Genomic DNA, 51,823 nt, shown 5'->3' with positions numbered 1-51,823 from the left:
GGAATCATTTGTAAAACCTTCTTTTTAACACACTGATAAACATTTGCATTCAATTATTCTTTACAAATATTACACATTAGATTTATTCTTTTACCATTCAAATTTTCAAAACTATTACAAACTTCAGAAAGATTAAATTCAGTAAACTTTTATTCATTTAATTTATTTATCTACAAATGTTAAATATCATAATTGCCTACTGTTGCACGAGGCCCATTAAAATCTCTATACATTTCTAAAATTTCTTTGGCACATTTCCATTTTAAAAAGGTAATGTTTTATATTTTACTTCATCATTAGTTCCTAAGTATAATGTATTATACATATTGCACATTTTATGTATTCTGATTCTATTTCTTTCAGTACACCATTAATTTTTGTCTAAGTATTTAAATAATTAAAATTTATGTCAACTTACAATGAAATTTTCTTTGTCAAAAACTAACCTTTCAAACTTATTTAAAAAACCTCGATTATTAAAATTATTTCATGTTAATTAGACGAGGTTAGCGAGCGTTAGGTTATGTTGATAACTTCGTATGAAACATTCCATAAACGTGGAATACTGCGTTTATTTTGCTTGCTTTTCTTTCAGTTATACAATCATCTAATTTATATAGACTGTTTTTTTCAAAACTACATTTTTCAAAAAAGGTGTCTTTTACAATATGATCAGCGTAATGTCTATCGAGTATCTGATTATCTAATTATTTTTAATGTCTGATGTATTTACTTCAGGTTTCTCTTTATAACCATGATTATTCGTTGACCAGTTTGATGTACCTAGAATGTTTCTATCGACCGATTTCATCGGCCACGTTTTTGTTCGCCACGATCTCGTTTTAATTTCCTTGCAGACAATATTTTTTTTTCAGATGACCGACTTTACCACAATGAAAATATTTTCTTTTCGATTCAGTATAAAAGGCACTTTACTTTGGGGGAAAATCCTTCGGTTTGATTTTTTCTCAATTTAATTTTTTTTTTTTTTACTTTTCTGGTATTAAAACCATTCTATCTTCGGATTACACCAATTAAATCTCCAATAGATATGGCGGAAGTGCTTTCAACATATAACTTAGTTTTTTCTATTCGGTGACTTTCGCACCAGCCGCTTTAAGCTCGTTTATTGCTTTCTCGAATTCATAAAAAAGTCACTTCTGAAAAATGTTTAGTTTGATGTTTACAAGATTATATCTACACATTTTGTTTCATATCGTAGATTCTTTTAAACTGTAATAACATTTCATCAAAGTTTAATTTAAAATTTCAAAATGAAAAAAATAATAAAATAAAATCAACAAAAAGAGATTCTTGTTTAAATCAAGAAAAATTTTATACACTGAATCAAGTTCACCGATATATTACAGTTATTTATTGTAAATGGCAATATAAATGTAGTTTGTTGCTTTAATAACAACTGTTTTCGAAATATAAATTTTATCCGCATCAACTGTTTCTCTTGCAGCAACGTTTTTCAACTCAAAAAATTTGAAAAATGTTTTTCCAATTTAAATCAATCCTATTAGAAATTATTTCAATATCATTTATATTAACGTAGGCCATTTTGTCTTAGCTTTTAATAATCGAAAAATAGAATTTTTCTTCTTTTACAAATTTTCTTTTTTATACAAATTTATTAAATATTATATATCATAAATTTAATATTTCCAATAGCTCTTTATATTATATTTACATTATATATAATATTAGTTAAATTAGACTTTATTAATTGTTAAACTTAATAAATTTTTTCATTTCAATAATGGGTCTTTTTTTTTAAATAACTATATCCACAGAAGCGTAAAAGGTTTCCTTATAAAGTTAATATAATAAATTTTCATTCTTTTTCTGATATCCGAGACATAAACATACATGTTCGTGTAGTATAGTAGTAGCTATACTGTTCGAACATATGTTGGTATACAATTAACACCATCATATACATAAATAAATATCATTAACCTTTTTTTACTCTACATTTGTTATTATTTTGAAATGTCATGAAACTCTGGGCAAATAAATTTGTAATTTCAGTATCTTGATATCGGTGAGGACATGAATGTACCCTATGATTCTATATAAAAAGAAATGATACGTCATCTACAACTAAATGGTTGCAGGCGGCGTCGCAACGAAATTCTCTCTAATGGTGCTGTACACGTACTGGAACAGCTTGAACAGCACCATTAGATAGAATTAAAATCTACTTACAAGTAAAATAAAATAGACTTAATTGTTTTAATTAACTTTTTCTTATATACACCTGTTAAAAATATTTCATGATTGTATTATATTATTTCATGACTGTACTGAGTGGCCGGGAAGTCACAGTACCCCCTAAGGTTAGAATTAAAAATTTATAATCAGCTATAAATGAGAAATTCTATATAATAATGAATTATTTTATTTACTCACTTGATACATAGTATAATTTTTAATTGTCCAGTGGGTCTGTGCGTTCGCCCTCCTGTTTTTTTTTTAATCTCCGGGACCATCGTTAGGTAATGCTTCAGAGGATGAGATGAATCATTTGTAGCGTATGTGAAAATGCCCTCATGTTGCACGCACAATTCTATACGTCGCCACGTCCTCTGTGACATGCGATGGAATATTTCTGATGTTACCTTACGGAAAGCGTCACTCACAGGATCACGCAATTCTTAATTTGTGGTGTAGTGACCTGCAGATACGTGTGCCTTGATAATTCCCCATAATAAATTGTCTGGTATGGTGAGATTAGGACTTCGTGGTGGCCATGATAACGGAGTTGGTGATACTGGAGTACCGCGGCCAATTCAACGTCCCGGAAATGTTTCATGGACCGATAGAACAAAATGTGCAGGTGTTCCATCCTGGTGCAACCATACTCGTTCCATGAGATCCTTCTCTTGAAAATCGTGCGTCCAACATCTTTAAATAAGTTTGCGCATTCACTGGCCTGTCAAAAAAATAAGAACCAAACAAATGAAGAGCTCTCATTCCAGCTCAAATCATGACATGCGATGAATTTCTTTCCGACTCTGTCGTGTAATAAGGATTTTATTTTGCCCAAAATAACACATTTCTGACACGCTAACTGCGGTAGATTGCACATTCGTCGTCAGTAAAAAGCACCTTTCACGGTGCATTGCAGCGGAGAATATTTCTATTATTCCAGCAGGAATAATAAGGAATGTAATAATATAATACAATAAGAAATAATAAGTCGGGCAGGATGCAGCGCGACGTTCCGTGTTTGTATCTGACAGTCCGTTGATGAACATCGGACGAAATGGCCTACTTTTTAAGTCTTTTTTCATAAGGTCTTGCATTGTCGTCCGCGGTATACGAAGTTTAGCTGACCGTTTACAAGTTGATTTCATCAGGGAATGTTCAATGGAAACTGCAACAGCAGCACATGTTTCTCTGCGTTAACTTTCGTCCACTTAGCGGCCTATTTTTAACACTGTCTAAATGCGTGTTTTTCTCAAGCCATCATTATTGCTTTTCGTGATAGCGGCTTATTAAAGCGTTGCCGAAACATTTCACTAATTAGCTTCATTAATTTGTATGTTATCGTTCATGAACCCATACACTTGTCACTAACCGCTCCTCGACGCTGTAACTACTCGTGTCGGCTATTTTAGCAAAACTGTCTTTTACTCAGTGTGACGTTGTAAAAAACTGTTACCACCGACCCCGACGAAAATACCGTATGTTTTAAACACATATCCTAACTCATATTTTCGTTAACTTTAGGGGTACGATGACATCCCGGCCATTCCATATTGTATAAATCTGAGTGAGAATAATACGCCTAGACGTGAAATCTAAGACAGAAACAAGTGTAAAATTGTTTTAATAAATATATTTTACTAACTACAACCATCCCAACCCCGTAGGGGAACCCGCCTTGTGGCTTCCGGTCGCCCTCCCCCCGCCGTTCATAGCCCTGATGGGCTTTAACAAGAGAAACTAACTACAACCGTAAAAACTGATTGATGTGGAATGAATTTGTTATATATACATATATATATATATATATATATATATATATATATATATATATATATATATATTTACGAACCGGTCAGGACTCGCTTCGCTCGGCTTTCCCGTCTAGCCATGGGGCTCTGCCCCTGGATCCAACCGTGTTCTTTAAATTCTAGCTTGTGAGAATATTAATGATGAATGAAAATTAAAGCCTGTTCAATTTATAAAAGCTATCAGTATATTGTAATTGCTTCAGAGCAACAGTTTGGTCAGTGCAGGACTCGAAACTACGAGTGATCTGAAGAATGTGGAGTTAAAAATAGTCGGTCAATATCTGAAAAAATAGTATTTATTGTCGGTTACAAAAATTACTTTGTCCGGTACTTAGCGTTACCCCCGACAAACACCACTAGTAGGTGACCGTACTTTGTTTCTCATTTTTTGTTTATTTTATATTTTTTAGTCAAGTAACGGAGGCAGATACAGTCAGTCGCGTTGCACGTATTGTAACAGTGGCAGTGGCTGTGTTGGTTGAGCATCTGTGCCGTACTTCGCCGCATCTATTAAAAAAATTTTAATTCAAATTCAAAAAGCCCCTAAATGATTTTTACATATCCGAAGAGTATTTGTAATCGAATGAATATTTCGTTTAATGTAGTCGTAAATGGGGAAAATTTGTAATCCTTCAAAATTTATTTACTTTTCTTCATTCGTTTCAAGGTGGAATTTTGAAAAATCTAGAAATTGTTTTACACATACAAAAAATCAATTTTTGTTGACTTCTAACCGAAAAATTAAAAAAACGAAAAAAAAAAATAGTAAAATTTAATGTTATCCCATTTTAATCCTTTAATCTCGGAATTTCAAAAAATCCTTTTTTGTATGCACTCGCACCGTAAGAAGAACGACTATACAAACTTCATCAATTTATCTTCAGTAGTTTTTACTGGGCGTTGACTGTGTCAAACAGGACATCTTGTTTTATAGCTACAGAAGATACGATAAAGAAAATAAATATCTGTAGATATATATATTTTTCTTTTAATTTTTTTTTAATATAAATAATTACTGTATGAGACGTGAATAGTATGTTTGAAGAGTAAGTAAAATTTTAAACTCAATTTCAAATCCAAATGAAAGTTAGTCATTTTAAGAATGTTAATTTACAGAATGTAAATTAATTTAAGAATGAATGTTATTTTCACAGCGTGTTATTCTTGGGATAATGATTAAGACAGAGATGTAAAAATGTAATTTTCATCATTGAAGGTAAGCATAATGGCAGAATTTTGTTAAATACATTGTGTACCACGAGGAAACCGACATACTTTACAGGTGTACTCCTCTCATCAAAATAATGAAAAAAGTTCACATAAACATAGGTTTGGAAACGCTTCGTTAGCGAATTACGGCTAGCAAAATATTTCATCCGGAATTCAGCTTCCCCCGGTGAAATAAGTTCGTACTGAAATTTTTACCACATTACTTGAGGGACGAAATTAATGGTTTCCCATGGTTTTTGACCTGATAAATTGAATAAATTTGATATCCGAAGTAAAACTGAAAAATTTGTAATCTGAAACCCATTTTTTTAGGTTTACTTTACAATAATTTTGTTAAATGCGTAAAATTTATTAATGAAACTTGTAGAAAATTTAATTCTAAAACTAGTGATGTAAATAAGTCCAATTAAAATTAAATAAACGTTTTAAAAAATCAGATTTTACTGAAGAAGTTAATAAACATTTTTTTTTCTTCTACTTATAGCCGTACATCTACCCCCTCCACAAGCGCCTTGCTATAAGTGCTCGGCTGTATTTATTCTATCCGAACACTGTATCTGACGTAGCAGTTGTTAGATTTTTTGCACTTTTTTCGTACCTAGGCAAGTATAAAATTTGTATAAACAATTGATTTATATTGATATAGGCCGTGTAATTAAGGTTAAATCTGTATATGATTGGTTTCAAGAACATGTTATTTGCTTTTGGTAGAACAATAGTATTAAAGAATGCCTTTTGAGTCAAAATTTTTACTCATTTAAATGTGTCCCTATATTATGAAAATATTCCATTGTGGAGTTTGTTCGGTAAAAGCTAAATTCTACGTAAATACCAGTATGTACTACAGTTGTCAAAAGTACGAACATTTTAGTATTAGACAGCACTTTAAAAGATTAAAAATAAGGAATACATGCTTATTTTGACAATAAATATTTCCGAGTATTATGGCTGAGTATTAGAGCGATTTATTTTATTAACATTATAGCAAATAAATTTTAATGTTTCTATTTTTTCACGATAAAAAATTAATGTTAAATATCAATTTCCATGATTATCGAATTTAATAATCTGTTTATTTTCTATAATAATATAATAGTTCATATTTAGAGGATGGTAAAAGGCATAGCCGCCAGTTGAAAAACATAACACAAAATTCACGATAATTATTTTTTATTACTGCGTATCGGTTTGTGAACCGTTTTGATGTCTTAAATATCAAAAGTCTCCTTGAAGACATTTTTCTCTTTGACAATCTTAAAAATTGAATGACTTGAAAGGATTGAGAATATGCGTGTAAAGTTCCTTTTTTGTTTTATCAGGAGAATAAATGTATAATAAATGTTTCCTTGTTCCAGAATACCTCTGCTCATCCATAGTTACAGTCTACGTTTTTTCGATCTCATCATCTTACTTTTACCGACATGTACATTTCTTGCTTTCACACGTTTTTTCATACACTCAGCAGTTTTTGTAAGCCTATGCAAATTTAAAACAATAAAAATAAAACAAGTTGAATTCTTAAAAACTGCTCCAAGAACTAAAAAATAGTATATTTTGAATTCTTCTTTAAACTTCATCATTTTTGCACTTTGCGCCAAGTGTTTGTAAGTAGTTACTTGATAGTTAGTTACTTAGTTTTAATTTCGCCCTGACTTAAGAAAGTTGAAATTTAAAGAATGTAAATAGCGTTCTTATCTTTTAGTTAAATTTTATCAAAATCTGTATTTCTTTTAATGTCATTAATTCAAATTTTAACCTCCTAAAGTTGTAACAAAACTACCAATCGTATACTGATTTATAGTGTAAGTATAGGTTAGAAAGCATTATTATTCCTGCCAAATCAGTAAAATGAATGGTTGAATTGATTTCGACAAGTTAATTTTTTTCATAAAACATTTTAACAATTTAAATCATTGGTATTCAGAGAATTTTGGTTTATAAAATTATACGATACAAATTAACCAAAATATAATCATTACTCAACGCTTATATTATCAAATAGGCACTAAAGATGGGAAAATTAAGTTTCTGTTTTTGCTCGGTAAAGTGTTTATAAATTGAACTTGGAATTTTTCTTTTATAAATTTGTTTCTTATGTGATATTGTGAAAAAGTTTTAAAATGTTTTTGTCGTACTATTTTAGTAAAAAGCTGATTAATAAACGTGAGTTGTCAGCTGTAGTCAAATCTCTTACTTTGAGGTTAGTACTCCTCATAATTAATTGCGTAAAAGGTTATTAATGTTGCCCTATACTGTCATAGGACGTTACAGAATTACAGGAAAAAGGAAAAGACTATTAATAAAGTTACTTTATTTATTGTAGATAATAAAGTAAGCCATCTTGTGTAAACTGGTTTTTGAGTAATTAGATACGTTAAGTAAATGCAGTTTGCGTTATAGATTGTAAATTGTTGATGCTGGTAAATTAACGCTTCCCCAGTACTTGAACACTAATGGTTGGTACGTCGAGTTATTACCAGAAATACATTTCAAAATTTATAAACCCATTCGTTCATATGGAAAATGAGAACTTCAAAAACTGTAAATCAGATTTCTGTCTTGTTTTGATTTAAACTTTCTTATTATCGAGATGATAGTTCAGTATTTTATTATAACAGTTTTCTCAGTTTTTATTACTATGAGTTCTGATTGGTTAATGAGCGCTGTGGTCACTTGGTACTATTATTTATCCTCTAGGTTTCTTAGAAAAATTCATTCGTTGTACCTCTTTTACATATGTTTTTCTAGAATTGGCTCAAACTATCTTGAAATTGTAATTACATTTGGGATCGTGTCCAAAATAAAAAAATATATGATTGTAAATTTTTATGTAGGAGAAGTTAACAAATAATTATTTTCTAGAAGCAGAAAAATCCAATAAACCCTAGTTATATTTTTACCAAGTTGGACAGTACTTTAAGAGAAGTTGTGGGAGGGGGTCTTGGTGAATATAAACATATATTGTGGGCATTCTTGTAAGCAACACTTTTCAGTAATACATGTATATTATACTAATTTTAATTTTTATTTGTCAGATTTATGACAGTAGTTGTGCTGGTTACATATTGTGTTACCAGGATGATTACTAGTCTGTTAGGCAGCAGTAAGGTGAAGAGGGATGTAAATCATGCATGTCACTTCAGAAAAAATATGTATATATATATATATATATATAATATTGTTTTTACGATGACTTTATGTGCAGTTAAGGAAATATGTAATTACTTAATTAGGGAAACATTTATCTGATTAAGTAAACATAAATTATGGCTCTTTCCTAATTAAGGAAACAAAATTATTTTGGAGGTCTGTTTATTGTTTTATTCTATTATATGTAAGAGAATAATTGTAGTCATAAATAAAACTTAAATTCATCTCTTTCAGAAAAAAAAGAATTATAAACAATCCAAAAGCAAGTAGAGTAAATTCTGTTACCAATATATTTTTAGATAACAACTCATCATTTTCTTAGTGGTTGCTTTCTATTTAATAACTTTATTTTGATATAACTGTATATTATTTGTTTATTATGAAAGATTATGAAGAAAAGTCCCAAGCTACTTAAATTGTGAGGTTTATTTTTTATACCCAAAAATCTCGCATAGCCTGTCAAGTTTTGTAACTCTAATGAGTGGAAAATCTTTCTGGCCAGTTAAAAATATTCACAATAACATTTATGAAGGTTCCAAATTTGTGTAATCACTTCTACTCTAGAAACTGACATTCAAAAATGATTCATTTTAAATCTCTTTATGGCTTTTAATCTCAGTATGTAAGAAAATTTTCCATATATAGTAATGAAATATAGGACCTTAATCAAGCAACCTTTAATGGAACTAGATCAGGAAGACTGAGAAAGAACTATTTTAGATTTGTAAATTATTATCTACATTGATTTTGTTTGGAATATGTATAAGTTTGCCAGATAAAACTATTACAATGAATTTGGTGGTAATTTAATTTAGGAAATGCAGGGGTATGTAACAAAAGACACCTAAAATCAGTTACTTGCAGCTCACAGGACACGCAATATTGCTACTTAAGGCAGTATAGATCAATGTCTATTGATGATAGCCTAATGATTTACCTTCTGCTGTACTTATCTTTTGCCCTCTCTATCATTGAAGATGCCGTGAGAATTGTCACTTGTGTTGACACAATGTTAAAAATCACTGGACAGGTTCTTTTTAATGAGACATTCTGATATAGTGACTGCCTTTGAGACTATCCATTGATTCTATTACTTGCTCAGAAGTTAACGTATGAACCCTAACTAGTGGCTTCTTATATTATAGTCAATGAAAAAAAAGTTTATTATATCAATAATTAGTGTTATGAAATGCTTATTATATACAGCCTTCTTCTTCCAAATCGTAATCTAAGAATGATGTAGTATAATGTCAATTATTTTCTGTAATGTATTTGTTTTGTTTTTATTAGAAATATCATATTAATTGCAGGTTTAATTTTGCAGAGGTATGCACTGGGGGAAAAAGCAAAATGAGCCCAGAGAGCAGTATTTTTTGTCAAGGTATATGGCATTTATTGAACGTTATTCTGTTATTCTTGATAAACGTTTTCCTAAAGCAACACAGCTATATAGAGTGTTTATGTTGGGAACAAAGGTAAATGTAATTTAGCATGCTTCAAATTGTAAGATATAATATTAGTTAAATTGAAAAAAAATACATTAGGTGTACATTGAAACGTAGATATCGGTTTGTCAGTATTTTATAAATTTGAATTTTTAAATGGTGACAAAAATTGTTGATGGTTGCAAAAATTAGAATACAGATTTTAAAGATTACAAGAACTTTTCAAAAGGATTTGTAAATATGCTTAATTTTTTTATAATTTTCTGATAGATGATGAAAATGAATAATGTTGAAACAGAGAACTTGCCCGTTAACAGTCATGTGATTGGTACAGTATTAATTAGATGACCTACATTTTAATGATTAATAGACTTTAATACATAAAAAAAATTTACTCCTAAAAGTTAATGCTATACAGGATTTTATACAAATTGTATTTTTATCATAAATAATTTATCAACTGTTAAGTATATATACGAGCTGCTACCCAAAAGTTTGGGGAATTTTACAATAAAAATAAAATAGCTTACCATAACTTATAATTTCCACTGTCTCCTTCAAAGTTAATCCCCTTGGGCATTGATACAGTGATCCCAGCATTTTTCCCATGATTCCATGGATCCCTGGAAGTCTGCAGGTGTAAGTGTTCGAAGCATGTTCTGCATTTCTTCCTGAATCTCTCAATTGTGTTAAAACGATGGCCTTTCAATTGAAATTTTATTTTTGGAGAGAGAAAAAAGTTGCACGGGGCAAGATCAAACGAATAGGGTGGGTGGGGAATCACTGCCATCTTTTTGGAAGCCAAGAAATTCCGAACGGCTAGCGATGTGTGCGTGGGTGCATTGTCATGGTGCAGAACCCAGCTGTTGTTACCCCACAGATCTGAACGTTTACGCCTAATGCTTTCACGTAACCACTTCAAAACTTCACAATAGAACATTCCATTGACAGTTTGACCAAGAGAAACAAATTCCTCATGGATAATGCCTTTGATGTCGAAAAAAAAAAATCATCATGGACTTCACGTTGCTGTGAACTTGGCATGCTTTTTTTGGCAGCGATGAATTTGGCGACTTCCACTGTGACAACTGCTGCTTAGTTTCAGGGTCATACCCATACACCCATGTCTCATCACCGGTTATGATGTTGGAGATGAAGTTAGGGTCATCTCTTGCTGAATTTTTCAATTCACTACAGACAGCTATGCGATTTTGTTTCTGGTCACTGTTCAACAGTCTCTGTACGAATTTTGCAGCAATGCATCTCATGTTCATATTGTTTGCACGAACCCATATGATATTTGTACGATTGCACAAACATCATGGATTGTTTGTCTACGATCTGCAACAATAGCCTCTCGCACTTTCGCGATGTTTTCCGGTGTTGTGCTTGTGATGGTCTTCCTCAACGCTCATTGTCATCGACTGTCGTTTGTCCATCTTTGAATCGTTTGTACCACAAAAAAGTTTTACTTTTACTTGTAGCATTGTCACCAAATGCTTCCACAAGCATGCGATGGGTTTCTGCACCAGGTTTTTTAAGCATGAAGCAAAATTTGATGCAGGTTCTTTGGTCTTTAAAATCTGCCATTTAGAACTTCACCGAAGCTGTAAAACACGTTACACAACCGCACAAAAGTCAACAATGCAGCCTCTCACCATCACAGCTGTTGGAACACTGATCACAAAGAGTACTGTTAGCCACATCTAGCGGCAGCGGGTTGTACCAGCAATGGTTCGCACACGAAATTCAAATTCCTCGAACTTTTGGGTAGCACCTCGTATATTATTTATACACACACATAATACATTTTTTTTAATAATTGCTGCCTTGGCTTATTATCTTAGTTAGGTTTAATTATTCTAAATCTTTATTATACGCTGGTTAAATCAAATAAATAATAGTCTATTATTTTATATTACAAATTAATCATAATAACATATATACCAATATTATTTTGAACTTGTAATAACAGTATGTATATCAATATTGTATTAACACATGTTGATTCATTGACAGCTGACAGAAGACTGACTATTTTAGTCAGAACCATTGTAAAGTAAAACCTTGCTTTTAGCGTGGAGGGAGCCAAGTGCAGCCGTCTGAAGGATTTAAAAAATTTAAAAGTTCTTTAAATAAAATTTAAAGTTCCTCATTAATAATAAAATCAAAAGAACATGAAGTGAAATTTGAGTTTTAACATAACTGCCTGTCAAAAATCATACGATATATATATTTTTATTACTGGTTTTTTATATATTATAAATTAAATTATTACAAACAAATGAATCATGTGATTTTTGCAATTACAAATAAGCTAATACATAACACAATCCACAATGAAGCATTTTAACTGAACAACAAACGAAGTTTAGTTATGAATAAATGAACCAGAATATATTAAATTGTTAATCTTTATGATTAGTTGACATAGTAATTAAGTTCATTGTAATATAATATTAATATTATTCATATAAATGTATAATAAATTAATTAAAACCTCATAATAAATAACCTATATAGTATTTCAATTAATAATAATCAGCGTATTGCTAAATAAATAATAATACGATTGAATAATTTAATCTGTAACAGTTTGAAATTACATTCACATTAATCTTAAATAATAAATAACTCTAGGAATCCTAATCCTCAAAATCAAACAATTATTACTGGTGTCTTATTGCACTTTATATATATAAATCAATACATAATAATATACTGTATAACATAAATGTGAAATCATTATTAAATTAATACAAATATGTAAGTTAGATTATAAATATTAAAACAATATTTATGAGCATTTCACATTTATCTTATAAGAATATAATCAAATGAAATTACAAGAACAATAGTATGAAATAATTAAACCAATAAAAAATATTTCGTAAAAACATTATTTAAAAAAATTGTTTGAGATTGGTAATAGGCATAATTTATGCACAGATCTTCTGTTGTGTTAAAACTTTATATAATTCCTCAAAATTAAGGATCTTTTGTCCAATAACACAAAGTATATGGAATTTAACGCCTTTGATTGAGCTTTCCTATAAACCACCGAAGTGGGGTGAAGAGGGTGGAATAAATGATCAGATCAGAACAAATGAATCAGACCTTGTGCAGTAGTGAACGCTTGAATGTCTGATTTTAGTTTTTTGAATTTAAAAGTTGACACAAATTATAAAGTATATTTTTGGCGGAACGGAAATTTGAACCGTTATCAGAAAAGACTTGAGTGCGAATACCCCAACGTGATATAAATCTTTTAAATGCTGCAATAAGTCAGATCAGAGACTAATTCTAGATGGATAGCTTTAGTAGTGAGACATATGAAGGTGCCATATAAGATTTATTTGAACTTTTAGACCTCTGCCTAACATGAATCATACATAATAGGACCGCCATAGTCTACTGTGCAAGTAGAGAAATACTATGATTGTTGTGATATTATTATTTTGTAATTTATTGGAAGTTGTTTCAGACTGAGCATTGATATTTTTAGCACTTGCAACCTTTTGTGTACACTTACTAGCAATACTAATTGGTTTTTTTTTCGAAAGACACATGGAATTCATAATTTGTAACAAATCTTCTAATAGCCTGAGTTAGATTAGTTCTGTCATGATTTTCTTGATTACTATTTTGTTTTTGTTTTGTGTTTAATTTTCTATTTTTGTTTTCATTTGTTACATCTGACTTCAAAGATGTCATCGGTTCGTCTCTTTTAATATTACCATATTGTTCCATCATTTCTGATTCTTTCAGTCCTTGGACATAAGATTGACTTCTCATATCTTTTACAGTGAATTTCTTTGATCTGTCACGTTCTTTTATATGAGTTGCTGAATCATTGTTCAATTTAATGGTTTTGATTATCTTTATTTTCTTTGTTCATCTGCTTCTCCATCTGTGCTCTTTCCATAAACAATACGATTTGTTTTCAGTGATTCATAAATATTACAGTTACAAACAGAGCTAGTTATTACAGGTTTATCTGAATTAGATGATTCTTTTTCAATTAATTTTTTATTTTTCCTATTCTCCTCTAGTTTTTAAATTAGGTGTTCGGCTCTACCACTTGTATTAATATTATTAAGAATTGGCTGTGTATAACAATTGTACATATTCCTGGCTGATCCCCATTCATTAACTTTGATTCCGACTGCAATTTTCTTAGCATTTGCTTCAGATATTTCTACCAATTTATCATCTTGGTCTTCAGCTAGCATTCTAACACTTCTTGGCACACTGCGACATTGTTGACATAATTTATTTTTTTCAGTTGGAATGATTTTTTTATCGCATGTTAACACATTAACTCTCTTTTTATCATCAATTTCTATTTTAGATTTTTGTTCAATATCATTATCATTAATTTTAGATGATGATTGCTGTTTTGTAAATAAATGTTTAATGTTGTTATAACTAAATCTGTTAGCATCTTTATTTTCTAGATTACTCAATCTTTTTTCAATTTGTTTTACTCAATATATTTTTCTAGATTGTACAATCTTTGTTATCATTAAAACATTAATCATTAGTACTTTTTATATTGTCACTTATCATCTTAATCACAGGTATTAGATTCCTTACTACATTCATTTGACTTGTCTATTATGTCTTTTTTTAATATTTAGACATCTGTCATCTACTTTTGAACTTACAACAATATTTTTTGTCCTTTTCTTATCATTCAATAATAAATGGTGATTATATCTTAAAATTTTGATTATTGTTATGTCTTTTATTCTTCTTCATTTTCAATGAATTTCTTTTTGTATCATCTTCCGTCAATTCTTCAACAATAACCATATAATTTAACTTTGTAAATGGTTTTTGTTGTATAGGTAATTCAATTGATTTTGCAACTGTTATGTCATCGATAATAAATTTTAATGGTAGTGTACTAGCACTTCGTTTTCTTTTAACTGTTGGCCTTTTAACAGATATTTATAAACCATCTTGTTTACATCATTATTAGAATCATTTGCTTTATTGTTAGATGTAATATCTGTTTCATTTGGAGCTGTTGCATTCATTTCATTGATGATATCATCGATTGGTAATGTTTTTGATGATATTTTACCAGTATATTTCTTTTTTGTTTTCCTTTCAATATGATTATGTTTAACAGTACCACTATGACTAATATCTTCAACCCTTGTACTCGAAGTTAAATCAGCATTATTTTTACGACTTGAAGGCATCAAATGTAACTGTTTCTTCAATTTTCCAGAAATTCTCGAGTATAGTTGAGAGATTTAATGAGTGTTATGAACAAGAAAAGATGCAACAGTATTGTTGCCCTTAATGTTATTAGGAAGGCGACCACTAAGTATATATCCTAATTTAGTTTCCTGAATAACAGGATATCTGGAATTTCTAATGCATTTCTCTGGTATGATAAGACTTAAATAGAATTAAGCTCCAATTAATGTCAGTGTTATTTGCTTTGTTGAACTTGGGACCTGCTAAAAATAAATTATGAAGAAGATTAAAATTAGTAATGTCAAATGTGGTTGATGGAAGGCTGTCTGATATATCAGCTAAAACATCACATTACACTTTAAATGGTTTTTATATTGAGAGTGTAATGTTAGTATAAAACTGTATTTGGATTGAATGAGTTACTTATGCCTGAAATGGGGATATCATTTTTATTCCAAGTCCTAATTTTCAGGCAAATTTATGTGTGCAAAAATTTGCCTGGCTACCAGAATCTAACAAGATTCTACACGAATAATGATTACCATATATGTCATTGGTGTTATATATGATTGTTGATAAAAGTATATTTTCTTTTGACTGATTATTAAATGAACAATAGGCATTATTTTCAGGCTTATTGCTATCTAAATTAGAATCATTAATTTTGTTCAAATGAATAAGAGTATTATGTTTTTTTATTACAAATCTGACATTGATATTTTGAATGACATTCATTAATAGAATGACCTTTACATAAACAATTAGAATAACAATTATTATATCCCGCAAAAAGGCCTTACAATCCTCAATGGACAAATTTAAAAATTCTTTTCAATATGGTAAATGATGATTTGAATTACACAACAAACATTGCTTAGACTTAAATTTTGAATAAAAACTGACATTTCCTTTAAATTTCTTGTTATAATTCAAGGTAAAGCGCTTGTTAAAAGCTTTGGTTGAATTGTTATGACACTGTCCTTTTGTTTCATTTTCTATTTTGACTTCCGTGTTTGAAGTGAATGCATTAATATTTTCTAGAAGTTGTTTTCTGGAGTTACGAAATTCAATAAAATTGAAGGTGGGAAACCTTTCATTTGATAACTTTTCCTTCCATAATCTTGAAATACTGTAAACCAATTTTGATGTGGAAATTTCAGTAATAAATTTTGATAAAGTATCTACCGATTGATTTTATTTTTATAGAATCTGACCTTAAAATGCGTTCAGCGTTATGAAATGCAATTATGTATTTGTTATCAAATCATGTATTTAATAATTCTAGAGCAATAATATAATTTTCTTTAGTTATTGGTCAATTTTTAATGATCGCTAAGGCTTCATCCTTCAGATGAATGTAAATAATGTAATTTTTGGTTATTAGATAAGTCATCTCTATTTTGTACTAAATCAATAAATATATTAAAATGATGCTACCACTCTTAACAAATTATCTCCGAATAAAGCTATATTAATGGGTTGTAGTTGTGTTTGTTTAAATGTAGTATTTGAACTAAATTCTTTATAAGATGATTTTTGACTATTATTTATTAAATGTTCAATTTGGACTCTATAGTTCACAAGTCTTCTTTGACTTAAGTACAATCCAAAGCTAAAACATCATCAAAATATTCCAATTCATTTTCTGATTGAATGTTGTCATATTTGCTTTGCAATTCAAGAAGATTCCTTATTTTAATTTGTAAGGTGGGAATATCACTTTGTGAAGGATCATAATTGTGAGTAAATGTACCAATCCTAGTTATAGCGGCTTTTACTAACCCTGTTAGTCTAATTAATTGTTCCCTACCCATAATAATAGTAATTTAAATTAACAATGTGAATTATTAATAAAGTAAATTAAATGTGAAGTGAATCAAATAATTTTACATAAATGATAAAACAATATAAGTTAAATATAATAAATTAAATAGCTATTACGCAAATGATGTTGTAGATCTAAAATGTTGCAATCCCTTTTATTGTAGTAATTTGTTGATTATTAAGATTCTTGAAATTTCAAATTACATCTGCAATTCCAGAAAATCCAAATGATATTCTTCAAAATTTCAAATGATATCTAGGGTTCTGGAATACCAAAATGATGTTTCTTCAAAATTGCAGATTATATCTGGAGCTGGAGTACTAAAAATGATGTTCTGTCAAAATTTCAAATGATATCCGTGGCCGGAGGAGTAAAAGTGTTGAATAATTGCCACCTTGGTTAGGTTTAATTATTCTAAATCTTTATTATTTGCTGCTTCAATGAAATAAATAATAGTCTTTATTATTTTGTGTTGTAAATTAATATTATTATAATATTTGAACTTGTAATAATAATTTAAACATTATATTTATAAACATTATTTTATTATAATATTTTTACTCTTAAATATTTTATTATTAATTTTTACTCCTCAGGTAGAAACAGTTGCTACATTATTGCTAAATATTCATTCTTAGTAACTTAGTTTTAAAAATGAAAATTTATTTTAATACTTATAACCAGATTAATAAATTTAATATAAATATTCCATCTAAAATTTGTGATCCAGATATTTTATTTGTTGAGTGACTATTTTATTTTTAATATAATCTAAATTATTTTATTTGTTTTCTGGTTAAATTTTTACCTAACATTAGAAAAATAGAAATTGAAAAAGAGTAGGCAGTCCTTATCTTGATTATAGACAGACCATTGAAATTAATAAAAAAAAAAAATACATGAATATGTATGTTATATTATTGAGAAAGTATGAACGGATTGTTTAAGTTGACAAAGAGAAGTTTATTCAGATTAAGGCATCCTGGGCGTCCCAGAACATTAACATTTGATGACAATGTTGAAAAAGTGAAGAAAATGATATGGATAATTGTCGAATCACTATCCCACAGTCAATAAGGATTAATACTTGGAAGTTCTATGCTGTTTACATGAAGCAATCCAAAGAAAACGCCTGAATTTGTGGCAAAACAATTCATGGCAATAGCACCACGGTAATGCACCTGCTCACACTTCACTGCTTGTTCATGAATTTTTGGTCAAAAACAACATTGTAATGATGCCTCAGCCTCTGTAATCATTGGACATGGCCCCCCTGTGACTTCTTCCTTTTCCCAAAGCTGAAAAGCAACATGAAAGACAATGTTTTGACAACATTGAAGAGATGAAGACAGAATCACTGAAGGAGCTGAATGTCATACCAGAAATTGTGTTAAGAGGTGCTTCAAAAATTGGAAAAAAACTTGGCACAAATTTATTATGTAGTAATTTGAAGGTGACAAAATCAATATTAATGAATGAATAATGATTTTTTGAGAAAAATTAAAATTCTGTGTATTTTTTGATCAAATGTCATATAATAGTAAGTCATATAAAAAAAAGTTGTTACCTGTCTATTTATCACAAGAACATATGACACTAATGTTATCAGATTTATCTAAATAAGTTTGTAATTTAACTACCAGTTTGTTCCATGGCTTTGTCATCTAATACAGAACCAAGTTTTCTGTGGCATATTTTCAAAAACTGAATGAAATGCTGAGTGATAAGATTATTGGATGTGTAAAATGAGTATATTTGATTTCAGTTTCTTTGTGTGAAGATCTGTTTACTAGAATAAAAATAAATTTACTTTCATAAATATCTTCTAGTTTTTTAGTGGATTCAAAAGAAAAAAAAATTGAAGAGGATTCATATATCGCATTCAAATTGTGTTTTTTTTTTTCATAGATATCATTTTATTTTTTATTTTTGTATAATTTTCCTTATGTCTTATGTGCTTTATATTAACTAAATAATGTCACATTGTTTTTGTTATTTTTAATAAACATTTATTTATTTTTAGGATTTCTATGCAGATTTAAAAAATTACATTGTTGTTGTAAGAAAAAAGAATTTGAGTACAATGGGTTTGCATTCATTAAAAAGAAGTGAATTACAGTTATATTATAAAATGCCTAAGGATATTGTTAAAGTAACACCAGTTCTTATAGTATCGTTGTTACCAATGTTTACTTATGTTATATTTCCTTTGCTGTAAGTAGAGTTATTCCTTTTTTCTATAGTTGTTTATATTATTACATGTATGTATAAATTGCATCTGATCATATAGTCTTTACACTTAAGTCCTACAAAAACTCTTGCCTACAAAAACTTACAAAACCTACAAAAACTATCTTTGTTGATGATTTCATCAACAAAGAAAAAATATTGTTGTTGTTTGTATAATGAGGTTGGATTCCTTCATTTTTTTGGTATATTTCATGATATTTTGTCATATGTATATATATATATATAGAGAGAGAGAGAGGTATAGAGAGAGCTCTATAAAATATAAATAAAAACTATGTAAGGGATAGCCCAAGAGTTAGTTGTACTAACAGAAAAAAATATATATAAATAGAATATGTATGAAAATCCTTTTATTTACCTGGAAGTATCATTAAGATACTTTTCTACATAACTTGTTTATTTAAACATTTATTATAGCATGACAATTTTTTCCTTCATGATGCATACTAAATAAAAAGTGTTGCATTTTCAATGCATTTTTGAGCTTTTTTGATCGTTGATCTTCAGTCATCTTTCTCAGCCCCTTTAAGTTTTCATAACATGATTCCACATTAATCATAGAAATCATTCAGCATGTACACCTTATTAATTGAAGAAACAGGTCAGCATCTTCTTTCCGGCAGATGAAAACTTTCAACAATTTTTTAGAGATATGGAATGTTTCCACTTAAGTAAACTCTATCTCATTTAAATAAAACTATATTGACCATCTGTGATTACAATTTTATCCAAAAAGTCATTTCCTTCCTTCACATAACAAAAAAAAATCCAAAAATATAGTAGCTTTTGCAAATGTTTCTCCTAGTGTTCTGCTGTTAATAAACAAGACAAATTGTTTGACATTTCAGGTGATTGCTCTAAGATGATTTTCATGCTTACTTGTTTGCAAAATACCCAGTTCAGCTGCAATTTCATAGATTTTGATTTGCTTATTTATAAAAAAAAATTCATAATAAGAACATTCATAAACAACAATGAATGTTGTTACCATTTATCAGAAAATTTAAATTGTTATGATAAAAAAAAAAAAAAAATAGTAAATGTCATGATTTAATCAATAGTTAGATTGCTAGCTTATAAATATATATTTTATAAATAAATATTACATTTTATTTTAATATCTTCGGTCAGTGAATGTTCTTAGGTAATATTGTATTCATGTTGATTAAAGTTCCTTTGTTATTAATTGTAGCAGAAATTACTTATATTCACTACGCTACTCTAGGAAGTTTTGTTGCATTTTTAGGAATAATATTATTTCCTGTTCCTGCCAACTTGCACCACCAAATAAACTCTAGAATATATAAGAATAAAACCAATGTCATATATGTCATTTCTGCATGGGTAAAACAGGAATACACACATACAAACACACATACAGAGAGAGAGACGCACAGACAGACACAGAGACACACAACATAAACACACACAAACAGACGCACAGAGACAGACACACACATACACACACAGAGGCACACAGACAGACAGTAGACACACACACAGGCACACAGAGCCAGACACACATACACAGACATACACAGAGCCAGACACACATACACAGACATACACACACACACACAGACAGACAATAGACACACAGACACACACAGAGCCAGACACACATACACACACACACAGAGGCACACAGACAGACAACAGACATTCACAGACAGACAGATAGACACACACAGAGAGAGAGAGAGAGAGAGAGAGAGAGACATGCACAGACACGGGCGTGCGCACGCACACACGCGCGTCGAACCTCTCTTAATTCGTATTTCAAGGGACCAATTTTTTTTTTCAATTTAGGGAGTTTTCTATTCAGAGAGGTAAAATAATGAAACTAAATAATTTTACAGAAAAATGTAATAATTTAATAAAGATTTATGTTAATTTATAATAATGTACTACAGTACTAAATTACATTATGCATATTTTACATGTGCATAGTATTAAGTAAAAATTTAAAAAAAATGAAATTAGTACAATACCTTTAATTATTTTTTGAAAAAGTCTGTATTTTTTTTTCGAATTTTCTTCTGACAGATTTGAAAATCAAGGGCATTTTCAATCTTCATTAATGCACTAAATACACAATCTTCAATTTTGCTTGAACTTTCAAATTATGTTCTAAGATTATTTATTGCTGATTTCACATCTGTTGCTGTAATTGTAATTTCTCCTTGTTCCATTTCATCATCTTCATCGGAATCCTTATCAATGGTTAAATGTGACACAGACATTGTTGGGTAAATTACAAAAAATTAAACATAACTCGTTTGCCAAAAAGTATTGGACTTTAATCACACAAAATAAACTGAATATAGGATAACAATAATAAAATCTGCAATTTAACAAAGACTGAAAACAAAAGAACTTAAATCACCTTTTTTCACAATCATATACTTATAAACATAACATCAATAAATATAGTATAACTGGAAAACTGTTGCATTATTGACATATTCCATTTTCCATGTATTTTTGTGATAAATTATGCTTCAAAAATAGAAGTAACATCGGTAATTTTGAAAACCAAGAAACTTTGTAGATCTGATCCCAGCTGCATGTGTACTTAATACTTCAATACAAGAACTGAATGGAGCATCTGCATCGGCAATGGTCGTTTAATCATTAATCTTAAGTAAAAATTCAAAATATATTTACAAGTGATCAATGATGTAAAGTGAACGAAGTTGATAATTAGTCCTTGAGTATGTTTAACTGATATGAAAAGTTCACGTTTTAAACACACCGACACGTTTAACAAATTTAATGCGTTCACTTGAATCACGTCGGGGTTGCCAAAATTATGTTTAGTATAAATGCAGATGAATAAGATTCACGCAATAAAAACTAAATAGAAATTAAGTTTAATAAAATTAATGTTTATATAAGAACGTTTAGTATAACACATGATACAATAAGCTTGTACTGAACTGAATGGTTTAATAGTTAAAAATGGAATGATTTTCCTATTGCCTACCATTGCCAAAACAACTGCCCTTAGCAACGATAAACATATGTATATTTGTTGGAAGTATGAATTGCGTTAGAAATGCAACATACCGCTCACCTTGGATACATCAGTTTTTAACATGAACAAACATGAACAATTACAAACATTAAAACATAATAAAACAGAAAATTGAACAATGAAATTAATACAAAAATGTTTAGCACTTAATGGAATAGAGGTTAAATTTTGAATGTGTTGGGTAAATAGTAACTTCTTTCACCTTTTCTTTTTTCCTGTTTAATTTCCGGTAACTACAGTTTAGATAATACTTCAGAGGATGAATGAGGATGATATGTATGAGTATGAATGAAGTGTAGTCTTGTACATTCTCAGTTCGACCATATCTGAGGTGTGTGGTTAATTGAAACCAAACCACCAAAGAACACCGGTATCCACGATCAAGTATTCAAGTCCGTGTAAAAATAGCTGGATTTACTAGGACTTGAGCGCTGGAACTCTCGACTTCCAAATCAGCTGATTTGGGAAGACGCGTTCACCACTAGACCAACCCGGTGGGTTGGGTAAATAGTAACTGTTTTTAAGAATCATTAAGACCACAGCAGACAAAATAGAAAATTACAGTGAACTTGACACTACGAGAAGACCTTGAATCCACTAGACCAAATCTACTTTACGCATTGGCGTAAACAGACATGATGATATCATTGGTTGGAATGGCACTAACTGCAATATAATCATCAAGAGTGCGAACAAGTCAAATGAAATTTCATCCTTTTGAAATTGAGAAAGGGTCTACAAATTATTTTGATTTTTTCCAGATGAAAATCCATAAGTTTTGAAGCAATTACAATTGATTCTGGACAGACATTCTTCCATGCTTTGTCAACGAAATGTACAACCTGTAACATAGTTATATACATTTTCCTGCGCCATCTTCAACACCTGCTATAATTTCACGCATTTCTTTTCTGTAGAGTTTTACATTTTTTTAATAATTTTTTGATCAAGGGGTTGGAGTTTTGACATTGTATTGGCAAGCAGAAATTTTACTGTAATTTTCTTCAATGTCGGAATATAATTATACACAGTGCAGTTATTCATAAATAACAAAATGTTTCTCTTCTGTTTCACATTATCTTTGTCTAGATTAATTAATTGTTCTAAAAGTAATTTAGCCGTCATTCATGCTTTTTTGTTTGCAGCATAGTAACTGGAAGAGATTTTATGTTCTTGAAACTCCTAGGTTTGGCAGATTTTCCAATAAAAAAAAAAAGTTAATGTTTTTCTGTACCCGTATGTTAGCGATAAGTAACAAGGTAATTCTCTCTTTACTGTTCTTTCCACCATGGCATTTGTCATTTTTAAAAGCCAGAGTATGAGCTGGAAGACATTTGTAAAATAATCTGGTTTCATCAGCATTAAAAACATTTTGTGGTTAATAGTCTTTTAACAAAGCGATTAATCATTGTTTCCACGATTCGCATACATTTTCACTAACACTAGCACTTTTACCGCTAACTTTATAGAACGCAATACCATGTCTCTGGAATTTTTCTAACCATCTGTCGCTCGCTTGAAATTGTTTATGCCTCAACACCTCTGCAAACATCTGTGCTTTTTCTTTGGTGATTGAATCCTCTTAACTGACAGTATTATCTCTAATTTTTTAAAATTGTCAGTGAAGTGCTTGATGGAATTCCGCATTCGTGAGCAATGTCTTTCTTTTTTTATAGTCTTTATTCATAATCTTTATTTTATCACTGATAGATAATTCTGTATGTTTCCACTGTATGCTGATTATAAAACGCGGCTATTAAAAAGGTACAGTAGGCATACGTATCAAAGTTTAAACAAAAAGGAGCTAGAAGAGACAAAAATGTACTGTTACCACATATATGCCTAACTTAATACCAGCAGATGGCAACGGTAGTAGCTCAGATGTCAGTGGGAGTACAGCATACATACGCACTTGCACAAGCATCACTCCCGCCACACAGATGACCGTGCAGTTCTCCCACCATAGTGGCACAGCAGTCCTTCCACTAGCAGGTTCCAATAAAAGAACATACATGAGAGTAAATTTTCAATTCATCATCGACCACCACCTGGAGAAGACCAAGAAGAAGAAGAAGAAGAAGAAGAAGATCCCTGGCTGCCACAATGTGGGATGACCAATGCCGACCCGTCACTGCGGGGCTCTGGGGGCCACCATTGCCATGCTGTTGTGAGGATGCAACTGCTGCTGAGGGGAAGCCCAGTCTGATTTCTATGGACAAGCCGCAACACTTCGACTACAGCCAAGTCGACTTTGCCGGAGACCAGCTTCCGGACCCAACAGCTCTTTTCAGAGCTAATGCAAAAAACGGCCCTGTTTAGTGCCACCACCAGGTTTTAAATTTCAATGAGCCATCAAAGCCATATGGCGACAACAACACACCTTTTAAGGCTACTATAAGGTTTTAAATTGTCGCAACCCGTCGAAGCCATTCAGCGACGGCGACAACACAACAGCCCTTTTCAGGGCTACCATAAGGTTATAAGGTATCACGTGCCGCTGAAGCCATTTGGTGACAGTACGTAATGAATTGTAAATTTTAGAATGAAATAAAACTTGAATTCTGCAAGAAAATCTAGTGCATTGTGTAACCCTGTTTAGTGCCACCACCAGGTTTTAAATTTCAATGAGCCATCAAAGCCATATGGCGACAACAACACACCTTTTAAGGCTACTATAAGGTTTTAAATTGTCGCAACCCGTCGAAGCCATTCAGCGACGGCGACAACACAACAGCCCTTTTCAGGGCTACCATAAGGTTATAAGGTATCACGTGCCGCTGAAGCCATTTGGTGACAGTACGTAATGAATTGTAAATTTTAGAATGAAATAAAACTTGAATTCTGCAAGAAAATCTAGTGCATTGTGTAAATGTAAATTGTAAAACACAATTAGTAATAACAATTTTTATGTTAACTATGTTAAATCAAAACGCATACTCTAGTAAAATCTGACTCGTTATGCATAGCCTGCTGTAAGGAATAAGAAAGGATATTACTCATCATATAGTGGCACCATGTATGTACTTTCGTTATTGACTACTCCGGCAACGGTAATAAAACGGAAGTTGATTAACATTAGGCATACAGTACCAGATAAAATTCACAGTCCACACTAACGATTGCTATACACATGATTAAACTGAGTTTACTATCATGCTATCTATGCTTCTTTGGAAATCGTGTGCAGTATCTAAATTCTTTATTGAAAATGTTTAAAAAACGTTTTCATCAAAGAAATAATATTTATATCAAGTCTTCAAAATTTTCAAATAATGTAGGTGATTTAATTCGATTTAAAGAGGATTTTTCAAGGGGACAAAGTAAATATTCGATTTAGAAAGTTATTTGAATTAAGGAGATTCAATTTATGGAGGTTTGACTGTATTTTCAAACATTCTATCTACTGTGTAGAATAATATAATTAATTATAATATCAAAACCACAAAAATAGTAAGAACAATTTTTGGGTAAGTGTTCTTAAAATTTATAAAATATTAACATATCGAAGCTTGATATGATGATATTTTATGTGTAATATAGTAATTTTTAACTATCGAAGATGAAGTAATCTAATTTCTAAAGCCCAATATTCGTATGTGCGGGGGGTCTACAAAATCCCTATGATACACTGCAAAATGAGAGAGAGACTCCTCCAAGTTTAATGTGTTTTTCTCCCTATTGCAAACAAAGGTTTATGGACCAATTTTTTTTGTGGAACACAGTTACTGGGATTTCCGTTCCAGGACATGCTGGAAAACTGGCTTTTCTCTCAACTAAATGAAGATGCACAAGACTTTGTTTCTCAACTGGATGGAGTTCTGACCTATTGGCACCTAGGTGTTTGATGCTATCTGAATGAATCTCTACCTCAATGATGGATAGGACACGTTGGGAATGAAGGCCTGGCACTTCTGTTCCGATCTCCAAGATCACCTGATCTCATATCATGTGACTTTTTCTTGTGGGGATGTGTGAAAGATGTAGTTTACCTCTACCAACAAATTTGGTCGATCTGTGGAATAGTATCACAGCTGTGATGAACTCACTAACACAAGATATGCTTCCTCGTGTGTGGGACGAGGTCAGGCTATTGCTTAGATGTGAGCCGTGCAGGAGGAGGGGGCCAAATTGAACAATTATGAATTCTATATGTAAACTTTGTTGCGAGTATTATCAGATGTAATTTAGTTTACATATGTTATTATTCTTAATTTTTAATACAGAGTTACAAAATTGTGTATAATTTTGAATTGCCAGGCAAATAAAGTAAAATATTGTAGAATTTTGTACCGACTGATGATGCAGGATCCTGCGACAGTTGAATTTTACTATTAGTTTTTTAGGATTTCTCTTACTGTGTTTGGTAGTAATTTTGTTGTTATTTGAGGTTAATTGGCACTGTGGTTAGTAGGCTGATGAATTATTTGAATTTTCAGAAAATGTTATATATATATATAAAATTATTTAAAAATTCAAATAATTCATTAACATTTGACCACTGTGCTAAATTAAATTTAATATTAATTGAATATTTAACCACCTAAATGCACTGAACAGATTAGTTAAACTTTCAAATTAATACAAAGAATCGATTTTCATGGGCTCCTGCATCTTCAGCTGGTATTTAATTCTATAATTACATTAAAATCAATTGTTTTTTTAAATTCAGAATTTTAAAAACAACCGAAAAAAAAGGCCGAAATTGTTACTGTTTTATAATCTTGAATTTTATTGGGGATGAACACGCAACTCTGCTGCACAGTACTGGAGTAACAACTTTGACAATTTCCAAATTCTTAAAAAAACAATTGATTTTAATGTAATTGTAGAATTAAATACAAACTGAAGATGCAAGCTCCTGCAAATATTGATTCTTGGTAGTTTAACTTATCTGTTTACTGTGTTTCAGTGATTTAAGTTTCATTTAATATATAATTTATATATTATATGTATTATATATATAATATTATTAAGGAAGAAACTTACTTTTTAGATGTTGAACCAAACCCATAATTATAAGATGAAAAATATAGGAGGTAGAATAATATAAGAGATAAGTATAGGAGGATGAAGCTACTATGATGTATTTGACTTTTGTTTGAGGGAAAACTATAATCCTAAATTTGTTTGAGCCCAGCTAGGAGGTTATTTTGCAGAACAACATGGATGATAATCATTTAAATCACTTGGTCTGTAATAAGGACTGCAGGGAAGGTGATCAAAGATTTCAATGCAAATTATTTTAATTCAAACTGCTTGGTTCGTTTTATGAGTTGAAGCATTATCATGCAAAACATACAGTCTCATTGAACTGTATCCTGAATTTTTTTTATAGTTTATACAAGCATGATTCATTTTGAGTCCTAGAAAATAATGGCAAAAGTGGAGTAAGATTTTGTAATAAAAAGTTATGAATATATATTTCTTCCCAAAACAGATTATTTTCTATTTTTACAGTGATTCTTATTTAACCAAAAAATTATAAAAATTTATAGGTAAAAACTATAATTGTAGTTTCACCATCTAACCCTGCAGAATTGTGTTTTACCATCAAGACTGAATTACTGCTTGAACAAGTCAAAAAAATTATTTAGTTTATCATGTATTATAAATTGATTATGCAGATTGTATGACAGTAATATGGCTAGCATGCTCATTAGCTAACAATATTAAAAAATATGCTATATGCATCTATTTTCATCCCAGGAATAAATTAGTGGTAAATTAAAAATTAGCATTAACTTAAAGTATGCCACATATAAAATTTAGTGTTAAGTAAATACTTCATTAATAGAAATGCATAATAAATCATTTTTTTCAGATATTTCTTTCCTAGACAGTTACTGTCATCTCATTTTTGGTCATTACAACAGCGTGCTGAATTTGCCATACATTTTCAAAGAAGAAGGTTGCATTGGTATAAACCAGTATTTCGTAGTTTACAAGCGCAGCTTGATTCTCTTCAATCCCATCCTTGTTATGATGATTGGCAGTATGTTATTAGATTAATTGGAAGTGGACTTCATCCTAATGCTGAAACTATTATTAAATGTAAACCTTTATTTGTGGATTCGCCTTATCACTTAAGGAAACTTTATACTGGTCATGTGGTATGTAATTTGGCCTTTTTTAATTTATATATATGTTTTTAATTTTTTTTAATTGTCTTAAGTGTACAAATTGTAATATTAATATTACAAAGTAACTTGGTTGTAGTCCACTAACCAATATTCTGAAAGTATTGAGTTCAATTTCAGTGTGACTTTAGCATTTTTCTGTCACTTATCATCTCATCTTCACTTTCACATAAGGATAAGAGTTATATAAGATCAATCATAAAACATATTATGATAAATAATAATCATGACAACACATAATACATACATATAAATAATAATCACAAAACACCTGTACATAACAAAAATCAGTTCTACGTAGGATTTTATTATAAAACAATACTTGTATAAGTATTTTGTGACTTTTTACTCTGTGAATACTTCAAAAATTTTTAAATATTAAACATTAGTATTCATTTGTCATTTTTTCTTTTATATACAAGGGACATTCAATAATTAACGAGACAAATTGATGTAGAGAAAAAACTGTTTATTCAGTGACAATGTAATTTTTTGAGGGTCAAGTTGGCAATTTTGGGAAGACATTTAATCAGCTGTTCGACCATAATTAATCTAAACACAACCTTTTTTGTTGATTTCAGAATGTCAGCTCCACTTGAAACGTGTACACCAGAAGACCAATGTTCAGTGATAAGATTTTTGCTATCAGAAGGTATGAAACCAGCAGAAATTTACTCAAGAATGTTGAAATAGTGTGGTGAAACATGTTTAAACTGCAGTAATGTGTATAAGTGGGAGGAACAGTTTAATTTGGGCAGAACAAGTGTCGCTGATCTACATCGCTCTGGAAAACCAGTTGAAGTTTCCACTACACTACCGTGCTGCAAAATCTCATAAATTATCTTATTTGTGAAGACAGGCGAGTCAAACTTTCCCAAATTGCTATTCATAAATTCATTCATGACATGCTGAATTATTGCAAAATGTGTTTGAGATAGTTCCAAGAGAGTTGATTGAAGCCCATGAAGACACCTGGAATTGCATTTTATCTGAACTCAAAGAATGGTTTAAAGCAGGTTCTAGCACCTTCTAGATCGTGTAATAACTTGTGATATAATGTGGATACACCATTTCAAGCCCAATACCAAAGAGCAAAGTCTTGTGTGGAAACATCTGGATTTGCCCACCAAAAAAAATTCAAAACTCACGTCAGCTGCTTTTGTAATATAAAGTGATGTTGACAGTCTTCTGGGACTTGCAAGGCCCAATTTTTAATACTATTTAGAAGAACAACATACCATGAACAGTAAGTTCTTTTCTTACTTGCTCTAACAGAAAGTGAGAGCAATTCTCTTTCATGACAATACATGCCCCCACATCACTCAGAGAACAGGAGAAACACTCAAGAGAAGTTAGGTTGAGAGTTGTTACCACATTCTCCTTACAGCCCAGACCTCGCCCCGTCTGATTTTCATTTATTTGGCTCGCTCAAAGACGTTTTAGGGGCAAGAAGTTTGACGACAACAAAGCGGTCAAAAAAGCGGTACACAAATGGTTCAAACAGCAAGGTAAAGACTTCTACGCAGCAGGAATCAAAAAGCTCGCAGAACAGTGGAATAAGTGTAAATGTTATTGGAAACTAGTTGAAAAGTAGTGTAAGTTTCATTGTTGTTGAATAAATCATTTTTTCTCTATATCCATTTGTCTCATTAATTATTTATTGAATGCCCCTCATATATTTTTTTTAATGTTAGATTTTCAGTGTCTACTTGCAATGATTGTTTAGAAATCAAGATAAACTTCTAGTTTTAGATATTAAATAACTTTTTCTGTTAATTGTTACAGACTGCTTTAAATAAATACATACATTGATGACTAGCAGTTCACTTCTTAAATGTAATTTTAATAACTCAAAAACTTATAACTGTAAACAAGAATCTTCATATATTGCATGGCTTCTTTTTCATTGTTGTTGTCTTTTTCCCCCTTTACATTACTATTACTGTGGACACTCACTTGCTATCGATCAATACAAGCCAACATCTCAATTATATCACAAACACCTTCTCTCAATCAAAATGTTTACAATAACAAAAATAATACATGCAAACATAATAACCTTACAAATATAGTAATATTAGATATAATAACATAACACACCAAAACAATCAAAAACAAAACATAATCAACTTTAAGTATGTCAACAAAAAATAAAAATAAACTGGTACTTACTTTTTATTTAACATTAGCTTTCTTAAAAAAACAAATGACATTTTATTGAGAGGCGTGGTGAGCATGTCAACCATTTGAACGTATGATAGTATATACCATACTTTTATTACACCTTGTTTAATTTTCTTTTGAATAAAATGATACTTAAAGTAAGTGTGCGTTAACAATTCAGACTGCGCGCAAGATTTACTAATTCGTATAGCTATCTTTCTTTTTCCTGTTTAGCTTCTGGTAATTACCTTTCAGTTAATACTTCAGAGGATGAATGAGGATGACTTGCATGAGTGTAATCTTGTACAGTCTCAGGTAGACCATTTCTGAGATGCGTGGTTAATTGAAACTCAACCACCAAAGAACACCGGTATCCATGAACTAGTATTCAAATCCATGTAAAAATAACTGACTTTACTAGGACTTGAACACTGGAACTCTTGACTTTCAAATCAGCTGATTTGGGAAGACATGTTCACCACTAGACCAAGCTGGTGGGTCAAATTCATATAGCTGACAAATTGTAAAAGTCATCTATTAAATTGAAATAAAAGTACATCTAAATCACTTGAACCCGTCACATCTAATTCAATTAAAATATTTTTAAATCAACAGTCCTACTGATATTTGACTGAGGTATATTTTGCTGCAGTGGAAGGCAGAACAACACAAGATTGTTTCTTTGATTACCAAGACACAATACAATTAAAGGTTTTAAAATAATTTCTGCTGATGAATTTTCTGTTAGTGGTGCCCAGTTAGCATCTACAAAACCTTTGATATCAGTAGTAAAATTTTTAATATAAATTAATTTCAACTGAAGAGTTCCTTTAATGTAACGTAACTCTTTTAAGACATACTAAATCATTACTAGCACAACTTTTGTATCTGCTTAGCGTACTGATACTTATACACAAATCTGGTCTGCTGCCTAACATTAATACAACCTATTAATTTTTTACCCTTATTTTTTAACTCAGTATTTTGTGGTTTTTCTCTCAGCAAATAATTCTAATCAAAATTATTATGCATTGGAGTAGAGACAATTTTATAATCGGACATTGAAATGTTTTAAGTACATTTTCTAGATAATTACGTTGATTCAACGTTATCATGCCATCTTTTAAATTTTGTTCTGCAGTAATATCTAAATAATATGAAATTTGACCCACATCTTTCATTTCAAACTTGTTTCATTTTTAAAAACATTAATTTCTTGCTTATTTGAGCCCATGATAATTATATCATTGACATAAATAGTACATACATTTTTAATTAATTCTGAGGTATCAAGTATTCATGAAATTTATCATATCATCATTTGGGAGAATTTTTTAATCCATAAATCTTTTCTTAAGTTTGCACGATTTACCATTTGGTAAACTGCAATTCTCAGGTAAACACATAAGTACATTTTCTTTCAGTTTGCCATGTATAAAGGCACTGCAGACGTACATTTGTGTAAAAGGCCAGTCAAAATTTACACTAACAACTAACATTAATCAAACTTAATTTAATTTGGCAACAGGAGAATTAACATACATCATATATTGACCCTTTCTGCATGAACCCTCTGGCAACTAATCTAGATTTAAATTGAATTATATATTTTACCTTGACTAGTTTGTTTAATTCTATAAACGTATTTGCTGTCAGTAACATCACTTATTTCTGGCTTATCAATAACATCCCATCTGTAATTTTCAGCTAATGATTTCAACTCTACCTCCATAGTATCCTCCCAATGCTTAGAAAAAACTGACTCTTTAGCTTCTTCCAATGATGTTGGTTTTTCAATGTCATTCACACTAAAAGACAGTCTCGTAATCATTATACTTAACTGGAGGCAGCAGCTGATCCATTGGATGAAGCTCTCTTCTATTTATAGGACTATTAATGATCATGTTCAGGGAACATCGTTTTAAACTTTCATTTGTAGTCACAGCCTTAATTATGTTTTCAACATGTTCAACTTCAGGTGTAGATTCTTCTTTCTTCATGTTCACATTTCAATCAAAAACAAGAAATTATTTGGTTTAGATAAAACAAAAATAACATCTCTTTCCAGTGTACGAGTGAATGTAGTAACATTCATATCTGGAAAATAAACTCTCAGTTCTTTTGTACTTTCACCTTAACATACAAAGATTTCTTTTCTACTTTTAAGATCAAGCTTCTTTTTCTTCTTTTTTGGTATATGCAACCATAATTCTGTACCAACGAGTGATTTTTTAAATCAAAACTCACAATTCATAAGGTATTTTACCTTCCACTGTACTTGTCCCAGTTCTAGATTAATCAGATACATAGCTGTATTTGTTGCTTCAGCCCAAAATAACTTTGTTAAATGTTTTGCTGTCATCAATCTGAGCTGCCTCAGTGATCATATGCTTATCTTATTCAGGATGATCATTCAATTCAGTATTATAAGAAACAGTAGTTTGATATTCTACTTGTTACTGAGTCAGAAGTTTTCTCACATGGTGATTAACAAACTCCTTTCTGTTATCTGTTTTTAAGATTTTATTTTTCTGACCTGTTTGATTTTAACACAGTTTCACAAAAATTTCAAGCTTACCATAAACTTCTTGCTTGTATTTTAAAAAATACACATATCTATAATTCGAATAGTCATCTTTCATTAAAAACATGTAACTAGAGCCACCTATTGAGTCGACTTCGTAGGACTACAGACATTAGCACGGATTATGTTTTCAACTTCAGTTGGTTAAAAACTTTGAATTACTTTCTTTGAATAAATCACAATGTTGCTTTCCCTGCACTCAGGCTTTGCAGAATGTTTAATTTTTATCTTCACAGAAAATTCCATTTTGATTCAAAAAACTTTTCACATGATTAAAATTTTGATGTGCCAAACTTTCATGCCACCAGATTAAAGATTTTTTATTTGAGTTCATTGCAGCGTCATTAACCATATAACAGTCATTTTTTTTCTATTTAGCCTCCAGAACCACTGTACTAAGATTTGAACCTTAGAACTCTCGACTTCAAAATCAGCTGATTTGGGACGATGAGTTCACCACTAGAAAAACCAGGTGGGTTAATCATCTTGATCTGAAAAATTCTGGTTATCCAAAACAAAAATTTACAAAAAATTTTTAATATTTTCTTGTTTTCCAATTTATTTCTATGATTGTTTAGCAGTGCTTTTTCTTTGTGTATTAAAAACAGCTTGCTGTTAATATAAAAAATAATATTTACGTAATAAATATTACATTGAAACCTAAATACAAAGTAAAAAGCTAAACATTAAAAACGAATGGCTCATTTCTGCTCATTTTATAAACAAATTTAATTAAGCCCGATTTTCATAAATAAAAATGTTAAATTCATTTTTTTTTTGTAATGTTAAATTAACGAATTAATTTACCACATGTTTTAAGGCTTGTTTGTGGGAGTATAGAAATAAAATTTTGTAACATAGGAAAAATGCCATGCTTCTGGTTTTCAAACCTGAGATTCCATGGATGAAAGGCTGAGACACTACCACTCTATCCCAGAGATCAGAAAATTCTTAATGATAATAATCTAATTACTGTTATTAGTTTTAGATCAGTATGATTGAATGTAACTATTTTTTTAATTCAGTATAAAAAATGTGAAAATATGCCTTCAAAGCATCATTTCAGAATTATGATGAACTCAACTCAATTATAAACTCTATTACTTAGTGATATTTTCATTGAGGAAGGAAAGATTTTCTGGAAGATATTTCTGGGTTTAAAAATAATTGTTTTTAAATGTTTGTGAAAAATATTAATAAAATTTAGTTAAAGTTAAAATGTGGAAGCGGATGATAAATACTGCAGGTTCATGGACTAAAAGTAAATTATCACTGGTTTGCACATTCGAGTTATTTAAAAAAGTTAATGAAATTAAAAATAATTAAATGATTTGAACTTAGTTTTTATTATTTCTTAATACATAATTTCTAACTCTAACATGTGAATGATATTGTTGTTAACAGAGAGGTTTGTTGAAGTTGCATGATATGCATTTGGGGTGGCGAAGACGTACTAGACTTGAACAAAGGGCAAAACTAATTCAGTTGATGGATCGTGCTATTGTTAAAGAAGGTGGGATCGCTACACTTTCAAATGATGAAATCAGATGGGTAAATTCTTATTAATTTTTTTTTTTAATTAATTTATTACACAAATTTAAGTAAACTATGTAATTTTTTGTTTTCTTTTTACAGGCTTGTTCATTTCGTGGTTTAAGTCCAACCAATATGACTACTGAAGAAATGGTTATGTGGTTAACTGCATGGATTTCTGTGTCAAATGTTGTTGATAAAGATAGTTGGTCTTTGTTACTACACTGTCCCATACTTCTTGCATATAATCATCCTTCAAATTGGGTCCTAATTCATTAATTTTTTTTTTTAATTACATTTACCAAACTTATAAACAATATATATGAGGTCATTTAAAAGTAATGTAATGTGCTTAAGTTTAGGGAAACGTTTTGTGTTTGTTGCAATAGTGGATTTGGTATAAAATTTGATTTTTACCGGGATATAAAAGGCACTGCATTACGCTTTAGGAAATGTGAAAGTTTGACCTCATAACATAGCTTAAGAGAAAAAATAAAAGTAACCAAGTTCAAGATGTGTTATATTATTTTGTGAACAATCTCTTCATTAAAAGAAATGTATTTTAAAAGGATTTCAGTTTAAGATAACGAAAGTAATAATTTATTTTGGTTAATTGAATATGAATGCTAAAAATAATCTTTTAAAATGTTTAATTTATTTTTGAAATTATGCATTTTAGTTATTTTTATTTGTAGCAATTTTTTTATATTTTTTAGACATATTTTGGAATGTTTCAAAAGTTATGATTAGTTATGATTATAGGAAAAATTCTGCTAGTTGTACTAATTAAAAATATTTTGTGTTGCCTTTAAAACAGTTTACATTTTTAAATATAATAACTGAAGTCATCTCATTTTATCAGAATTTATTATCATTTGGTTGGCTGTTAATGTCATCATTAGAATTACAATTCTTTTATAATTAGTATTTTTAAAGTTGTTAATACAGCAATTCTTCAGTTTTCCCCGAGTTTTTCATTCTACAGTTTTTTCAATTTAAAACTAGTAATTACAGTAAGCCAGTTTCAGTGGCTTCTGTCAGTACCTTAGCAATAAAAGTTCCTGTATCTATAAGCATTCAATAACAACAAATTAACGTTTGCTTAAATTTTACCTCATATAGTATTACAGAAAGCTGTTTAGATCAACAATAATTCTTGCTACTAAGATGTGAATAAACAGACTTGTTGAATTTGAGTAACTCACGGTTCACTTGAAGACTTCGTTTTTTAATGAAAAAATGGCATCCTGATATATTAAAGAAATATAACTAAAATACCATTGCATATATTAATTTTAAAAAAGAAAGAAAATTGAAAAATTTAACGCACTACTTTTTAGTTATGTTGGGGTCTTCTAGGTAGAATCTGTTATAATAAAAATGGATTATAATAAAACATCTTACATGAAAAGCAATAACATGAAAAAATTAAAATATACAATGTAAGTTTAAAATATGTTAAGAAAAACTGTAATTATTTGTATTACATACATGTAGATACTTACCTACCATGTCTGATTTTTAATTTAATGGAACTGTTTTATTATTTAGTAAAAATGAATAAAAACTAAATAATGAATACTGTAGTCAGATCTGAACATTATATAAGATCACACTGAGAATGGATAGGTGTGCTATTCCATTGGTAGAGAAATTAACTACCCTAGAATTAGCCTGGACAGATCAAAGGAAACTGTTGTAAAACTTTAATGTGAGTAGCATCACAAAATAAATTATTTATTACGTAATCCTTCATATTTGATATATAGACATGTCACTTAGTTTCCTAATATCAAAAGTATTCTTCTTATAGTTTCTTATGTATTTCTAGGACATAATTGGGATGGATAGTAAATTTAAGCAGTTGTTCTCTAAAGTAGTCGTAGCATTTAATTTTTCTAAATGCTGACACAGCTTCCTCCTTGGTTGTTTAGGAAGTGTGTTCTTGTGCTGCACACCTAAACCAATCTTTTCCCCTCACCTTATATCATCAGACATTCTTATTTTTCTTTTTAAGATTTGTTATTAATATTTTCCTTATTAGAATGTTAGGTAACTTTTGAATTGCTGATGAAGTACTTTACATTCCCTTTTTCACTAGAGGCTACAATTTCATTTCCATGTATACCTGTATGAGATGGTATCTTTTAAATTTACTAGTTAGTTCCAGATGCAGTTATCAAGGAGATGGAAGGTCTTATTTACTATATTCTCATTGCTTTTCCTGAAATAATGTTACTTGGTTGACAGAAACAGAATCACAAAATATTTTATCTTTTTTTGTGCTCTTGCCTGATTAAAAATTATAAATTTTTGTATTTAAAATTGGTCATTGTTAAATTTCATATTGTTTTATAAAAATAATAAGTATCATTCTCCATAAAAAAGATGGTGAATGGGTTTGTTTGTTTATTTGTTATATGTGTTCACATTTTTATTTTAGCTGCTATTGATGCAGAGCGGACCAATGGTGGTGTGCCGGGTGGCTGTGCATGGTGACTTTCTCCCTCTGGAAGTAGTCCATTGTCAATTAAGATTGACAGATTGATACAGATTATTTAATTTAATTTCTAGGTGTAGATTATTTTTATTTATATTTTATATTTTACCTATTATTGTTTACTAATTTTATTAATAAAAGAAAGGGATTGTTATTATTTCACAGTAAAAAAGGATTCTTTATTTAGCGGGAGAGAGTCATTGGCGCACATCCAGCCAGCGCAATCACATCCGCTTTGCGCCAATAGCAGCAGCTGGACTGTAACTAACAACTTCACACAAACACACACAAGACTTAAACAAAAAAGACGTCATCTCCAAGCCAACTCCTTGTTATCAGTATGGCTTGCGTTAAACATATATTTCTATTAAAAACTATTAAATTCCATATCAAATCACTCCTTAAGTCTATTATATACATAAAAACATCAAAATTTTCAGAAAAAACTTTCTACGTACTTAATATTTCTTTTCTTAAAATATTTCTGTAAAATGCTTAATATTATCATAAACAAGAGGATACAAAAGCATTGAAGGTTCAGAGAGCGAAGCCCCGTGGTTAGATGGTCGGGTGAGCGAAGCAAGCACTAATTGGCTAGTATGAAATAATATTAAAGTATGTGAGAATATTGAAAATAAGTACAAAAAGTAATTTTTGAATCATTGATGGAAATTATTTGTTTGTAAATATATTGTGTATTACATTAAACAAAAATGCAGAAAGTTAAGGTACTATTTTCAATTAATATTATGGTACTTAAAAATGAATCACCTGAATAAAAATTCCTATAAAAGAAAATCTTTTAATTTTACTTTAAATAAATTGGCTGTATGATCCCTTACATGATTTGGTAATTGATTATAATGGCAAAAGAACCATAATGAACCTTCTCATTGCATTTATAATCATGTTTTTAATGAAGTTTTCATTATTACATAAATTTACAAAAATAGAGTGACTACTTTTACCTCTATGTACCTTTTCTACTTTTTCAGTGAACTACATAATCATTTAAAATTTTGCATTGCTGTTGCAGAATTATTAACATTACAGAGTAATGTCGGTAAATTATAGACCCGAAAATGCTTTTGAATACAGGCAGTGACTCAGTGTTATCTTGCTACTGCCAATAAAGAATTTGTTCTACTAAGAATATTATGAAAATCATTTATTTAATCAGATAAATAATAAAGTGAATAAATAATCATTCAAAAGAATGTACAAGGTAGTATGCTCAAATTTAGAGATAGCATCAGGATTGTAAATTAGCACAAAAAACAAAGAGTAGATTAAATAAACCTGCTGTCAATTAAATAATGTTTCAGCAGTAATTATTTCTGTAATGTTACAAGACAGCTAGCTAGTTCCCTAAAAAGTATATTCTGATTATAATATTATAATAGGCTGAAATTCAACATAGTTTGAAGAATCTTAAAAGTATTTAAATTACTCATAGAAAAGAAATCTTTTCTCGACTAACATATAAAATTTACACCAAATTGCTATGTAGGAATTACAGAACAAGCTTTTGTACACAAGAATTGTCTGTAGTTACTCTTTTTCTTATATTATAGATAAGCTATTTTATCAACCATGTTTTAAAGATAAATACTCTATTCATTTTTTACTTAGAAATTTTGACATGAGAAACTTTATATAAATGTAGACTGTTTTAATGATTGTGGTAATTTTTTGGATATATAGAAATTGTAGTAAATTATACTGTTTTTAACTGCATGTAATAAAATATATTGTTATCATATAAAGAGTTGATTTTTTTCATAGAATGGTCATTTTAAGAGATTTCATTGTACTCTGAAAGATAATAATAATAAATAACATCATTAAAAATTACATGCAGTAAAGATATTTGTAATTATAATTTTATACAAGTAATTTTATTGCTGCAGGATGTAGTTATGAATTTATTTATCAATCAAGGCATTGGGTTCTTTTCATAAACAAAAAGTAATTATTGTGATGCAATAAAGAGATTTAGAATTTCCATGTCAAATTTATATAATTTGAAACAATATTATACTAATTTTCAACTTAAAAAATATTGTTTTTTTTATTAAAATTTTTCCAAACCTTTGTGTGAGCTTATAATTTTTTCAACAAATATTTATGAAGTATTTGTAGGATAATAAAAAGGACTTAACAATTTTGAAAGAGTATGGATATTTAATATGCTTTCTTACAGAATCCATTCAAGTGTAATTTTTCACTTGACTCATGTTCTACGGCAGTACCAAATTTTTTCCCTTACAAGCGAGCAGTACATTCAAAATGTCTACTTTCACTGGTGTGGAACATGTTAGTTGTGTGTTTTGATATTCTGAAACCTTAGATTTGATACCACTCAGTTTTTTTTGTATGGGATTTCATTTATAATAAAAGTAGATATGCCACCTTCACTTACCACAACAAACTCAAAAATTAAATCATCATTTCAGTTGAAGAAGCAATGATACACCAGATCACTCTTATCAAAATAAAAGTGGCTGTTTAATGATAAAACTAGTTTGTTTTGCTCACTTCAACCAGTTCTGTAAGTATTCAGGATAAATTTCTATGTGCATTCAGCATGTTAAATTTCTTTTTAAATCACTGTGTTTATTTTTTACTTTTTTTTTACCTCTTTCAATAAAATTGTTTCACACACATTGTTAATGTATCATTTTTGAACTGTTTTTTTACTGTTTCTATTTCTTTAGTTTTTATTTACATTCTTAATATCCTATGTTCTACTTTATCTTTTTATCATTTGTTGTGTATGTTAACCATTATTTTAGTGCTGTTGAGTAATATTTGCTATAAACTCATGAAACATCTAAATAGCTCAGAGAAAGATACAGTGACACTGTATATTATAGATAAGGAAGAATGTAGTTTAGTTTTTTAGTTATTCTGCTTTCATATATTACAATGTATGAAATAAATGGTGGAAAGTAACATGCAAAATTTAAGGTTTTTTTCACTTCTATTAGGTAAGGTAATTATTTTTTTTAATCCTGCATTTCACATTATATAGTTTGATCTTAAAATTTATTTTAAATTTTGGTTTATCAAATTTTGACTTGTTTGAGAGGATTATTACGCAACCTGGTTTTATCATTTTTATAAAATTTATATTTATATGCAAAGTAACATCTGTTTTTATTTAAATACCCCATGTAATATTTATTTAAATTATAGAGTATGTATGTATGTATGTATTTAATAGTATATATGTATGTATTAATAGAAAATGTATTATGTGAATATGTATGTAAGTAATAAGAATTTTTGTTGGTAACGCCATATATAATTTTTTTTCTTTGATATTTTGTAACTGCTAGCATTTTTTGGGTGCCTTGTACCCGTACATACAAAAATAAAATTTTTGAGTGTATTTATTTTATTTCAGTGCTGTTTGTAAAATCAAAGTTTGTTGTTTTATTTTAATGTATTTCTTTGAATATATTTATTCACAGATGAAATTCTAAGAATTTATTATAAGCAAGCATTTATTAGAAAAGTTGTAATTGGTAAAGTTTTATATAATGTTAACATTACATGGCCAATTTATGCAAGTAGATCATTATTTAAATGGATTAATAATGGTAGATGAAAAAAAATTTAGTGATAAATCCATTTATACAAAAAGATTAATGAAAAGATCGTAGTATTTTTAATATGACCGTATTTATAACAAAATTATTTATATAAGAAAACTATTGTTTATTCAGATGTTATGAATAAATGAATATATTAGTATTGTATTAGAACCAAAAGTGATAGTTGTCATTTGAATGCCAAATCCAATTTGATATTTGGATCCTTAACAAACAATAGTGATTAATGAATATGATTAGAAGAAATTGGTTGTAGTTAATTGTCTTAGTGTAACTATACATTGGCTGTATTTCATTAGACTCAGGATCTCAGAAAAAATCCTCCTAATTGTTTAAAAAAACTATATATAGGTTAGATAAGTGTTTTGATTTTATTAATGAACTGCTAGTTGTAATATTGTATTATATATTAACATTTTTTTTGCAAATTATTCTTACAAAAGTGGTTTTCTTATAAGTTATACTACTTTTACTTTAATTTATGGGTTATCTGAAATAAACCCAACCCCTCCCCATTACTTCTGAAAATGGTTCATTTTGTACATGTTGTAAAATATTGGACAACTTATTGTAAGTGTTATAAATAACTATAATTATTTTATTAATGTGTCATATATATTGAGGTAGTTAAAATTTAAAAGATTTGAATTGACATTAGAGGACATTTTATTAAATTTATGTAAATTTAATTATTCTTTTAAAATAGAAATTATTAAATGTATATATTTATTTATGATGTAACTTTACTGATAAGTGTTCCCAACCAGTAATTTCTATTGATAAATATTGTGATAGTAATTCTCTTGTTATCTGTTAAGCGATATAAAAGTGCAGTTTTATAATTGCACTATTTTTGTTCCTATTAATTAACACACTCATTGCTAATAACAAAATTAAATAAACCTTTGTTACAGTTAGATTTTTTATTTAGTTTTTAACTTTGATTATACCATTGTTCCATTTTTTTCTTCTAATAAGACTTATAAAAGGTATCACCAAGTAAAGGGTACAAATTTAATGAGACTCTTAATATATTTATTTTTCCACTCTTGATGAGTTTCTTAAAAAAATAGATTAAGGATATTGGTATTTAGAAGCATTCTTACCATTCTTACACATAAGTGGGAAATTTTTAAACTATGTACTATGAAGCAAAAAAAGAGAAATGAAAATATAGTTTTATAAAAATATATCAAAAAATGTTTTTCAAATTAAATATAAAAATGTCAATTTAAAATATTTCATTCTGTTATCTGTTAATGAGTGCCTCATATAACTCAACGGCTTGGTTTTTTATTCCTTTATTACATTATCTAATCGTATAAGGAATATCATCAATCATTTAAATACACACTTAGAAGAGAAATGATTCGAGTGTACTTAGCAGTGAATGTGTTACTTAACTGTGATGTGTTTTTAGAGTTGCAAAGTTGATTTAATATTATTGTTAAAATTATATATCGCAATTATTTTTTGTGATTATAATTTATATTTATAAGAAAATATTTGGCTGTTTAATTTATAATTTTTGTCCCTGTATTTTTAATGCCAAAAATATCATTCTAGAATTGTTTTAAATATTAAGATGTAGAACTTAAAGTTTGCTAAAAGAAAAAAAAACAATTGTAGGTAGTGAATTAGTTGTAATGAAATTTATTTGGCAAAAAAAGAAACTTACAAACATTGCTCATTTTTATAATGTTTATTAATATGTACTTTGTGATTTATTTTTTAAGTTGTACATGTGTGTATCTGATAATGGGAAGCTGCCATGGGTTACAAAAAAGCTCATTTAATTTAATTTTTCTATGCTAGAATTATCCCCTTAGAGCAATTAGTTAATTGCTCTAGAGAGAGAAATTTCTTCCATGTGTTATAAAAAGTAGTTTATTTCTCTTACATTTCTAATAATTTTTCTTCCCTCATATTAAGGTCAATGTCATATTTATGGAATCACTATTCTGTATTCTTTCATAACATGACTTGAGTTGATTTGTCAACAGAGTAATAAGGATTGTTATACATTATTATTTTTGGTTCTGATTTAATATTTGCAAGAAGTTTTCTGAACTACTGTTTAAAGTTACTGCGTTCATTTTACAATGATAATCACTTATTTTTTGAGATTTAAATTTTGTATGGTAGCGGGTACAAAACTTCTTTATTGCTAGAATAACACTTAATTTTCCTTCGTTATCTTTTAGTTTTTTCTCTGACAGCATTGTGTCATTTCATGATTTTGTCATTGTCTGCCATTTACCAATATTTGATTCAAGAAAACTGTATTATTTAAACCTTGATGGATTTGAGTGTTAATTTCTGTCCTTTCTGGCACTGTTACTCTAACATCTGTAGTTGACATGTTTTGGAATACCTCCATTCTCAACGTTTTTTTACACCGAGTCTACCTATGTTGGATTTGTCAGATAAATAGCAATTTTAAAAGCTCCTTCCACTCCCTATCTCTACTGCCATGGTTTCTTCTGCTTTGTCCCTCCAAATTCAACAGTTATACAATTTCGTGAAACTATTCCTTCTGATTATTTATTTTAACAATTTAAAATTTTTAAATAATAGATCAGATTGAGTAGTTATTTGTTCATTAATTATCGCATCTTTTTAACTTTAGCTTGAATACTTTCATGTTTTTTAGAATTAAACGTTATCCTTTTTCTGTGTAATTAATATTTTCATGGATTTTATCATTACATTGGAAATATGTATTTTTTCTGTCAGATATAATAAATAAATATATTTTTAAGTTATAATGATCATTACGTGTTTTAATTTTAGTTAAGTTTATATTAAATGAAGATTACATTGTTGATCATAGTGTACATGACAGAACGAGATGTAAAATTAGACTTAACAATCAATTTTTAAGTTGTACATGTGTGTATCTGATAATGGGAAGCTGCCATGGGTTACAAAAAAGCTCATTTAATTTAATTTTTCTATGCTAGAATTATCCCCTTAGAAAAAAATAAAAATAAATAAATATATTTTTAAGTTATAATGATCATTACGTGTTTTAATTTTAGTTAAGTTTATATTAAATGAAGATTACATTGTTGATCATAGTGTACATGACAGAACGAGATGTAAAATTAGACTTAACAATCAATTACTAATATAAAATATCAGCTGATAAAATAGGCTAGCTAGAACGAGACAGTTTATGTATTTATAAATTTATAAGAAGAAAAAGAGAGTGAGTCAATATAACTGCCCGTCAAAAAAAAAATAAGATGATTTTTACAATTTACATATTCTTTACAATATTGAAAGTGCACATATTAGAAACAATAACATGGAAAATAATAATAATCATCATTGATTTGTAATAATAATAAGTCATTCAAATAATATAACCTAAAATGTTGTATCTTAACAAACGTTCAATCGTGCATATTGTTTAAATAAATAGTATAATAATTATACAAGTATTACACAAATAGTTTAAAACTGTATTCACATTTATTTTTCAAATAGTATCAACAGTAATCATACATATATGTAATAAATGTCACAAAGCTCATTTCTTAAGTCAGTTTACCAAGCATATTTTATGTATTTTATAAGTGAATATAGTAAATTGATTAAAATCAATGATTTGATCTGTATGAATAATTGCACCTACAATCATATAGATTTAGGATTTCATCTAATGTATTGTTTGTGGGTCTACTGGTAAGATGTATCCGGTGGCCAATATATAACTCATGCCATTGACAGTTATGTGTACTTAATCCATCGGTTTGAAATAAAATAAATGCAGATTCTTTTGAAACACATTTGAGAGAAAAAGGACATAATATCAATGAAATGATAAAATCTATGAAAATATTACATTACACAGAAAAAGAAAAATGTAATTATTCTAGAAGACATGGAAATATTCAAGCCAAAGTTAAAAGGTAGGAGATAATTAATGAAAAAATAAACACTCAATCTGGTGTAATATTTAAACATTTTAAATTGTTAAAATAAAGAATCAGAAGGATTAGTTTCAAGAAATTGTATAACTGTTAATGCTGGAGGGACAAACCAGAAGAGGCCATGACAGTAGTTATGGGGTGTGGGAGGAACTTAAACTCATTTATTTGATGATTGCAACATAGGAAGACTCAGTGTTAAAATTAGTTTTGCAACAAGACAATTGATATTTCTCTGGAAATCAGTAAACTCATATTTAATTCTTTCATTCATTGTCACTAATGTAACTTAATATCTACAAATACTATATTGTGTTTTAACAAAAAAAAAATATTTAAAAGAAAAACGATAAAAAATTAATTTGATGAGAAAAAAGCTCTGGTTGCCAGAGAAAGTGTAGTTTGGGAAGTATGGGTGATAAGTAAGCATGAAAGTATTTGTTACAAAGGTAGCGTGGTAGAAGTCCAAACCACCATTAAAAAATAATAGTAAATTTATGTTAAGATCATATATACAAATATATTTGAGATGTATTAAACATTTAAAATAAATGGTATCAACCGATTTCAAATTACACATCTCAAAATGAAAAATGAAGGATAAATTGTTAATGATACTAGACCATCTAGCTTATACTAACAAAATTTTTAATGAAATTTAGTATCTTTATGGTGTCTTTGTTATTTATGAACTGTTAATCCCCAATGTCTTGAATTAATTGCATATTAAAAGTGTTAACTCTGTGAATCTTCCTAAAATAAAACAACCCACAATCTTGGAAATTATGATCCTTTACAGAGATGGTCACCTTCAAGAAAATGACTGTGTAATAAGTAACATCTTTTCATAATGGCTAAAAAAATGCATTACATCAGCCATATAAGATGTTTTTTTAAAAAAAATATAAAACTTGGAAGTGTTTTATATTAATTATTATTAACTAAAGATAGATTAAAAAGATAAGTACTGTAAATTTAATTCATTTTCTTTATTAAACAATTACAGCTTCTGATAAGAGATGATTTTTCGTAGCGTATCAAAAATGCCAAGTCTAACTGGGATTCAAACAGAGTTGTATAATAAATAAATATGTTACTGATAATATAATAAACATTACAAAGAAATTTTTTAACAAGCTGTGTTAGTCATCTGAGCACTCCTCCTTAATAAAAATGTAGTAGTAGTCTCTTCAAATAATGTGACTTCTTGATTTCACCTTCTCATAAATTGTTTAACTTACTAAAACGCATTTTTTTTGTAAACTAATTAATTTTTTTTTTGCATTAACATAATTTTACAGGAAAATTATAATTTTTTTTTTAATCTTTTTCCTCAGTATAAAATTCTTTAGCCTTCTTTTTCAGTTGATTCTGTATCGTATCAATCTCTAATTGCTGACCTAGCAGAAAATCTAATTTTTGATTTTGTCTACTCCTTTTTTTTTATGTCTATTGTCATCTTTGAATATCCTATACTATAAATAAATGGCTGGCATAAGTGAACTAATCAGTATTACATTTTATTAATTCATTAATTTATACAACCATTTACATCAGTAATGAAGAAGCAATAAAGAATTATTGCAACAAGAATTTCATTGTGTAATAATTATTATTTCAAATGCAGTATAGTTAAATTCAGTTGCCTTAATTGAAGTTTGATGGTCACAGTCATCTTCAAGATAATTAAACAATCGTAAGTATCAAAATTAATTTGTAGTCTCAAAAACACTGTTTCTGGGAAGAGAGAGTTTCTGGGAACTGTGACACATTTCACTATAATATCTTATAAATTTGTTTTTGTATGTGTTCACCATAGTTTAATTATTTGCACTTTAATAGATTATTTTATATAAAAGTTATAAAACTGTAATTATAAATTGTAAAGAGTAAAAACCTGAACTAATAACAATATTTACTCAGCAGTCCTCATATCTGAACTCTTTTTTTTTTATTAAATTTTTTTATTTTACATTAAATTTCCTCTGTTAGCTACAATTAGAAGTGTCCTTTTTCTCTTCATGTCTTTATGTTCAAAATATTTAGATTAATGTAATTCCAGGTTTCAAATTAAATCTTTTGTACCGGACTTTTCCTTGTAATAAATGTATGAAAAAGAGCATTTACTTTTAGTAATAACATGTATATTAAGTAACATTAAAACAGATATTTTAAAAGTCAGCAGTATAAGATAATGGGACAGGACCCAGTCCCATTATATTTTACATAGGTTATGATTTAACATAGGTCATTGAAAGTGTAGTTTGAAAATTAAATGATAAAAGTCCATTTCTGCAAGATAAACAATACTAAAAGGAATTATTTTAAAAACCTATTTGAAATTAATTGTTTTAAGTCATTGTGTAATTATATATCATTTATATATTATTGCTAAAAAACAATATCATCAATACTTAATAACAATGAACAATGCATATAATTGTTAGTGAATTTCTATTTTAATTTTATATATAATGTATTCTAATCTTGATTAATTTTTAACATTATCCCCTCACCATATTTTCTATTCTACAACCTTTTATGTAGAACATTAGGAATAGAGCAGAACATAAGCTGTATACTTTTTGTATTTACTCATTATTAACCAGTCAGAAAATATCAGTTTCATTGTTACTAAAAAGAAATCACTCCATAATTTTTATCATTAAAATAATTACCTTTATTAATAAATATCAACAGTTACCTTGATAATTTACTACATTAATATACTAATGGTATACTGGATATAAATATGGGAATAGCATCTTATTGTTAGCCAATTATTTATTAATTCTGAGCCTACAATTTGAACAGTAAACTAGTTTCACCGTCTGAAGATTAGGAGAATGGTTTTTCTAGTAACCTGTAAATTAATTATAATTGTTCATTCATTAATAAAGATTTATTTTAATTTATTTACATAAATCTTTTTTGCTTACGATTAAGTCTTATTTTGTCTTATTTTATAACATTTTTGTCCTCAAAAAATGTGACGGAAGCGTACTGTAAAACTGATTGTTTTAATAAGTAAGTATGAATAAAACTGTATTCATATATATTTCTCTAATTGTAATTTTATATCATATATAACTTTATGTTCTATACAAAGGTAATGAAATGCCACTTCACTAACTGTTATAATAATTTAAGAATAACTTACAATAAATTTTTTTAAATACTTATACACATTTTTTTTTAAATGAAAAGTACAGAAAATTTTATTTCATTCATAACTTTTGATTTTTTCATTTTTTTTTTATTATTGAATTATTATTTATTGTAAAAAATCTGTTACAGCAGAGGTTAATAATTATTAATAAATCAATATATTTCAATTTAAAAAATAAAAAGGGGATTAAGTCTGATTTGAACTGATGTGCCTTCCTCTTGTAAGATCCAAATATTTTGTTAATTAAAATTTTATTTGGCTATAACTCTGGAACCAATGAAAATAATCAACACTTAAATATATAGTTGAAAAGCTCTCAATGAGGGCTTACTGCTGCAGTTAAGAAAAAGTCCAAAATCCAAATTTTTTAGATTTTGGGCACTTTTGGTCCAGTCGATTGCAATCAAAAGGGGAGGGCACAACAAGATGTTACCACAGTCCTAAATCCAAAATTTCAGCATCCTGCAGCTAATTGTTTTTGAGTTATGCGAGATATATATGTTCGTACCGACATCACGCCGAAACTAGTCAAAGCGGATTATTCAGGGATAGTCAAAAATGGATATTTCTGTTGAAATCTGAAAACTGAAATTTTTTACGATCATAATACTTCCTTTACTTTGTACAAGGAAATAAAAATTATCAAACCAAATTTTAATTAACTCTTTTTATGAACATCTGTTCAAATATGCATATGATATTTTCATTTTGATATTATTATCATACCCCCTAATGTTCTATTCCTATAAAATTACATTGTCATTTAAAATAATTAATATCTGCTGAGGTCAGGTTTTTACTACTGTAGTATGTTTTTTGTTTTCTAAGCAAAATTTTTATAGAGTTATTTTTAATATGCTTAAGTTGTATCCCAATTCAGCATGGTTGTGTATAATTTTTGTTTGTTATATTCTTTTAGTAGCTAGTATTAATGTGTTGATTGTATGAATTTTTTTTAATCAGGAAAATTGTATCAAAGGTATTGTTTGCTTTTTTCCTCGCTAGTCTTAGATTAATATTATTGTCTTTTATCATATGAAATATTTTTTTAATGTAAATTTTGTGATAAATTGTTTATGTACGTATTTTCTATTGTAAATTTTAGCCTATTTAATAAATAATATTCATAAACAATTTTTTTTAACTTAGTATATTTTAATTCCCTACTGAGCAGAAGTAGTATATGTAAATCGTTTCATAACAGAAAAGGGTAAATTAATTTTTTGTATTATAGTGTATGACTCTTGTTCATCCTGTGGCTGTGATGCTTTTAAAATAGCTAAGGTAAAGCAATTCATTTAAATCACGTTGTTGATTTTTTTGTTTCATTCTCAGCTCGCTCATCGATGTTTTCAAGTTCACATTTTGTTAACTCAGTTCGTTCATTAATTTCTTCATTCATACTCTGTATCAGCTCGCTCACCTGTTCTTTCAGGCTCATTTTCTTTTTTAGCTCGTTTTTCTGAATAAATTGTAGATTTATACAGTGAATTTTTTTGCTGTTCTGCATATTCTTTTTCTGTTTGTCTTTTGCGTTTCCAAGCTTCTGTTTCAAATTTTCTTTTCAAGAACGTGGCTAAAATATTAAATAAATAAATTATTAATGAATAAAGTAATTTATGAGCAGTGTCAAAGTTACAAAACAGCAATTCCTAAAAATATGTATAATTAGAATAAATTTATTGATTTTGTAGACCTCATGAATAAATCTGACATTGACATCACCTTATGGAATCAGACAAATTTCTAACTTAATTAATACCGGTAACTATTCCGTGTCTTGTATTTTCTTTTTACGTACTTCATCCTGTAGTGTTCTAAAAAATTACACTATTTTAGGTTAAGATGAAAAATTCATTCCTTGATCTGCGGTACTGGTACCGATGTATTTATACACAGAATTTAATTAATATTACTATTGGGAAACTTGCAGATGACTACATAAATGTTATTCTAATATTTAGTTATTACGTATATGTATTTGGTAGCAAAACAAATGTACTGTACATCTATACTAATTAAAACACCAAACACGAAATTGAATTACACTGTTATTTTCTGTTACAAACAGTATCTACATGTATACTTGGACGCTTTGTTCTGTTAAAAGTGATAATCCATCAGACACGTTTGAACTGGTTCTTGAACACGTTTTTGAACGTGCATGTGTTTTATTCAAGTAATAGTTTACGATCTGTATACAAAGGTTTGTGGAAAAGTCAGTGCGTACGGTTTGAAATATGACCGCAAGGTTGCCACCCGCAAAACATGTCATAGCTGGCATTATTCATTTGTCAATTTAATTTAGGAAATACTGCTAAATTATTAATTATTTTTATTATGAAAAAAGATTTTAATAAAATATTTTTTTTTATTTTAAAAGCTGAAATTTAAGGCCCAGGCATGCGCCTGTGCAGAAATCTGCATCTGCTTCTTGAGATTACTTTCAACAAAAAAATTCTTTATATAAAGTAAAAAAGTAAGATAACTATATTCAGGATAATAATAATACTAACATTTTATTCAATGATTAAGTTTAAATTGAACAAAACCGTCATAAAAAAATGCAATAATTAATACCCAACAAAAATGCACAATAAGCAGACCAAAAACTGACATTAATTCATAAGGAAATTCTAAATTACCATGATGTTAATCATTCCACAAAACTCTGACAATAACTGAATCAATAGTAAAAAATTGAGAAAATTTGAAAAAATATTTAAAATTGAAATAGATAACATTTTCAAAATAACAATCATCACAGAAAAAGTACAAATTCACAAATTAAAACGTAAAAAATATTTTATAATTTGATCAGAGAAATTTAACATGAAAAATTACATTTGAAAATATTTAAAGTAACGAATATTCTTTGTAAAGCCAGTAAATAGTTGCATAAACCCTGTCCTGGCTTCATCCTTTAGATTTCTATTTCAAATATGCGTTTGGGTTTTAATTATTTATGACTATTATTTTTACTTAAAATTAATCAGTTAAAAAACAGAAATTGGTTAGTATTCCTTAGAGGTTCTGGCTGTATTTTACTGGGTGATAGAAGGCACTGAATGTAGCATTGTTAACCTCATAAAAATTAATAACCCATTGAATGATCCTCAAAAGGAAAAATTTTAATTTGATTTCTGCTTTTATATAAAATTTATTTAATGATAGAAGAAAACGAATAAATTATGAAAAAATGATAAATACCATTTTACTGGAACAATTGTAGTTATCAGTATCACTAAGATCTCATACACAGAAATATTTTGATCTAATTTGGCGCTTAATTAAAGCCAGTTTAGAAATATGAGTATTAAGCAAAATCTAAATGACAATTAATTTGGATATGGCTGTACCTCATTGTTGGGTCAGGGTCAACATTTAACAGAAATTTAACTTTTGCTTAATATTTTTTGTTAGTTTTGTAACTTTTAGTAATCCGTTTTTGAAGTTCATAGCAAAAACTATAAAAAAAATAAGCTAACTGTATCCTCACCCCTAAGTCACTTGTTGCAACTGTACACCTTGTGGATTGTGTCTGTTATATCTCATTGCATCGCAATTGTAATGTTTTATGATTTCTTAGGGCCATCTGATTATATTCAAATATTTGAGTTTTTTGTAGTACGTTTTGACTATTTGTACAATTTGGCATATAGGAGATAGTAATTTTATTGTTGTAATTTAGATTATTATTGTAATATTTCATTGTGTTTTTATTTCATTTTTAACACAGGTGTTTTCCATTTATACTGTGTTTTTATATTGCTGGGTTTTAGTTTTTAATTTTATTTTAACTGTTAATTTTTAATATTAATTTATTTACAATATAAATATAGTGTCCGATTGCTGATGACATGTTGTGCACCAAGGAAAAAAAGCTTAAGTCTAACCGACTTAAAATTTCAGTACTTACATAACTTAAAAATTACACAACAATTTTGTGTCAATTTCAATAATTTTTGCGATCTACTTTAAGAATTTCAGTCTTATCTCAGCACTTTAT

At 28.9% G+C, this 51,823-nt stretch overlaps 1 protein-coding gene across 2 annotated transcripts; it reads left to right on the top strand.

Annotated features, from left to right (window-relative positions):
• The first annotated feature begins 7,278 nt into the window (after window positions 1-7,278).
• LOC142329573 (LETM1 domain-containing protein 1) lies at window positions 7,279-48,940 on the top strand. 2 transcript variants are annotated; one of them, XM_075374261.1, is made up of 6 exons: window positions 7,279-7,458; window positions 9,733-9,883; window positions 18,913-19,103; window positions 27,998-28,286; window positions 34,465-34,611; window positions 34,696-48,940. In XM_075374261.1, exons 1-6 carry the CDS (start codon window positions 7,379-7,381, stop codon window positions 34,870-34,872), a joined length of 1,035 nt encoding a protein of 344 aa, XP_075230376.1. In that variant the 5' UTR covers window positions 7,279-7,378; the 3' UTR covers window positions 34,873-48,940. The 2 variants fall into 2 exon arrangements, with proteins under 2 accessions (XP_075230376.1, XP_075230377.1); XM_075374262.1 differs by having other exon boundaries at window positions 9,719-9,883.
• Window positions 48,941-51,823: the final 2,883 nt, after the last annotated feature.

Source organism: Lycorma delicatula, chromosome 8 (assembly GCF_047948215.1).
Source record: "Lycorma delicatula isolate Av1 chromosome 8, ASM4794821v1, whole genome shotgun sequence".
In the NCBI taxonomy this organism is placed as follows: Eukaryota; Metazoa; Arthropoda; class Insecta; order Hemiptera; family Fulgoridae; genus Lycorma; species Lycorma delicatula.
The sequence above is the reverse complement of the archived record's forward strand: the minus strand, read 5'-3'. Positions and strand labels throughout refer to the sequence as shown.

What these genes read in the sequence shown, in the direction of transcription:
- LOC142329573 (XM_075374261.1), top strand. Translation starts at nt 7,379, where the DNA reads ATGTTTTTGTCGTACTATTTTAGTAAAAAGCTGATTAATAAACGTGAG. An exon ending in TGTTTATGTTGGGAACAAAG is followed by an intron (nt 9,884 to 18,912) that starts GTAAATGTAATT and finishes ATTTATTTTTAG; the next exon opens with GATTTCTATGCAGATTTAAA. An exon ending in CAAATGATGAAATCAGATGG is followed by an intron (nt 34,612 to 34,695) that starts GTAAATTCTTAT and finishes TTCTTTTTACAG; the next exon opens with GCTTGTTCATTTCGTGGTTT.